General features: G+C 41.8%; 2 protein-coding genes across 2 annotated transcripts; both read right to left on the bottom strand.

The window, feature by feature from the left end:
• Window positions 1-9,012: 9,012 nt before the first annotated feature.
• On the bottom strand, window positions 9,013-11,643 carry DEFB129 (defensin beta 129; the record flags this gene model as incomplete). The annotated part of the gene is made up of 2 exons (XM_080684905.1): window positions 9,013-9,449; window positions 11,586-11,643. 2 exons carry the CDS (start codon window positions 11,641-11,643, stop codon window positions 9,013-9,015), a joined length of 495 nt encoding a protein of 164 aa, XP_080541031.1.
• Window positions 11,644-41,983: 30,340 nt separating this feature from the next.
• On the bottom strand, window positions 41,984-45,341 carry LOC308256572 (kinesin-like protein KIF1C; the record flags this gene model as incomplete). Its single annotated transcript, XM_080684904.1, is given in 7 exon segments — window positions 41,984-42,097; window positions 42,099-42,364; window positions 42,367-44,561; window positions 44,563-44,879; window positions 44,883-45,127; window positions 45,130-45,235; window positions 45,237-45,341. Coding segments are annotated over 7 exon segments (3,348 nt in total).
• Window positions 45,342-72,089: the final 26,748 nt, after the last annotated feature.

Genomic DNA, 72,089 nt, shown 5'->3' with positions numbered 1-72,089 from the left:
TGGTTTTGTTGATCTTTTGTATTGTTTCTTTGGTCTCTAGGTTGTTTATCTCCGCTCTGATCTTTATTATTTCCTTCCTTCTGCTTACACTGGTGTTTTCTTGTTGCTCTCTTTCTAACTCTTTGAGTTGTAGGGTTAGGTAATTTATTACCATTGTTTCTTGTTTTTTTGCAGTAGGCTTGTAGAGCTATGAACTTCCCTCTCAAGACTGCTTTTGCTGTGTCCCATAGATTTTGGATTGTAGTGTTTTCATTGTCATTTGTTGCCATGATGTTTTTTATTTCTTCTTTAATCTCTCTGGTAACCCAGTCATGGTTTAATAGCATGCTGTTTAGTTTCCATGTGTTTGATTTTTTTGGATTGTTTTTATTGTAGTTGATTTCCAGTTTTATGCCACTGTGATCTGAGAAGATGCTTGATATGATTTCTATCTTCTTGAAATTGAAGAGACTTTGCCTATGACCCAACATATGGTCTATCTTTGAAAATGACCCATGTGCACTAGAGAAGAATGTATATTCTGTGGCTTTGGGGTGAAATGTTCTGAAGATGTCAATTAATTCCATCTGGTCTAGTGAGTCATTTAGGATTGATGTTTCTTTGCTGATTTTTTGTTTAGAGGATTTGTCCAATGGTGATAGTGGGGTATTAAAGTCTCCTACTATGATTGTATTGCTGTCAATCTCTCCCTTGATATCCTCCAGGAGTTTTTTTTATGTATTTGGGTGCTCCTGTATTGGGTGCGTATGTGTTTACCAGAGTTATTTCTTCTTGTTGGATTTCTCCCTTTAGTATTATGAAGTGGCTTTCATTATCTCTCTTTTTTTAAATAAATCTTTATTCAGATTATTACAATTATTCCTCCTTTTTCCCCCTATAGCTCCCCTCCACCCATTTCCCACCCCACCTTCTGCCCTTACCTCCCCCCCACTGTCCTCATCCATAGGTGTATGATTTTTGTCCATTCTCTTCATGAACCCCCCATACCCCTTTCCCCCTGAGAATTATCAGTCCACTCCCTTTCTATGCCCCTGATTCTATTATATTCACCAGATTATTCTGTCCCTCAGGTTTTTAATTCACTTGATTTTTAGGTTCACTTGTTGATAGATATGTATTTGTTGTTCATAATTTTTCTCTTTACTTTTTTCTTCTTCCTCTTCTTTAAGAATACCTTTCAGCATTTCATATAATACTGGTTTGGTGGTGATGAACTCCTTTAGCTTTTTCTTGTCTGTGAAACTCTTTATCTGCCCTTCAATTATGAATGATAGCTTTGCTGGGTAGAGTAATCTTGGTTGTAGGTTCTTGCTATTCATCACTTTGAAAATTTCTTGCCACTCCCGTCTGGCCTGCATAGTTTCTGTTGAGAAATCAGCTGACAGTCGTATGGGTGCTCCCTTGTAGGTAATTAACTGTTTTTCTCTTGCTGCTTTTAATATTCTCTCTTTGTCTTTTGCTCTTGGCATTTTAATTATGATGTGTCTTGGTGTGGTCCTCTTTGGATTCCTTTTGTTTGGGGTTCTGTGTGCTTCCTGGACTTGTAAGTCTATTTCTTTCACCAGGTGGGGGAAGTTTTCTGTCATTCTTTCTTCCAATAGGTTTTCAGTATCTTGCTCTCTCTCTTCTTCTGGCACCCCCATAATTCTGATGTTGGTACGCTTGAAGTTGTCCCAGAGTCTTCTTACATTATCTTTAACTTTTTGGAATTTTTTTTTTTGCTTTTTGCTTTTTCGGTTGAGTGTTTTTTGCTTCTTTGTAATTCAATTCTTTGACTTGATTTTTGTGTTCCTCTTGTCTGTTTTTGGGTCTCTGTATAATATTTTTTATTTCAGTCAGTGTATGTTTAATTTCTAGTTGGTCCTTTTTCATATCTTCGAGGGTCTCATTATATTTATCGGCCTTTTCTAGGATATTCTTAAAAAGCCTTATAACCGTGGTTTTGAATTCTATATCCAGTCGTTGGTTTCCTCCATTTCTTTCGTTTGTGATCTGATTCTTTGACCCCGCATTTTCACTGCTTCCCTGAGTTGGTAAGGTAGATTTGTGTGCTAGGTTTCCAATATGGCCCAGTGGGTCTGCCTCCCCAGTTAACCTGAGGTGGACACTCTTGGTGCACCCCTTTGTGGACTGTGTGTACAGCCTTGTTGTAATTAAGTCTTTATTGTTGTTGGTATCACTGGGAAGAATTGACCTCCGGGCCAGTTGGCTGTAAGGATCAGCTGTGTCTATGCTAGGAGAAGTTCGGTGCTGGAGACAGCCTTATAGGATTCGACTTGCCAAATTGCAATAGCCTCTGTGCTCAGCTTGGATGGGGTGGAGTCTCAGTCTTGGCTTCCCGTCAGCCTTGCCCTTGCGCGCACGTGCGTGCCTTCAGACCTCTGCCTTCCCGGCTCCCGAGTCTCCGCCCGAGAGTCCAGACTCCCCCTACAAGAGCGTGGGTCCCCAGGGGCTCTCCTGGAACTGGGGTTCACTGCAGTCAGAACTGGGGCTCAGTGCATTCAGGAGCCTCTGACTCCCTTCCACTAGGGAAAGCCTGTGGCAACCTCCACAGCCTTTGTGCGCACTGGCGCACGCGCGCTTTCAGTCCTCCGCCTTCCCCGGCTCCCGAGTCTCCGCCCGAGAGTCCAGACTCCCCCTGTAAGAACGTGGGTCCCCAGGGGCTCGCCTGGAACTGGGGTTCACTGCAGTCAGAACTGGGGCTCAGTGCATTCAGGATCCTCTGACTCCCTTCCACTAGGGAAAGCCTGTGGCAACCTCCGCAGCCTTTGTGCGCACTGGCGAGCGCGCGCTTTCAGTCCTCCGCCTTCCCCGGCTCCCGAGTCTCCGCCCGAGAGTCCAGACTCCCCCCGTAAGAGCGTGGGTCCCCAGGGGCTCGCCCGGAACTGGGGTTCAGTGCAGTCAGAACTGGGGTTCAGTGCGGTCGGGGGCTTCCTTCCCCCTTCCGCCAGAGAAAGTCAGCCAGGGCTCTCAGCCGCCCTTCCTCTCTGCGCGCACAAAGACCCTTTGCGTACCTCCAATTCTCTGTGAGCTTTTCTCTTTCCTCTAGTTGTAGAATTTTCACTCAGCCAGCTTTCCTGTGGTTCTGGATGGTGTCCGTTCTGTCTTTTAGTTGTAGTTTTGAAATTGTTGTGCGAGGCAGCAGTTTAGGTGTTTACCTATGCCGCCATCTTGGTTTCTCCTCTAGGATATTCTTGAAAAGCCTTATAACCGTGGTTTTGAATTCTATATCCAGTCGTTTGTTTTCCTCCATTTCTTTCGTTTGTCATCTGTTTCTTTGTCGCCGCATTTTCACTGCTTCCCTGAGTTGGTAGGGTAGCTTTGTGTGCTAGGTTTCCTATATGGCCCAGTGGTTCGGCCTCCCCAGTTAACCTGAGGTGTATACTCTTGGTGAACCCCTTTGTAGACTGTGTGTACAGCCTTGTTGTATTTAAGTCTTGATTGTTGTTGGTATCACTGGGAGGAATTGACCTCCAGGCCAGTTGGCTGTGAGGATCAGCTGTGTCTATGCTGGGAGAAGTTCGGTGCTGGAGACAGCCTTATAGGATTAGACTTGCCAAATTGCAAAAGCCTCTGTGCTCAGCTTGGATGGGGTGGAGTCTCAGGCCGGAGCAGACGGTCTTGGCTTCCTGTCAGCCTTGCCCTTGTGTGCGTGCGCGCCTCCAGACCTCTGCCTTCCCCGGGTCCCGAGTCTCTGCCCGAGAGTCCAGATTTCCCCCCGTAAGAGCGTGGGTCCCCAGGGGCTCGCCTGGAATTGGGGTTCAGTGCAGTCAGAACTGGGGTTCAGTGCAGTCAGGAGCTTCTGACTCCCTTCTGCTAGGGAAAGCCTGTGGCAACCTCTGCAGTCTTTGTGCACACTGGCACGTGCGTGGAAGCTGCAAGTTTAGATTAAAGTGCCTGCAGGTTTGGTTTCTCCTGGGGCCTCCTCCTTTGGCGTGTAGATGGCTGTCTTTTCTCTGTGTCCTCACACGGTCTTTCCTCGGTGCGTTTGTGCTCTAGTGTCTCTTCCTCTTCTTACAAGGAAACCAGTAATATTGGATCAGGGTCCACCCATTTACCTTGTTTAACTTTATTTGCTTCTTTAAAGGCCTTATTCCCAAATATAGCTACATTGAGGGTTAGGGCTTCAATACATAATTTTTTTGAGGGACACAATTCATAACATGGCCCTTGGCTCATTTAGTGTGTTGTCAATGGAAGTAGACAACCCCTGTCTTCCACAGGAACAGGTCAGGCCAGAACGGTCTCTGAATAGATGAGCTGAGAGCATGGAAATTACCTTGATGCTCTTTCTTGCTCAATTTTTTTTAAATATTTTTTATTGATTTTTTACAGAGAGGAAGGAAGAGGGATAGATAGTCAGAAACATCGATGAGCGAGAAACATCGATCAGCTGCCTCTTGCACACCTCCTACTGGGGATGTGCCCGCAACCAAGTTATATGCCCTTGACCGGAATCGAACCTGGGACCTTTCAGTCCACAGGCTGACGCTCTATCCACTGAGCCAAACCGGTTTTGGCTCTTGCTCAAATTTTCACTTACTCAGTTGGATACAGGCTGAGCCTGGACAAGCCATGCCAGCTGCCATGTACCTCCCTTGTTCTACAGGACTCTCCATACTCCATTTACTTCCTGAGCCTAGTTATTGACAGATGGCTTTTACTTTATTAAAATTAACATTTTCCCTGGACATTATCTCCAGATCCCAACTTTTATTTTTTTATTTTTTTAATTTTTTTAATATATATATTTCTTTATTGATTTCAGAGAGGAAGGGAGAAGAAGAGAGAGATAGAAACATCAATGATGAGAAAGAATCATTGATCGGCTGCCTCCTGCACACCCCCTACTGCAACCCAGGCATGTGCCCTTGGCCAGAATCGAACCTGGGACCCTTCAGTCTGCAGGCTGACGCTCTATCCACTGAGCCAAGCCAGCTAGGGCTCCAGATCCCAACTTTTAATCTATAGTTTTGTTTCATGTCCTTCTTTCCATCATCTTAGGTTATTTACAGGCCAACTTAATTTATATGTACTAATAGGCCTCAATCTTTACAATTTTTATATGACAATTCATGTTCATAAATAACATTTAAAAGTAGTTCTAAACTGGAAATTGGGCCATTATAAATAATGTGGATAATAAAGGGAAGGCCTTCTGATGTGAGCAGCAACATCATCATTATGTATGGGATTAACCTGCTACTTGTCAAAAGCCGGAAGGATTCAGCTTCATACCTAGTTCAGGGTAGGGTAGCAGTTAGTTTATTTTTGTATGTATTTATTTATGGATGACTCACTGTGAAGTGCTAGCATGTCAAACTCGCTGCCCGTGGGCCGCATGCTGCCCCACAATGAATATTTTTGTGGCCCAGCCAAAATAATGGTATGTAAGAAACGTTTTAATAAAAATTTTGTAACTTAATTTTTATAATATCCTGTTATACATAATTATTAATAACGAACTACAATGTTCACTATTGCCTGATTACTATAATCGTGTTGCATTCATTTCCCTTACACACCTTACGTGCAGGTGCACCATTTCTCTCCACTAATACTAACAGTGAATATTTTAGCAGCCGATTGCCACATCATTCGTCTTGGACTGACTTGTTTGGTGTGTGCAACAGGAAATATTTCGCTTTTGGAGAAGAAGAAAAAGAGGTTTATTTGCATTACGCTTATTAATTTGTGCAGTTATTCAGTGTCTGGTAAGTTAATGTTCAAGAAAAATATTAATTTTTATTAAAATGTTCTATTACTTTATGTTAACAATGACTCATTTATTTCAGCCCTTTGTATTCAGCATGTCTCTATCAAAATAAGCCTACGTTTCTATGAAAATTGAAGCTTTTTTTTTTTTTGCGGCCCACATAAACTTAAACCTTGTTTATTTGGCCCGTGTTAGCCTTTGAGTTTGACATGCTTGCTGTAGAGGCAGTGATAGTGAGATGTTCATGAGTATGTAATTTGAGTATTCTGGTTTCGAATATTGGCTCTGAGATTTGAAAAATTCATAGTCACACAGCTTCTGAATGGTGCTGTGTGGGGGCAACACTGGATATGCCAGCGTGAATCCCAATCTCATAGACTCTGAGTAGCAGAGTCTGGGGGTTGCACTAGGATGTGCTAGGGAGAATCCCAAGGGAGAACTTACAGTCACTGTGGGGCTCTCAACACTTAGAAAAAGGCCCCTCTTTGTCCCTCAGAGGGAAGGCAGGGGTGGGTGGTGGGTGGGAAGAGATCAACCAAAGAACTTGTATGCATATATACATAACCCATGGACACAGACAATAGGATGGTGAAGGCCTGGGGTAGGGGGTGAGGCCTGGCTAAAGGGGCCAATGGGGAAAATAAGTGGACATATGTAATACTTTCAACAATAAATATTAAAAAATAAAATAAAGTAAGACTCTTTGAAAAAAAAAAAAAGGAAACTCTGTGTTCACCAATGATATTAATGCACAAGAGGCCCCGTGCATGAAAATTCATGCACTGGAGGGGGAGTCCCTCAGCCCAGCCTGTCCCCTCTCACAGTCTGGGAGCCCTCAGGGGCAGGAGGTGACCCATCACACCTCTGCTGCTGCCACTGCTGGCAGCGCAAGCCTCAGCTGGCCGTGGTTACCTGAGCTTTGGGCGGCCCTGGGCGGCTGGGCAGCTGCCATTCGAGGCTTGCCTGTGCCTCGAGCTGGCCCTGGGTAGCTGGGGGGCTGAGGGAACTGGGGGACTCTGGAGGCAGGCTCGCGGAGCGGCTGCCCCTGTGGGCCCGGCCTTGCTGTGCACCTGCCGCCCCAGCGGGGCTGAAGGGACTGGGCGCCACCATCTTGTGGCTGTGGGTGCTGCCATCTTTGAGGGTGGGGCAGTCAATTAGCATATTCCCTCTTTATTAGATAGGATAATTTTGAGAGTGGCCAGTTCTGGACTCTCTGCATAAAAGTATGGCTGTTCCATCTGGCGAATGTATTACTGGCTGGTCTTGGTCCAAGCTGACATTAGGAGGATTCTACTACTGTAGTGAAAGGAGAGAGCAGATATTGGAGACTTACCATATTTGTTATGTGAAATTTCCCTGAAGGAAAAGGGTATTCCCCAGTATCAGTCATCCTGAGAAGAGATGATGGGTGAGTTCTCTGACAGGAAATGAGGATTCAAAAGGAGGCCTTAAACTTAGGTGAGAAAGGCACTTTCTCTTCTTTCTGTAGGTAGACCATGAAGAAAGCACTCCAACTCTGGGAAGGTAGGCTGGACTTTCAAGAGTTTGGCTCAGTTGGTTGGAGCATCATCCCTACACTTAAAGGTTGCGGGTTCAATTCTCATCAAACCTAGGTTGCTGGTTTGATCCCTGGTTGGGGTGCATATGGAAGGCAACTGATGGATGTTTGTCTCTCACATTGATGTTCTTCTCTCTCTCTCTGTATCTCTCTCTCCCTCTTCCTCCCTCTCTCTGTGAAATCAATAAAAACATACCATCGGTGAGGATTAAAATAAAAAAGGAGTGTGGCAAATGGCTGTAGCAGGGAGGAAACCTAATGCCCATAAGATATACTTGGGTTCTTCAGGGAACACATATGTAGCTGGAGTTGAAGTTATTCTCTGCATAGCAACTTTTTTCCTGTGGTACAAAAACTTCCAGGGACACAATTTAAAAAGTTGCACTCTAGTATCACTGTAGGGCATTGTGGGAAAATCTTTGCCTTTCTTGGGGTGACACTATAGTAAAGAACCAGTAGGTTAAGGAAAGATGGTCTTTAAATTGATGGAAGTAATATGTAGCAGAGAATAATACGTTAAAAACTGGAATAGGGGCCCATGCCATTATAATTTGGGCAATAAAAGGAAGTGAGTGTGACCTGAGATATAAGGAAATGGATTCTGGGGTATAATATCTTTACATTTCTATTTTATAAATGAATAAGTGGATGCTCATATATGGATAAGTGATATGTTCAAGGCCCACATAGCTAAAAAGTTACCAGAACCAGAATGCTAGCCCAGGCACATCAGACCTGGATTTCTATATTTTTAATTCTATACTACAGCCCTCAGAAATATGGCTGCCTTCTCTAGGTTAGATCATCCCCTTTACCTAACAATACCTACATGTGCCCCAGAACTCTCCAACCAGGTGCTGTCCTATATGGTAGCCACTAGCCACATGGGACTATTGAGCAGTGAAATGTGGCTAGTATGAATTGAAATGCGCTGTAGACATACTGAGATTTCAAAGCCTTAGTGCAAAAAAAAAAAAAAAAAGGATGCGAAAAGCCCCAAATATTTTTTATATTGAGTACCTGTGGAAATGACAATGTTTTGGATTTATCACATCAAATAAAATATATTATTAATATGCATTCTACCTATGTCTTTTTGCTTTTTATAATGTGGCTACTAGGAAATGCCAAGTTGGTTTGCATTGTAGTCTGCATTCTGCATCTGTTGGAAGCACTGTCCTACTGTGCCTTTTCTCATATCCTCTCCTCCTTCCTCTATTCCTCCATATTCTTATCTTAAATGGCTTCATAAATTAGGTTATGGTCTTTTGTGGGGAATAGACCTGACCCTCCCATATTCCATTTTGCATATGGGCCTTTGCCCCCCAAAATGTATGAAAAAAGAAAATATGTCTCTTGATAGTTTCCTTCCCATTGCTCTAAGAAAAGAACACCATGTGAGAACAGTAAATCCTTGTTACAGAGGCCTAATCTGGGTCATCCATGGGCCAAATTCAATGCAGTAGTCACCACTCCAGGTGCTTGCTTTCTCCGGGGCATGTAAATGAAAATTCCATCCTTCTCCAGCTCTGTCTCCTCTGTGAGGCTCTGTGAGAATAAGATTGTGTAAACTCTAGGTACTTAAACAGTATCTATTGAATGACTCATGACAGAGGAAACCGTTCTATGTCTTATTTAATAGATAGCAAAGATAGAGAGGAACTTAGTGTTTTAAGGGAAAGACCTACATCCCTTGCTCATCTGTTTCCTCCAGCTCCATTTGTGGTATCGGCAGTGTCTATGGTGGTGGTGACGGTGGGGAGAAGTCAGTGGCTGAACCTCTGCTTTTTTTGGTATCACTCTTGGTAGAAGTAACAGGGTCTGTAATCTTTCCTAAGATCATGGCATTGGTGATGGCAGGGTTCATTACACTGGCATTTGAGATAATGGTAGTGTTGATGTTGGCAAAAGGGCTTTTGATTTTGGGAGAGAGAGATAACATATATTTTGTTTGTATCACAGCCCTAGAATTCTTGATAGGTTTTAGCTGTTTTGAGGAGTCCTCTTCATGTCCATGGGGCATTTCATTTTGCAGGTAGTTATTTATCAATTGAAGTGTTTTGGGTCCAATACAACATTTTTTCTTCTTGCATTTCTGTACCTCTTTTTCATCCACGGTGCAGTGGTTTTTGCATCTCCCCAAACCCATTAAACATTTTCTCCAGCCAAAGGGTTCTGCACAAAGAAAAAACAACTGGGTTAAGTTAATAACTAGAGATAATCTTAAAGCTGCTGGAGGGAGAGAAATAGAGTAAGAGGGAGTTTGTCAATGCTAAGCCTTAAGTACAGTGTTTAGGAACATTGATGAAGGCCCCTGGAAGACCGAGAGAGTCTCTGTACACCTATGAAACCCAAAATAAATCTCTCTAGTCTCCCTCACTGAGTTACTTTAAAAATCTAGGGCACACACAAGAGAGAAGAAAAGGAATCCAATTATTTGCTTCTGGATAAGATTTTCGACCTCCAACTTAGTATCTTAGACACTTGTAGGGAGGGCATCACTATCTCTCCGCATGATCCTAGGAAATACCAACAGGAGTAAAATCTGTCATAAAACTAGTCCAGGAAAGAATTTCAAAAAAGAATCAATAGCACTTTCAGGAGTGCTGGCATCTTGCCAAATGCAGTGGTTTATGACCTTACTTACCCTCCTTGATCAACGGCTTGACCTGTGTTTCCTGGGGCATGGAGTTCTATCATTTTCAGCCTCTCTGGACACTCTGTTCCTCAGAGGTATTAGTTATTATCATAACCTCACTGCTATCAAGATAATTCCCACATTGTTACCTGTAGCTCTAAATTCCCTGCTCAGTTTAGTACTTTATCTTCATCTGCTGGATGATCTTTTTTTCCACCCCAGTGTCTCACCTTTTTATTTCTGAATCAAGAAAGTTCTTTCTCACTCATCTTAACATTTCAACTCATAATGTTCACATACATTCCAACATTGTTTCTCATCAAAGACAAGACAGTAAAATTAATGTATTTCAAGCAGCTACATTGATTAACCCAATTACACTCACATGGAATTTGAGGCTCAAAGTGGCTAAGCTATTTTACCCAAGATGACACAGTCATACTTGCTTGTGCTACTCCCCTTCTCTTAGGATCCCGAGATAAAAACATTAGAAACATCTTGGACTCTTACTTTCCTTTCCCTGACCCATTGCCAGTTATTCCAAATATCTGGATGATTCTTGTATTTTGAAACATGTCTCAATGCTTTGCTTTTCTTGTCAAGTGACAATGGCCAATCCTGTTTCAGCCTTTTGCCACAGTGTATTCCTAGATCAGTGGTTGGCAAACTCATTAGTCAACAGAGCCAAATATCAACAGTACAACGATTGAAATTTCTTTTGAGAGCCAGATTTTTTAAACTTAAACTTCTTCTAATGCCACTTCTTCAAAATAGACTCACCCAGGCCGTGGTATTTTGTGGAAGAGCCACACTCAAGGGGCCAAAGAGCCACATGTGGCTCGCGAGCCGCGGTTTGCCGACCACTGTCCTAGATGCTCTTATGGGTAACTTGTGGGTTTCCAAGACAAAAAAGACTGAGATAAGGGATGAAACTGTAAAAATCTGAAAAAGTTGAGATGGAGAACATAGATCTATTTACTGGATCCTAAAGGAGTTTTTTTTTTTTTTTTTTTTTTTTAGCATAAGGGTAAGGGTCTCTTCCTTATTATGCCAAAGTACAAATTGATAGGAATCTTTGCTTCAAGAGGTGGTTTAAATTAGAAATAGAGCAAAGATGAGGGAGACTTGGGCTGAGTCCCAGATAATTGCTCTGTAGGGGGTAGGAAGGCAGCTTTGTATGTTGGATAGTTTCTGTTTTAAAAATATATTTTTATTGATTTCAGAGAGAAATGGAGAGGGATAGTAAGAGAAACATCAATGATGAGAGAGAATCATTGATCAGCTGCCTCCTGCACACCCCACACTGGGGATCGAGCTCACAACCCAGGCATATGCCCTGACCAGGAATTGAACCGTGACCTCCTAGTTCATAGATATACACTCAACCACTGAGCCACACCAGCCGGGCTGTTGAATAGCTTCTGAGTACCCCCAAAAAACACACCCTGCTTTCGCTTTAGGGAGCTCCCAATGTGTCCCCATTAGACACAGTCTGGGGTTGGAGCCTATGGGGATGCATGGGGGATGGCACATAACTGATGCAATAGGTAGACTCTACTACCATCTCTTTGGGCAACTCATCTTTCAGCATCTCTTGGGGTTCCCATTGTCATGGACAACTAAGTCCCTGCTTCCTCACACCAACCCCTTTAAAACCCGGGATTCCACATTACCTGTGTTCACCTGTAACTGTAGCATGAGGCTGGCAAAGATAGGGAAAAGGAGCTTCATGGCTGGGTATCAGAGAAGAAGGCTTGGCTCTGGGTTGATGATCTTGAGTTCCAGTCTTTATTGGCCTCTTCATGGCCTTGGGCCATGAGCAGTGAAGTGCAACAAAGCTCACAGAAGTTGTGTTTCCTCTGATTCTGTTTGAGAACAACCTTCTCTGAACACTTTATGCAACGTGTTTCCTGCTCTTGATTCTGGAGGGAATACAAGGCATAAGATGTGAAAGAAGTGCAGGCCCTTTGCATCTCTTTCTTAAAGTTTGAGCAGGGGGTGAATATTGTATTTGCTTCACTATTTGTCAGGTAATTATGCCTAAGGCACTCAGTGTGTAAGAATCAGAAGAGCAGAAATTGCTATAAGCATGGACTCCTGGAGGGTAGAGACTGCCTTTTTTGTACTCATGTCTCCAATGGCCAGCATGGCTACTAAATCAACATAAGAACTCAGTACGTGTTTGTTAAATGAATTTGTGAGAAGCATCTCTTGGCATAAATTTAACTTATTTTTTTATTGCGATATTATTGACATGTAACATTATATTAGTTTCAAGTGTACACAGTGATTCAATATTTGTATAAATTGTAGAATGATCACAATGCCTAGTTAACATCCATCACCACACAGTTACAATTGTTTTTTTCCTGTGATGAGAACTTTCAAGATGTACTCTCTTAGCAACTTTCAAATAAGTAATATAGTATTATCAACTATAGCCACCCTGCTGTACATTACATTCACAGAATTTATTTATCTTATAACTGGCCATTTGTGCCTCCTGACCACTTTCATCTACTTTGCCCCTCACCTCTGGCAACCACCAATCTTTTCTCTGTATCTTTGATTTTTCTGTTTTGTTTTTAGGTTCTATATATAAGTGAGATCATATGATTTTTGTCTTTCTCTGTTTGACTTACATAATTTAGCATAACGCTCTTAAGGTCCATCCATGTTGTTGCAAAAGATGTGATTTCTTTCCTTTATGTCTGGAAAAAAATATATATCACATTGTCTTTTTTTTTTTTAATTTTTTTTATTTATTTTTATTTTTTTAAAATAAATCTTTATTCAGATTATTACAATTATTTCTCCTTTTCCCCCCCATAGCTCCCCTCCACCCATTTCCCACCCCACCTTCTGCCCTTACCTCCCCCCCACTGTCCTCATCCATAGGTGTATGATTTTTGTCCATTCTCTTCATGAACCCCCCATACCTCTTTCCCCCTGAGAATTATCAGTCCACTCCCTTTCTATGCCCCTGATTCTATTATATTCACCAGATTATTCTGTTCCTCAGGTTTTTAATTCACTTGATTTTTAGGTTCGCTTGTTGATAGATATGTATTTGTTGTTCATAATTTTTCTCTTTACTTTTTTCTTCTTCCTCTTCTTTAAGAATACCTTTCAGCATTTCATATAATACTGGTTTGGTGGTGATGAACTCCTTCAGCTTTTTCTTATCTGTGAAGCTCTTTATCTGCCCTTCAATTCTGAATGATAGCTTTGCTGGGTAGAGTAATCTTGGTTGTAGGTTCTTGCTATTCATCACATTGAAAATTTCTTGCCACTCCCGTCTGGCCTGCATAGTTTCTGTTGAGAAGTCAGCTGACAGTCGTATGGGTGCTCCCTTGTAGGTAATTAACTGTTTTTCTCTTGCTGCTTTTAATATTCTCTCTTTGTCTTTTGCTCTTGGCATTTTAATTATGATGTGTCTTGGTGTGGTCCTCTTTGGATTCCTTTTGTTTGGGGTTCTGTGGGCTTCCTGGACTTGTAAGTCTATTTCTTTCACCAGGTGGGGGAAGTTTTCGGTCATTATTTCTTCAAATAGGTTTTCAGTATCTTGCTCTCTCTCTTCTTCTGGCACCCCCATAATTCTGATGTTGGTACGCTTGAAGTTGTCCCAGAGTCTTCTTACATTATCTTCAACTTTTTGGATTTTTTTTTTTTTTGCTTTTTGCTTTTTCGGTTGAGTGTTTTTTGCTTCTTTGTATTTCAATTCTTTGACTTAATTCTTGTGTTCCTCTAGTCTGTTGTTGGGTCTCTGTATAATATTTTTTATTTCAGTCAGTGTATGTTTAATTTCTAGTTGGTCCTTTTTCATATCTTCGAGGGTCTCGTTATATTTATTGGCCTTTTCTAGGATATTCTTAAAAAGTCTTATAACCGTGGTTTTGAATTCTGTATCCAGTCGTTTGTTTTCCTCCATTTCTTTCGTTTGTGATCTGATTCTTTGATGCCGCATTTTCACTGATTCCCTGAGTTGGTAAGGTAGATATTTGTGCTAGGTTTCCAATATGGCCCAGTGGGTCTGCTTCCCCAGTTAACCTGAGGTGGACACTCTTGGTGCACCCCTTTGTGGACTGTGTGTACAGCCTTGTTGTAATTAAGTCTTTATTGTTGTTGGTATCACTGGGAAGAATTGACCTCCAGGCCAGTTGGCTGTAAGGATCAGCTGTGTCTATGCTGGGAGAAGTTCGGTGCTGGAGACAGCCTTATAGGATTAGACTTGCCAAATTGCAATAGCCTCTGTGCTCAGCTTGGATGGGGTGGAGTCTCAGTTTTGGCTTCCTGTCAGCCTTGCCCTTGCGCGCATGTGCGCTTTCAGTCCTCCGCCTTCCCCAGCTCGAGTCTCCGCCTGTGAGTCCAGACTCCCCCCACAAGAGCGTGGGTCCCCAGGGGCTCGCCTGGAACTGGGGTTCACTGCAGTCAGAACTGGGGCTCAGTGCCGTCAGGAGCCTCTGACTCCCTTTCACTAGGGAAAGCCTGTGGCAACTTCCGCAGCCTTTGTGCTCACTGGCGCGCGCGCGGGCACTTTCAGTCCTCCGCCTTCCCCGGCTCCTGAGTCTCCGGCTCCCGAGTCTCCGCCCGAGAGTCCAGACTCCCCCCCGTAAGAGCGTGGGTCCCCAGGGGTTCGCCCGGAGCTGGGGTTCAGTGCTGTCAGAACTGGGGTTCAGTGCGGTCGGAAGCTTCCTTCCCCCTTCCGCCAGAGAAAGTCAGCCAGGCTCTCAGCCGCCCTTCCTCTCTGCGCGCACAAAGCCCCTTTGCCGTACCTCCAATTCTCTGTGAGCTTTCCTCTTTCCTTCTAGTTGTAGAATTTTCACTCAGCCAGCTTTCCTGTGGTTCTGGATGGTGTCCGTTCTGTCTTTTAGTTGTAGTTTTGAAATTGTTGTGCGAGGCAGCAGTTTAGGTGTTTACCTATGCCGCCATCTTGGTTTCTATCACATTGTCTTTATCCATTCATCTATCAATGGACACTTAGGTTGCTTTGATGTTTGGCTATTGTAAATAATGATGCAATGAACATGGGATTGCATGTATTTTTTTGAGATAGTGTTTTTGTTTTGTTCAGAAAAATACCCAAAAGTGGAATTTCTGAATTATATGGTAGTTTTATTTGTAATTTTTTGAGGAACTACCATACTGTTTTGTAGGTGGCTGCACCAATAGCATTCCCACCAACAGTGCACAAGGTTCCCTTTTCTCCATACCCTCATGAACACTTGTTACTTTTTGGCTTTTTAATTATAGCTATTTTAACAGGTGTGAGGTAATATTTCACTGTGTTTTTGACTTGCATTTCCTTGATAATTTGTGATTTTGAGCACATTTTCATGTACCTCTTGGCCATCTGTATGTCTTTTTTGGAAAAAATGTCTATTTAGATCTTTTGTTCATTTTTTAAAATATATTTTTATTGATTTTAGAGAGAAAGGGAGAGGGAGCGAGAGATAGAAACATCAATGATGAGAGAGAATCGTTGATTGGCTGTCTCTTGCACACCCCCTATTGGGGATCGAGTCTGCAACCCGGGCTTGTGCCATGACCAGGGTTTGAACCATAATCTTCTGGTCGATGCTCAACCACTGAGCCACCAGAGCCTGGCTCTTCTGTCCATTTTTAATCAGAATTTTCTTTTTGCTATTGAGTTGTATGAGTTCCTTATATATTTTAGATATTAACATCTTATCAGATATATGATTTGCAAATATTTTGTCTCATTTAGTAGGTTGCTTTTTCATTTTGTTGATGGGTTCCTTTGCTGTGTACAAGCTTTTTAGTTTGATGTTATTCCACTTGTTTATTTATTTTTGTTGTCTTTGCTTTTGGTGTCAAATCCAGAAAAATCATTGCCAAGACAGATGACAAAGTGCTTACCACCTGTTTTCTTCCAGAAGTTTTATGATTTCAGGTCTTATATTTAAACCTTTAATCCATTTGAGTTAATTTTTGTGTACACCGTAAGATAGTGATCCAGTTTCATTCTTTTGCATGTGGCTGTGCAGTTTTCCCAGCAGACTGTCCTTTCCACATTTTATATCCTTGGCTCTTTTGTCTTCAATTAATTGACCATACATGCCTGGGTTTATTTCTAAGCTCTCTATTTTGTTTTACTAACCTGTGTGCCTGCTTTTATGCCTAAACCATATTTTTTTATTTACTATAGCTTTGTAAAATAGTTTAAAATCAGAAAGCATGATGCCTCCAGCTTTGTTGTTGTTGTTGTTTTTTTCAGGATAGCTTTGGCTACTCAGGGTCTTTTGTGTTTCCATACAAGTTTTAGGATTGTTTTATCTATTTCTAAGAAAAATGGCATTGGAATTTTGATAAGGATTGCATTAAATCATCAGTTTCTTATAGTTTTCAGTATAGGTCATGAATGTATAGGTTACTTCTTTAGTTAAATTTATTCCTGGGTATTTAATTCTTTTTGAAATGCAATTTAAAATTGGGTTCTTTTTTTAATTCCTATTCGCAACAGTTCATTATTAGTGTATAGAAATGCAACTAATATTTGTATATTGACTTTGTCTTATAACTTTATTGAATTTGTTTATAAGTTCTGTCAGTGTTTTGGCAGAGTCTTTAGGGTTTTCTACATATAGTATCATGTTATCTGCAAATATTCTTATGTCTTCCTTTCTGAAATGGATGCCTTATATTTCTTTTTCTAGCTAATTGCTCTGGCTAGGACTTCCAATATTATTTTGAATTTAAGTGGCATATATTGTGTCATTTGATGGTGTCTCAGAAGTTCCATAGGCTTTCTTCATTTTAAACAATTATTATTTTTTCTTTCTTTATTGATTAAAGTATTACATATGTGTCCTTATCTCCCCACACCTCATTCCCTCACCCCCCTGGTGTTTGTTTCCATTGGTTATGCTTATATGCATGCATACAAGTCCTTTGGTTGATCTCCCCCCCATACCCCCCAGTCTCCCTTACCTTCCCTCTGAGGTTTGACGGTCTGATTGAGGTGTCTCTGTCTCTGGATCTGTTCTTGTTCATCAGTTTATGTTGTTCTTTATATTCCACAAATGAGTGAGATCATGTGATATTTATCTTTCTCTGACTGACTTATTTTGCTTAGCTCTCCAGGACCATCCATGCTATTTCAAGTGATAGGAGTTCCTTCCTTTTTACCGCATTGTAGTATTACATTGTGTAGATGTACCACAGTTTTTTAATCCACTCATCTGCTGATGTGCACTTAGGCTGTTTCCCAATCTTAGCTATGGTGAATTGTGCTGCTATGAACATATGGGTGCATATGTCCTTTCTGATTGGTGTTTCTAGTTTCTTGGAATATAATCCTAGAAGTGGTATTACTGGGTCAAATGGGAGTTCCATTTTTAGTTTTTTGAGGAAACTCCATACTGTTCTCCACAGTGGCTGCACCAGTCTGCATTCCTACCAGCAGTGCACAAGGATTCCTTTTTCTCCACATCCTCACCAGCACTTGTCATTTGTTGATTTGTTGATGATAGCCATTCTGACAGGTGTGAGATGGTACCTCATTGTTTTGATTTTCATCTCTTGGATGATTAAAAAAATTTTTTATTTCTCTGAGTGGATAATTTCAAATATCTGTATCTGAGTTTGCTAATTCTTTCCTCTGCTTGATAAAGTCTGCTGTTAAAGCTGTGTACTGAATTTTTCAGTTTAATCATTTAAAAAAATTAAGACTTTATTTTTCAAATGCAGTTTTAAGTTCACAACAAAATTATGGGAGGAGATACAGAGATTTGCCATATTCTCCCTGCCCCTGCACATGAATAGCCTTCACCATTATTGACCTACTCCACAAAGTAGTTCACTTGCTACAATTGAAGAATCTACATTGACGTATTATAATTGCCCAAAATTCATAGTTTGCATTATGGTTCCTTTTTGGTGTTGTACTGTCTGGTGTTTGGACAAATGTATTATGACATGGCTCCATTGTTATGTTACCATAGAAATATTCACTGTGCTTCACATATTCATCCATCCCTGCACTCCAGTCCCGGACAACACTAATCTTTTTATTGTCTTCATACAGTTTGTATTTTTTTTGAGATGGGCTTCTTCCACTCTAATATGCATTTACATTTTCTTCACATCTTTTAATGGCTTGATAGCTCATTAACTTTTAGCACTGAATAATATTCCATTGTCTGGATGTACCACAGCTATGTCATTCATCTTCCTACTGAAGGACATCGTAGTTGTTTCCACATTTTGACAATTACAAATAAACCTGCTTTAAACTTCTGTGTGCAGGTGTTTTTTTAAAAATATATTTTTATTGATTTCAGAGAGGAAGGGAGTGGGATAGAAACATCAACAATGAGAGAGAATCATTGATAGGCTTCCTCCTATGTGCCCCCTACTGGGGATCAAGCCCACAACCCAAGCATGTGCCCTGACTGGGAATTGAACCGTGATCGGGTTCATGGGTTAATGTTCAATCATTGAGCCATACTAGCCGGAGTACTCTTACATACCTTTTGGTGCCTATTCCCTTCTGTAATAGACACTGACACTTTCTTTTAGCTGCCTAGTACCTTACAACTCCCTCTCTGTTTTCAGAATTCTACACCTGTGGCAACTATGGGACCTTTTCCCTCAAACACATGCTCTCCTTCCATAGTATACATTGTCACGTCCCATTCCCCTTGTGTCTACATGTGGTATATGATTTATTCTTACCAATGGAATGTGAGGTGAAGTGAAGTGATTGTCACTTTTAGGAAGAGGCTTTTAATAATGGTATGATTTCTTTTCGTTTCCATATATTTGTACCAATAGTCTGAACCTCATTGATCTGTTTATGAGAGAAACATAAAGCAAGTGTGTGAAGTTGTTGAATGATCAGGATTAAGGTCTCCTTGCACTGGGAGATGCGGATCCCGGTAAGGAAGGCTTTGATGTATATGATGGTGGCCTCTATAAAGTGAGATTCTTTTTTTTTTTTTTTAAATATATTTTATTGGGTTTTTTTACAGAGAGGAAGGGAGAGGGATAGAGAGTTAGGAACATCGATGAGAGAGAAACATCGATCAGCTGCCTCCTGCACACACCCTACTGGGGATATGCCTGCAACCAAGGTACATGCCCTTGACCGGAATCGAACCTGGGACCCTTCAGTCCACAGGCCGACGCTCTATCCACTGAGCCAAACCAGTTAGGGCCAAAGTGAGATTCTTAAAATGCCTCTCTGCAATGTAGCTCATGTGAACCCAGTCCCTGTGCTGCTGACCATGATAATCATCCTTGTTAGGACAGATTAGCAGAGAGAGACTCTTGTACTAGGTAATAGAATGGCATATGCATTTTACAGGAACATAATGCTTTGGAGTAATCTGCCAGCACATCAGGGAGTCCATGAATGTCCAAGAGCACCCTCTAGAGGAGCCACAGGCTGTTTTACCCTGTTTCTTGTAGGATAAATCCATCATCTCTTTACTGTAGATCTTATTTTCCTAAGTGCTATGGGCGGCGTGTTTGGCTTTCACTTTCCTAGTTGTATACTTCTAGATTAGTTTAGTTTAATTTTTATATAAAATTATAGAGTACTTTGCTATTTAAAAAACAAAATAGATTATACATAAAACTATAAAAAATATCACTCTGGTTGTTGGAGTATATACTACTGGTGACAGGGAGGCCAGGGAAGAGAGGTCTGCAAATAGGGAGGAGGTGATGAGAGATGAACTAGAGAGGTGAAGTTGGAGAGTGGGGTATGTGTGTGGAAAATCTGGGCGTGGCCTGGAGAGGGGAAAGCTTAGGGTGAAACTTCTAGGTATCTGGTTCACTCACTAGTGTATGTGATAGGGACACAATCCATATCCCCCCTCCCAGTGATCATTTATAATGCTCTTCCTTCTTTTTGGAGGGGCTGTATTTCCATCTGACATAATTTCCCTTTAGCCTAAAGAGCTTCCTTTAACATTTATTGTAGCATAGTCTGCTTACTTTTCTTTTATCTGAGAATATATTCCAGTTTCATTCTTTTTTTAAAATTTATTTTTTATTGATTTCAGAGAGGAAGGGAGAGGAAGAGAGAGATAGAAACATCAATGATGAGAGATAATCATCGATTGGCTGCCTCCTGCACGCCCCCTACTGGGGATCAAGCCTGCAACCCAGGCATGTGCCCTTGACCGGAATTGAACCCGGGACCCTTCAGTCCACAGGCCGACGCTCTATCCACTGAGCCAAACCAGCAAGGGCCAGCTTCATTCTTAAATGATACTTTTACTGGATATAGAATTCCAAGTTGACTGTTACTTTTTTCTTTCAGCACTTTAAATATATTGTTCCATTCTCTTCTGGTCTCCAATGTTTCAGAAGAGAATTTAGCTACTAATCAGATTGTTATTCCCTGTATGAAATATATTATTTTCTTTTCTGGCTGCTTTCAAGATTTTTTTTAATCATTAGATTACAACATTTTGACTATGACGTGCCTTGGTGTGGGCTTCTTGTTTATTCTGCTTAGTATTTGATTAGAATCTTGTGACTGCAAATTTTTATCTTTCATCAAATTAGGAAAATTTCAGCCATTATATCTTAAAATTTTTTTCTACCTCATTCTTTCTCCTACTTCTGGCATTTCAATAACATTCTTAATATGTTTAACTATTTGGTATCACCTAACAGGTCCATAAGTTCATTCATTTAAAAAAATATTTTTCTGTTTTTCATCTTGGATAATTTCAATTGATCTACCTTCAAATTCACCTCTCTTCCTCTCTTATACCTATACAGTTGTTAGATTTATCCAAGGCATTTTTTAACTTTAGAAATTGAATTTTAATTTTTATTTATTTAATATATTTTTATTGATTTCAGAGAGAAAGGGAGAGGGAGAGATAAATATTAATGATGAGAGAGAATCATTGATTAGCTGCCTCCTGTACACCCCTCACTAGGGATCAAGCCTGCAACCCAGGCATGTGCCCTGACTGGATTTGAACTAGTGACCTCTTGGTTCATAGGTCGACTCCCAACCACTGAGTTACATCAGCCAGGCGATTTTAAAATTGAATTTAAAATTTTAATGTTCTATTTTTTTAATTGTTTCTAAATTTTTTTCTGTTTAGACATCCCATTTCTTCCTTCTTCTTTATTTTATTTTATTTTTTTAAATAAATCTTTATTGTTAAGATTATTACAGGTGTTCTTCTTTTTTTTCCCCCATAGCTCCCCTCCACCTGATTCCCCACCCCACCCCACCCCATGCCCTTACGCCCTGCTACTGTCTTCATCCATAGGTGTAAGATTTGTGTCCAATCTCTTCCCGCACCCCTCACACCCCCTTCCCCCTGAGAATTATCAGTCCACTCCCTTTTTATGTCCCTGATTCTATTATATTCACCAGTCCATTCTGTTCTTCAGATTTTTTATTCACTTGATTTTTAGATTCACTTGTTGGTAGGTATGTATTTGATGTCATTTTGTTGTTCATAATTTTTATCTTTACCTTTTTCTTCTTCTTCCTCTTCTTAAAGAAGACCCTTCAGCATTTCATGTAATCCTGGTTTGGTGGTGATGAACTCCTTTAGCTTTTTCTTGTTTGTGAAGCTCTGTATCTGACCTTCAACTCTGAATGATAGCTTTGCTGGGTAGAGTAATCTTGGTTGTAGGTTCTTGCTGTTCATCACTTTGAAAATTTCTTGCCACTCCCTTCTGGCCTGCATAGTTTCTGTTGAGAAATCAGCTGACAGTCGTATGGGTACTCCCTTGTAGGTAACTAACCGTTTTTCTCTTGCTGCTTTCAAGATTCTCTCTTTGTCTTTTGCCCTTGGCATTTTAATTATGATGTGTCTTGGTGTGGTCCTCTTTGGATTCCTCTTGTATGGGGTTCTGTGTGCTTCCTGGACTTGTAAGTCTATTTCTTTCTCCAGGTAGGGAAAGTTTTCTGTCATTATTTCTTCTAATAGGTTTTCAATATTTTGCTCTCTCTCTTCTTCTGGCACCCCAAAAATTCGGATGTTGGTACGCTTAAAGTTGTCCCAGAGGCTCCTTACGTTATCTTCATATTTTTGATTTTTTTTCTTTTTGTTTTTCTGGTTGGGTGTTTTTTGTTTCCTCATATTTCAGATCTTTGGTTTGATTCTTTTTTTTATTTTTTTTATTAAGGTATTATATGTGTACATATCTTACCATTGCCTCCCCACCCCACTCCCATACATGCCCTCACCCCCCAATGTTTTGCATCCGTTGGTTACTCTTATATGCATGCATATAAGTCCTTCAGTTGATCTCTTATTTCCCCCACCTCTCCCTAACCTTCCCGCTGTAATTTGACAGTCTGTTTGATGCTTTACTGCCTCTGTATCTATCTTTTGGTTCATCAGTTTATACTGTTTTTCATTATCCCCAAATGAGTGAGATCATGTGGTATTTTTCTTTCATTGACTGGCTTATTTCACTTAGCATAATGTTCTCTAATTCCATCCAGGTGCCTACAAATGGTAGTAATTCCTTCTTTTTTATGGCAGTATAGTATTCCATTGTGTAGATGTACCATAGTTTTCTGATCCAGTCATCTGCTGACGGGCACCTAGGCTGTTTCCAAATCTTAGCTATTGCAAATTGTGCTGCTATGAACATAGGGGTGCATATATCCTTTCTGATTGGTGTTTCTAGTTTCTTAGGATATATTCCTAGGAGTGGGATTACTGGGTCAAATGGGAGTTCCATTTTCAGTTTTTTGAGGAAACTCCATACTGTTCTCCACAGTGGCTGCAACAGTCTGCATTCCCACCAGCAGTGCACAAGGGTTTCTTTTTCTCCACATCCTCACCAACACTTGTCGTTTGTTGATTTGTTGATGATAGCCATTCTGACAGGTGTGAGATGGTATCGCATTGTCGTTTTGATTTGCATCTCTCGGATAATTAGTGACTTTGAGCATGTTTTCATGTGTCTCTTGGCCTTCCTTCTGTCTTCTTTAGAAAAGCTTCTATTTAGGTTCGTTGCCCATTTTTTTTATTGGATCATTTATCTTCCTTTTATTAAGTTGTATAAGCTGCCTGTAGATGTAGGAGATTAAACCTTTGTCAGTGATAACATGTGCAAATATGTTCTCCCATACAGTGGGGTTTCTTGTTGTTTTGTTGATGGTTTCTTTTGCTGTGCAAAAGCTTTTTATTTTGATGTAGTCCCATTTGTTTATTTTCTCTTGGCATATGTCTGAGATTTTGCTGCCTGTGGATTCCTGTAGTATTTTTATGGTTTCTCGTCTTATATTTAAGTCCTGTATCCATTTTGAGTTTATTTTTGTGTATGGTGTAAGTTGGTGATCTAGTTTCATTTTTTTGCATGTATCTGTCCAATTTTCCCAACACCATTTATTGTAGAGACTGTCTTGACTCCATTGTATGCTCATGCCTCCTTTGTCAAATATTAATTGCGCATAGTGGTTTGGGTCGATATCTGGATTCTCTATTCTATTCCAATGGTCTATATGTCTTTTCTTGTGCCAGTACCAGGCTGTTTTGAGGACAGTGGCTTTGTAATACAGCTTGAAATCTGGTATTGAGATCCCTCCTACTTTATTCTTCTTTCTCAGGATTGCTGTGGCTATTCGGGGTCTTTTTTTATTCCAGATGAATTTTTGGAGAGTTCTTTCTAGGTCTGTGAAATATGCCGTTGGTATTTTAATGGGGAGGGCATTCAATCTACAGGTTGCTTTGGGTAGTATGGACATTTTAATGATGTTGATTCTACCAATCCATGAACATGGTATGTTCTTCCATCTGTTTACATCTTCCTCTATCTCTTTTTTCAGTGTCCTATAGTTTTACGCATATAGGTCTTTTACTTCCTTGGTTAGGTTTATTCCTAAGTATGTTAATTTTTTTGGTGCAATGGTAAATGGGATTGCTTTTTTAGTCTCTCTTTCTGTAAGTTCATTATTGGTGTATAGAAATGCCATAGATTTCTTGGCGTTAATTTTGTATCCTGCTACATTGCCCAATTCATTTATTAAGTCTGTTAGTTTTTTGATGGAGTCTTTCGGGTTTTTTTTATGTACAATATCATGTCATCTGCAAATAAGGACAGCTTTACTTCTTCTTTTCCATTTGGAATGCCTTTTATTTCTTCTTCTTGTCTGATTGCAATGGCTAATACTTCCAGTACTATGTTGAACAGGAGTGCTGAGAGGGGGCATCCCTGTCTTGTTCCTGTTCTTAGGGGAAATGGTTTTAGTTTTTGCCCGTTGAGTATGATGTTAGCTGTGGGTTTATCATATATAGCTTTTATTATGTTGAGGTATGATCCTTCTATTCCCACCTTGTTGAGAGTTTTTATCAAGAAAGGGTGTTGGATTTTGTCAAATGCTTTTTCTGCATCAATTGATATGACTATGTGATTTTTATCTCTCAATTTGTTTATGTGATGTATCACATTTATTGATTTGCGGATATTGTACCATCCTTGCATTCCTGGGATAAACACTACTTGGTCATGGTGTATGATCTTTCTGATGTACTGCTGGATCTGATTTGCTAGAATTTTGTTGAGGATTTTGGCATCTACGTTCATGAGGGATATTGGCCTGTAATTCTCCTTCATTGTGTTGTCTTTATCTGGTTTTGGTATTAGGGTGATGCTGCCTTCATAGAAGGAGCTTGGAAGTGTTCCTTCCTCTTGAATTTTTTGTAATAGTCTGAGGAGGATAGGTTTTAATTCTTCCTTGAATTTTTGGTAAAACTCTACTGTGAAGCCGTCTAGCCCTGGGCTTTTGTTTGCCGGAAGCTCTTTGATGACTGCTTCAATTTCTTCCATAGTTACTGGCATATTGAGCTGTTTAGAATCTTCCTGATTGAGTTTTGGAAGGTTTTATTTTTCTAGGAATATGTCCATTTCCTCCAGGTTGTCCAGTTTGTTGGAATAGAGTTGTTCGTAGTATTTTTTAACAATCCTTTGTATTTCGGTGGGATCTGTTGTTATTTCACCTCTTTCATTTCTGATTTTGTTTATTTGGGTCCTCTCTCTTTGCTTTTTGGTGAGCCTGGCTAGAGGTTCATCAATCTTGTTTATCCTTTCAAAGAACCAGCTCTTGGTTTTGTTGATCTTTTGTATTGTTTCTTTGGTCTCTAGGTTGTTTATCTCCGCTCTGATCTTTATTATTTCCTTCCTTCTGCTTACACTGGGCTTTTCTTGTTGCTCTTTTTCTAACTATTTGAGTTGTTGGGTTAGGTAATTTATTACCATTGTTTCTTGTTTTTTGCAGTAGGCTTATAGAGTTATGAACTTCCCTTTCAAGACTGCTTTCGCTGTGTCCCATAGATTTTGGATTGTTGTGTTTTCATTGTCATTTGTTGCCATGATGTTTTTTATTTCTTCTTTGATCTCTCTTGTAACCCAGTCATGGTTTAATAGCATGCTGTTTAGTCTCCATGTGTTTAATTTCTTTGTGTTGTTTTTATTGTAGTTGATTTCCAGTTTTATGCCACTGTGGTCTGAGAAGATGCTTGATATGATTTCTATCTTCTTGAATTTGAAGAGACTTTGCCTATGTCCCAACATATGGTCTATCTTTGAAAATGACCCATGTGCACTTGAGAAGAATGTATATTCTGTGGTTTTGGGGTGAAATGTTCTGAAGATGTCAATTAATTCCATCTGGTCTAGTGAGTCATTTAGGATTGATGTTTCTTTGCTGATTTTTTGTTTAGAGGATTTGTCCAATGGTGATAGTGGGGTATTAAAGTCTCCTACTATGTGATTGTATTGCTGTCAATCTCTCCCTTGATATCCTCCAGGAGTATTTTTATGTATTTGGGTGCTCCTGTATTGGGTGCGTATGTGTTTACCAGAGTTATTTCTTCTTGTTGGATTGCTCCCTTTAGTATTATGAAGTGGCCTTCCTTATCTCTTGTTATGTCCTTCACTTTGAGATCTAATTTGTCAGATATAAGTATTGCTACCCCAGCTTTTTTTTCAGTTCCATTTGCCTGGAAAACCTTTTTCCATCACTTCACCCTCATTCTGTGTGCATCTTTTTTTTTGAGGTGTGTTTCTTGTAGACAGCAGATATATGGGTCTTGTTTTCTTATCCAATTCGTTACCCTATGTCTTTTGATTGGGACATTTAATCCGTTTACATTTAAAGTTATTATTGATAGGTACTTATTTGTCGTCATTTTTATTCTTTACCCCTGTGTTCCTTCTTTGCTTCCTATTTCTTTTCTTTTTCTTTTTTTACAGCAGACCCTTTAGCATTTCTTGCATTGCTGGTTTGGTGGTAATAAATTCCCTTAGTCCTTTTTTGTCTGTGAAGCTCCTGATTTCACCTTCAATTTTGATTGATAGCCTTGCTGGGTACAGTATTCTTGGATTCAGACCCTTCCTTTGCATGACTTTGTATATTTCATTCCATTCCCTTCTGGCCTGATGAGTTTCTCTTGAGAAATCAGTTGCTAATCTGATGGGGGTTCCTTTGTATGTAACTTTCTGTCTCTCTCTTGCCGCTTTTAAGATTCTTACTTTGTCATTGGTGTTTGCCAATTTAATTATGATGTGCCTTGGCGTCGGTCTTTTGGGGTTCATTTTGCTTGGGACTCTGTGAGCTTCTTCGATTTGTGTGGGTTTTTTCTTCCCTATATCAGGGAAATTTTCTGTCATTATTTCTTCAAAGAGGTTTTCTATTCCTTGCTCAGCTTCCTTTCCTTCTGGAACCCCTATTATGCGGATGTTGTTTTGTTTCGTGTTGTCCCAAAGTTCCCTTAGGCTCTCCTCCTGCCTTTTAATTTTTTTTTTCTAGAAGTTGCTCTACTTGGGTATTTTTTCCCATCTTGTCTTCTAGCTCACTGATGCGGTCCTCTGCTTCTTCTAGTCTACTCTTGATGCTTTCTATTGAGTTCTTTACAGCAGCGATGTCATTTTTCATTTCTTCTTGGTTCTTCTTCATTTCCTCTTGGTTCTTGCTCATATTGTCGAATTTGTCTTCCATTCTTTTCAGCCACCTTATGACCATTTCTCTGAATTCTTTTTCTGGAAGGTTGCTTGCCTCCATTTCGTTTACTTCCTTTTCTGGTGATGCCTGCTTTTCTTTCATTTGCGGGCTGTTTCTTTGTCTCCCCATGGTCTCTCTTCTCTGGATGTCTGGTTATGTAATTCTCTCTCTCCTTAATCTAGTGTTCGGCAAACTCAGCCAACAGAGCGTCAAACCACTGCTGGGACTCGTTCAAATAGCTCCAGGCAATCAGCAGATGGCTGTTCCCATAGTCACAGAGCTAATCCCACCAGCAACAGATTCAGTCCTCTGGCTGAGAGTTGGAGAGGCCGGTTGTTAAACATTTATCAGATGATTTAGGTTGCCTGGCTTTGTCCTGGTTTGATTCTTGGGGTCCTTTAATCTACAGTTGAATTTCTGTATATTCTTTATTTCAGACAGTGTATGCTTAATTTCTGACTGGTCCTTTTCCATTTTTTTGGCATTCTCATTAAGATCCTTGAAGGTCTCACTAAGCTCCTCGGAGGTCTCATCAAGTTTCTCGGCAGTTTTTAGAAGATTCTTGAGTAACCTTATAAATGTGGTTCTGAACTCTATGTTGTCCAGTAGTTTGCTTTCCTCCATTTCTTTCATTCGTGACATGTTTCTTTGTCTCCGCATTTTGTTGCTTCCCTGTGTTGATGGAGTGGCTTTGTGTGGTAGGTGACCTATAGGGGCCAGTAGCTCAGCCTCCCCAATCACCTGAGGTGGACACTCTTGGTACACCCCTTTGTGGGCTGAGTGCAAAGTCTTGGTGTAGTTAAGCCTTGATTGCTGTTGGTACACTGGGAGGAATTGACATCCAGGCCAATTGGCTGTGAGGACCTGCTGTGTCTATAATGGAAGAACTGCTGTGCTGGAGACACGCTTATGTCGCAGGACTTGTTTCAGTTGGGCTTTGGTGCTCACTGAGTCTGCCTCTTGAATGTGTCACTTATGGATGTGAGGAGTTGAAATCTGGTGTCTCACACTGACCACTAGGGACACTGGCTTCTGGATCTCCAATGGGGTGCAGGTCAGCTACTGTCTGAGGACACCCAGCGGGAGCTACAGCGAGAACTACAGTTTTCTCCTCTTTGCTTGGGGTTTGGAGGTTTTGGAGCTGTCTGACCCGGGCTGCAAGTTTGCTAGGTTAAGCTGCGATAGGGCAGGCCATTCATATGCTAAAGCCGCTACTTGGAGCTTGGGTGGGTTTGTAGGTTGTGCCGGGTGAGGTCTCAGGGCATCACTAGGCTAGGGCGTGGCAAACAGCGATGGCTGCCAGTTAGCCGGCTCTGCATCTCCGACCCGTCCCCGCGCCCCGCGCCCTGTGTGCCCCAGTGCAGTAAACAATTATTCCTGCGCGTAGCCCTGCAAGCAAGTCACTCTCACTTTCTGACCCGATGGCAGACAGTCCAACTTCTCCCCGTAGGAGTTTGGGTTCCCCGCGTCTCCCCAGAAACTGGAGTTCGGAGTAATCGGGAGCTTATCTCCCTTCGGTTTGAAAAAAGCAGCGCTCCCAGTCGCTCGCCCCCAGCCCGATTCTTGCGCCCCGTACCTCTGCTTTTCAGCGCTTGTGCATGTCTCAATGCTCTTTTCTCTTTCCTTCTAGTTGTAGAACTTCCACTCAGCCAGCTTTCCCGTGGTTCTGGGTGATAGACGTTTTGTCTTTTAGTTGTAGTTTTGAAATTGTTGTGCGAGACAGCAGTTTAGGTGTTTACCTATGCTGCCATCTTGGATCCTCCCCTCTTCTTCCTTTTTTTAAAAAAATCCTTACCTGAGGATATTTTTCCATTGATTTTTAGAGACAGTGGAAGAGAAAGGGAAAGACAGAGAAAAATATTGATGTGAGAGAAACACATTGATTGGTTGCCTCCTGTATGCACCCTGACCAGGGGCTTGGCCAGGGAGGAACCTGCAACCCAACCGAGGTACATGCCCTTGACCAGAATTGAACCTGGGACCCTTTGGTCCATAGCTGACGCCCTATCCACTGAGCCAAACCAGCTTAAGCAAGACTTCCCATTTCTTGGTTGAGATTGTTATTCATAGAAAACATATTTTGTCTTGCCTCATTGCGGTTAGTTATAATTGCTTCAAACTCCTTGTCTATTAGTTCTAATGTCTGGTTTTCTCATGGTTGGTTTCAGTTGAGTTTCTCTTAAGAATCTGTTCCATTTTAAAAATTCTTCATATGAAATTGTATTCTGCACATTATGGATGTAAATTGTAGATATTTTGCATTCTGTTATTTTTCTCCAGCCTGTGTTTTCCTTTTATTTCAACAGTAATTCTCCTGGCTGGACTTGAGCCACAAACTCTGTTTCTTATGCAGCAGCTCCAGTCGCGTCTCATCTCTTCTCTTTCCCCTTCTTTCTCTTTAATGTCAATCACACATGAAGGGAGAAATCAATTTACTACTTAATAATAAAAGGGGATGAATTATTGATACACAACATGGATTCATCACAACAGAACAGAAACAGACTCATAGATACAAAGAACATTTTGACAGTTGCTAGATGGGCGGGTGTTTGGGGAGGTGGGTGAAAAAGGTGAAAGTATTAAGAAGTACAAATTGGTAGTTACAGAATAGTCATGGGGATGTAAAAGTATAGCGTAGGGAATATAGTCAATAATATTCTAATAACTATGTATTATATCAGATGGTTACCAGATTTATCGGGATGACAACTTAGTAAGTTATATAATGTCTTATCTCTGGGGTGTACACCTAGAACGAATACAATATTGTATGTCAACTGTAATTTAAAAATAAAAAAATGTTAAAAAAGGATGAATCAAAAGAATTAAATAGAGATAAATAAACCATACTAAAAAAGAAGTATATACTGTACAGTTTTATTTATGTAAAATTCTATAAAATGCAAACTACAATGACAAGAAAATCAGTGGTTGAGTGATGGGAGGTGGGGAGGTTCAGGAAAGAGGAATTACAAAGCGGCAGAGGGAAACGTTTTAGGATGATGGATATGTTCATTACCTTGATTGCGGTGATAGTTTATAGATGTATACATGTGTCATAACTTTGTATATTTCAAATAAGTGCAGTTTATTGTATGTTAGTTGTATTTTAACAAAGCACTTAAAAAAAAAAAAGACAGACTACTAGCATTACCAGCAGCAACAACAAACAAAACTTAGTGCACTAAAATTTTCTTAGAGGCATCTTCAATGTCTGTTTTTTAAAAGATTTACATTATTGTGCAGTCAGGTCAACTTTGTTTTTTATTTTGTTTCCATTTATTAATTTCCCTCCAACCAATCCTTTTGTTTTTATTATATTTTACTAGAGGCCTGGTGCATGAATTCATGCACGGGTGGGGTCCCTTGGCCTGGCTGGCAATTGGGGCTGATTGGGCCCATCAGTGGCTGGGAGGGGCTGTGGGAGGTTGGTGGGCCGGGGGGAGGGGAGGTTGGCCAGCTGCGGGAAGTTGGCTGTGGGAGCTCCTGCATTGAGTGTTTGCCCCCTGGTGATCAGTGCGTGTCATAGTGACTGGTTGACCTGTTGTTTGGTCGCTTAGGCTTTTATATATATATATATAGACTAGAGGCCCGGTGCACGTGCACTGGTAGGGTCCTTTGGCCTGGCCTGCACCCTCTCACAATCTGGGACCCCTTGGGGGATGTCAGAGAGCTGGTTTTGGCCCAATCCCTGCAGGCCCGATCCAGACAGGAGGGAGCCTGATCCCCACAGGCCCAATCCAGACAGGAGGGAGCCCAATCCCTGCATGCGAAATCCAGACATGAGGGAGCCCGATCCTGTGTGTTGAGCATCTGCCTCCTGGAGTTCAGTGCGCGTCATAGTGATCAGTCGAACAGTCTCTTAGGCTTTTATATATATACTGGTAGATGTTTATATTTTTCACTTTTTTGTTTTAAAAATATTTACCGTGTTTCCCCAAAAATAAAACATCCTCTGAAAATAAGACCTACTTACAGGTTTCCTTCTGAGTGAAATATAAGGCATCCCCTGAAAATAAGGCCCAGGCTCTGTCTCAGAATGAAAATTAATTTACCGTAAACTGGTCGCTAGGGCCGCCCCGACTGGCATCTAGCAACCAGTGATGTTACGCGGAGTCCTGACGTCACTGCTGTGTGGAGGTGGAGCGGAGGTCGGAGTGAGTGGTGAGCGTGGGGCGGGAGAGAGGAGGAGACTTTCGCAGATGCGTGTAGAAGAACAGGAGGATTAGAGCGGACGGGACGCGGTGAAGGTGGTGAGTGCTGGTCTGTCTCTGGTGACACTACCTGATGCTCACAGCCGCCTTCATGATGACTGAAGGTTCTCAGTCAGTGGCAGACCCTGCTCCAGCCCAGATCCAGGCCCCAGCAAGCCCAGTGACAGTCCCCAGGCAGGCCCCAGGGGGTAAATGTCTGATAAAGGGGTAGGGGGGATGTCTGGTGAAGGTGTTCAGTGGCACAGGGGTAGGGGTAGGGGGATCACTTCAAATGACACAGGAGGATCAGAGGGGGCAATCAAAATAACACAGGAGGATCAAGAGGGGTTACTAAAATGGTAATCCCCCCTCTGATTCTCCTGTGCCATTTTGATTCCCCCCTCTGATCCCCCCTGTGTCATTTTGAGTGATCCCCCTCCCCCCACCTTGATACCCCAATTCCTTTTTTTTTACCCCTAGAAATGAGCGCAAAAAGAAAAAGCTACTCCATGGAGTACAAGAAAGGAATCGTGGAAGACTCTTGGGGCCAAAATCTTACTGCTTTCTGCAAAGAGAAGATGTTGAGTATCCGATTGGTCTGAAAATGGCGAGCAGAGTATGGTAACCTCATTGAACAAGTGGACAAGGGAAATGCTAAAAAGCGCAAGTGTGGATCAGGTCGGCAACCATTATTTTCTGAGCTGGAAGACCTGATCTGTGAATGGGTTGTTGACAGGAGAGCAAAGGCTTTGGTTGTGAATAGTGCTCAGATTCAAGAATTTGCCCTTGTAATGGCGCCACAGTTTGACATAGCCCCCGAAGACTTCAAAGCATCACAACACTGGCTGGATAATTTCCTTCAGCGAAGTGAACTGTCTTTAAGAAGATCTACAACATTGTTTAGGTTGGAAGATACTCAAGTTATTAAGTGAGCACTTGCATTCAAGTCCTTTATTGATGATGCTGACTTCTCTAAATACAATCTTTCCAACATGATTGCTGTGAATAAAACTGCAGTGTTTATGGGCCAATCATCTCAAACAACAATTGAACAGCGGGGTGCCTCCTTAGCGTACATTCCCTCCACTGCTTACGAAAGTGCACGTGTTTCCTGTATTTTGGCAATTCGTCTGGATGGCACTAAAATCCCACCTTTAATCATTTCTAAGGGCAAGAAGGAAAAGATTGAACGTGTTTTGGGCGTTTTTATTCTTGAAACTGAAAAAGCCTGGGCCACACAAGCAGTTATAAGGTCGATTTAATGCTGCCGCTTGTTATGCGAGGGAGCCAAAGAGGTCTGCTAGTCTGGGATGCAGCCAGCACTCACCGCGCTAAAGACATGAAGACATTTCTTCACGAAAGAAAAATAGATCAGATAATGATTCCCACAGGAATGACGGCCTATCTCCAGACTCTTGATATTGCAATAAACAAGCCATTCAAAGACAATTTGTGCATGGAAATTAATGACTACATTGAAAATAGAATGGAGAGAAATCAGTGTGGGAACTTTGTGAAACCTAAACTGCAAGAAGTTGTAACTTGGGTGAAGAATTCATGGGAGAAAATCACTGACAGTTGCATTGCAAATGCACTGCGAGCAGCCTACCTTGACAAGAAGTACTCATTTAAAGACAGTGCTATTGCTAAACATGAGAGATTTGGTCCACTGATTCTGAAAGAAATGGAGTCCTAAGAAATTCACCAGGAAATTCAGGAATTGGATTGTTATGATGATATTCCAGAAGATGATGACATGATTGTCATTGAATAAATGAGTAAATTCTTGATACTGTAGGATTCACAGTTTGTCTGGTTTGTGTTGACAACTACCATACTACCGTACCGTATACAGGTAATAAATTTCCTTTATTTTCATTTAACAATAAATGTGTACCGTATTCTTCTTCATGGAAAAATAAGACATCCCCTGAAAATAAGACCTAGCGTGTCTTTGGGGGCAAAAATTAATATAAGACACTGTCTTATTTTCGGGGAAACAGGGTATTTATTAAATTGATGGGGGTGACATTGGTCAACATGAACATATAGGTTTCAGGTTAGGGTTTCTGTGTTATAAATTCTGTATATTGCACCATGTGCCTACCACCCAAAGTCAAATCTTCTCCTGTCACCTTATATTAGGACTCTCTTCTTCCCTTAGCCCCCTGCCCTCTGGCAATCACCACACTGCTATTTGTGTTCATGAGTTTCAGTTTTATATCCCACATATGAGTGAAATTATATAGTTCTTAGCTTTTTCTGACTGACTTATTTCACTTAGCATAATGTTCTCAAGGTCCATCCATATTGTTGCAAATGGCGTTATTTCATCCTTTCTTATGGCTGAGCAGTACAGTAGGTCCTTGGGTAACATCGGAGATCCGTTCCTATGGCGCAATGTAATGCGATTTTCGCTGTAAGTTGGAACCCACTGACATAAGCACCTACGTCACTCACATGGAGCACATAGCAGTAATGAAGTGAAACAGTAAAAAAAAAAATTTGAAAGAAAGATAAAAATTCCTGACCTTTACTTGTGGTAAATAAATAATAAAAAACATAAAGCACATATGTACATACGTCAAAATGATGGAACTTTTTTTTGTGTAAATGGGAGATAGCGACGTATGTATGTTGTATGTTGAGTCCGATGTAACCCTAGGACTGTCTGTATTTCAATGTGTATATATGCCACATTTTCTTTATCCAGTCCTCTATTGCAACCAATTCTTTTAAAGTATATTTTTGTTGTGAATTTCAGCTGCTTGGCTTTATTTGTTATAAGATGTGTATTTATTACCTTCAAGTACAATGTTTCTAATATAAACATATAATGTCTAATATAATTTGTGGTACATACATTGTGTCCAATAAATATTCTATTATTTGTAACACTTCTAGGTAAAATTTCAGTAAAAGGATAGCATTCTTAATAAACGGTGGCCCAGTATTTTATTTATTTATTTTTTTAAGTATGTTTTTATTGATTTCAGAGAGAGGAAGGGAGAGGGAGAGAAAGATAGAAACACCAATGATGAGAGAGAGAGTCATTGATCAACTGTCTCCTGCATGCCCCTTACTGGGGATTGAGCCCACAACCTGGGCATGTTCCCTGACTGGGAATGGAACAGTGACCTTCTGGTTCCTGGGTCAGTGCTAAATCACTGAGCCACACCAGCGGGAGAGTGGCCCAATCTCTCTATATATAAAAGCCTAAGTGACCGGCCAACTGGCCGGTAGCTATGATGCGCACTGACCACCAGGGGGCAGATGCTCAACACAGGAGCTGCCAAGCAACAGAGTGCCCTCTCGCACTCCAGGACCCTTCGGGGGATGTTGGACTGCTGGTTTCGGCCTGATCCGATCCCCACAGGCCAGGCTGAGGGATGCCACTGGTGCACGAATCCATGCAACGGGCCTCTAGTATTTTAAAAGGATTCAGTTATTTGGAATATTTTCTTTCCTTCTCCCCCTTATTTTTGGAACTTGCCTCATATTTTTTTCTGAAACATTTTAAGGTAAATTACAAGCATCATGATATTTCATTCCTACATATCCCAGTAAGCATTTTTATTAAAAAAATAAGAGTATTTTCTAACATAACCAACACAACATAATCACACAGTAAAATTAATGACATTTTTTTAATAACATTTATTACTAAGTCCATTTTCCAATATCAGTTGTCCCAAAGTGTTTTTTGTTTGTTTGTTTGTTTCTTTGGTTGTTTTGTTTTTTTTACAACTGGCTTGTCCAAACTAAGATTCATTCCAGAACTGGTCAATTTAGAATTTTCTCTTGATATAACATTTGCTTGACATGGGCGTGCCAAGGATGTGGTTGGTACAACTTCCCGATCCATTGAAATGATTTTTAATTTCAGAATATAATTTGTTGGGTTACCTACAAGGATAAAAATTATAATAGTCTCAGTCCTCGTGAATTTTTAAAGGTTTCCCTGATATTAGAGAACTCTTTTGTTAATATTTTGAAACCTCTAGGTTTCCATGGTGTCCATGGACCATGCAGAGCAATTACAGAAGTGTGATATTAATAATTTCTGGGGAGCTATCTTGAAGTTTTGGAATGTTTGGGTAGCTAGTAGGTGGAATTGCTGTGGCCACTAGATGGTACTTGAAATCCAGAAAAGCTGAATTTGACACTTGAATGGAAGACAGTGAAAACTTGGGCTAGCCATTCAAGGGGTTTATGATTGAAGAAAAGGGAAAATAAGCATGACTGTAATGGGTTTTGCAAGGGCTGCAGGAATTTGGAACAGAATATTCAACTGAGAAAACAATTCTTGTCATGTTCTGTTGTCCCTTGGTCTGAAAGGAAGGGAATGAATTAAGAAGACAATTTTGTCTAACTTGAAAGTTTATACATACTTTCTGAGGTATATCAATTTTATTGCTACAACAATTTTACAGTTATATATAACTATTTCTTTAGATATAAAATAATCAGAAGTAACTTCACTGGTATTTTGTTGAGCCTTCAGCTTCATACACAATTTTCTCTTAATACATTGATGTGTTTTCAAACTCACACTTTTACACCAAAATTATTATGATAAAAAAATTTTTTTTCTTTTTTTTTCTGAATATTTGAAGGTGTATGTAGAGTCCTTCTAGGAGCACGAGTTTTCCTCACTTGGTAACTGGCTTCCGTATGTTAGCCTAGAGATACCTCTGATCTTTCTGTGATGTTCTATCAAAGGATGAAATGTGTCTCTGGTTTAGATTTTAAAACCTTGGGAAACTCTCAGAGAAAAATCCTGCAGCTGAGTCCTCACAGGGTTTACTTTCTGGGCTAGAGGATACCAGTTGTCCCGTTTGAAGGAGGCTTCAGTTCAGGTTTGGAGGCTTATTGGCAAAGTCTGTCCTCCCTGACAATACATGCTTTATTGTGATCATGTGGCTCAGTCACGGAACTGTTCTGGATCACTGTAAGGAGTGCTGACATCTTGACATGAGGCTGAATACTGTACTAGTTTCTTATTGCTGCTATTACAAATAACAAATTTAGTGGCTTAAAACAACACAAATTTACCACCTTACAGTTATGAAGTTTATAAATCCGAAATGACCTCACTGGGCTAAAAAGGTGTCAGCATGGCTGCGTTCCCTTTGGAGATATGAGGGAAAATCTTGCCTTGGCTTTCCCAGCTTCTAGAGGAGTGAATTCTTTGGTTCATGGCCCTTTCCTCCATTTTTAAAGCTAGCCATGTACCACTGTCACATCTTTCTCTGACACTGACTCTCCTACCCATTAAAATGATTCATGTTGTTACATTGGGTACACCCAGATAATCCAAAATAATCTCCTTATTTTAAGGTCATCTGATTAGCAACTTTAATTCCATCTACAACCTTGATTCTCCCTTGTCATATAATCTAACATATTAACAGGCTCTGGGGATTAGAATGTGGACACCTTTAGGGGACCCATTATTCTGCCTACCATAAATATTATTAGCACACTTTATTTCTTCTACCTTTAGAACTGGCTCAACATTGTACATATAACATATTTGTTGTTACTGTTGTCTATTTTTTTATTGTTGAGGGAGTAGAAAAGAAATATTTAGTTGAGATCAACTTGGGTTTAGATATGTAGAGGCTGAAACATGAAGGCATCTGGCATATCATTTGCTGATTGTCAGTGGAGTTCCTTCATAGTTATCTTTAACTGCATTCCAAAGTACAAGGATATTTTGCCCATCTAGCCCTGAGCACAGCCCACCCATCATGGACCCGTACATGATTTTCTCTTAAGTCATACCAGAAACAGAGTCAATCTGAGTCACCTAAGATGCTTTGAGCTTAACTTTTAAAAAATCACTTTAAGTTTTTCAATCTTTATTTCTGGAGACCTGTTCCAACCCCTGATAAGGCCAGTCTGTTGAAACTAGAGTCACTAATTATGAATTAACCATTTATTTCTCATTACTAACATATGCTCTTTCCCTTTTATCTTGTGTACTGCTGACCTCTGGAGAAAATTATCATTTTGTCCTGTATTGAGGCCACAGATGCTACTCTTCTATTTTAGATCCATCTCTCATTGTATTGTTTAACCATTAAGAAATGATAAAAAGAAATAAAACTTTGGATTCATTTAGACTTTTTTAGTAAAATGGTCTGAAACACACTGCAGCAGAGAGACAAAGCTATGAGGTTGTTTATACCAAATACTTTAATCTTTTAATAGCTCTGGAAAAAAAAGGAGAGCAGTAGTCAAATGGCATCCTTAAAGCTAATTCACTTACATCTTTACTGTTTAAGCAAATACAATTTATGAGGCCAGGCTAATTCACACACTAGATAGGCATTTTATTTTTTGTGTGGCATTTTAAAATTTTTGTCCAAACGCAAAAATAGAGGTTCAGCTCGGGCTGGTTTTGCTCAATTGGCGTGGGGACTGAAGGGTCCCAGGCTCGATTCCGGTAAGGGGCACATGTTTGGGTTGCCGGCTCCATCCCCAGTGGGGAACATGCAGGAGGCAGCCGATCAATGATTCTCTCTCATTATTGATGTTTCAATTTCTCTCTTCCTCTTCTTTCCTCTCTGAAATCAATAAAAATATATTAAAACAAAATAGAGGTCCAAATGTGTGTTTCCTAAAATATAAGACTTATTCCTAGTATATTTGGGTTTCTAGAATGCAATGGATTGAGAAGGAATAGTGAATTGCAACCCTAATTGGATTAAAAGCAGATTCTTTCAAAGGAAACATTATACTTCTGAATTTATATTAACCTTCTGAAAGAGGTGCTTACATGTTTTGTTATTATGATATCATTTACCTATTTTCTACAAGGTCATCTTTCATTTTCTTATTGATTTGCAAACATTCTTTATATATCATGGATATAAATTATTTTATGGTATATAAAGCATTTACAAATTTTATTCTACTCTGATTGTCTTTTTAATCATATACTGGCTCGCACCTTCTCCTGAATGAATTTTGTTATGAAGATGTTGTGCATTTTATATAGTTAAATCTGTCACTTTTATAAAATTTAATAATCCTCATTTGTCATCAGTATTAGCTTATTTCCTTTGAGGTCATTTATTCTTATTGTTCATTTAAGTTCTCTTTTACAATGTTTATTTTCCTAAAACTATCTGACTATCTGGATATATATATATATATATATATGTATATATATATATATATATACATACACACACATACATACATACATACATACATACTAGAGGCCTGATGCACGAAATTTGTGCAAGAGTAGGCCTTCACTGCCCCAGCTGCCTTGGCCCTCGCAGCTGCGGCTTCGTCCAGAAGCTCGATCGGACAGTCGTTCCACTGTTCGGCCGTTCCACTGTTCAGCCGTTTCACTGTTCGGCCGTTCGGTTGATTTGCATATTATGCTTTTATTATTATAGATTCTCAAAAAATGTATATATACACTTTGAATAATATAAAGGCAGTGTTTATTAAAATACATTTCATTTTCAAAATTGAGCTATCAGCTATTAAAGTGTGTATACTTTTTGGGGGATACCCAGTATATTTAGGCATAAAGGTAGATCAATAAAGGCAGCTAATATGGGGCTCCTCTGTATTGGTACATGTCTGTTTGCAAATAGGCCTATTTCTTGAATTGGAGGGATGAGGGTAGACTTTGTGTGTATATGAGTGTGTGTGTGTGCTCAGGGAATGTTTGTTGACAAACACACTTTATTTTAAACTGAGTGTATGAAACGCAAGCAAGCTCTTTTGCTTTATCTTACCTCTTACCCGGTTGTCAAAATAAATGACTTTGGGAGCAAAATATTTAGAAGGCTAAACACCAAAATGACCAGAGAGATGAGATTATGGGTGGCTTCTATTTTCTCATTTTTAGTTTATCTGTGTGTCTGATTTTTTCTAGCATGAAATGTTAATTCAATTGTTTCTCATTCCCTAAACAAAGAACAATAAAAGAATCTTGCCTTGATTCCCTCAGTCTTTGTAAAAGGGAATTAGTAATCCTATCTCTTGCTTAGATTCAGTCTGTCCAACAGTCTGGAAAGATAACAGCTTAAGTAGAATTCAGACGATATTTCTAAGAAATGAAACATTTAAAATTCATTTATAACTAAGCCATTAAAAACAGTTTGTACTGTTATGGACCACAGTGGGAGGTGTAGTAACAAATGTTCATGGGTGATTTTTTTTTTAACTGACCATGGCTAAAAAGCAACATTTTATTACCCATCCCAGACTACTCGGGGGAAATCTATTGCTTTGAAATAAAGCAATAAAGGCAGCTAATGTGGGGCTCTCGGTCAGAGAGCTTTGAAAATGAGAACATTGTGTGCTTACTTGTACCTGGTCAGGATTGCATAAAGACTCTCTGAGTTGACACAGATAAACAATCACACTTAGGAATCTATTGAAGTAGGCAGGCAATATTGCTTCCAGGATGTAATAATGCCATCTGTGGGAATCAGAAATACGAATTCTCTCAATACAGGCTGCTCTCGCAATATAGGTTGCTCTCTGAGTGGCGAGTAGGCCGTAAGCAGGTGGGTAGGGGGAAGATGTCCAGCCAACTTCATGACCGATAAATTTTGTGAACAAAACAATATTATGTATTTGATTATTTTGTCTTCAGTCTCCCAACGATTGACGCAAAGAACGCAGCTGGAGAGGCAGATTAGAACAATGGCTAAGGCCTTTACTTTTAGGTTCATGCAGACCTCTGTTGATCCTAGCTCATTCTTTAAAAAATTTTTATATGTTTTTATTGATTTTAGAGAGGAAGGGAGAAGGAGAGAGAGAGAAACATCGTCAGCTGTCCTCTACTGGGGATAGAGCCCAAAACCTGGCCATGTGCCCTGACCGAGAATTGAACCTGTGACCTTTTGATGCATGGGACGACTCAACCAGCTGAGCCACACCGGCCAGGGTGATCCTAGCTCAGTGGTCGGCAAACTCATTAGTCAACAGAGCCAAATATCAACAGTACAATGATTGAAATTTCTTTTGAGAGCCAAATTTTTTAAACTTCTTCGAATGCCACTTCTTCAAAATAGACTCGCCCAGGCCGTGGTATTTTGTGGAAGAGCCACACTCAAGGGGCCAAAGAGCCACATGTGGCTCGCGAGCTGCAGTTTGTGGACCACGGTCCTAGCTCATTCTTTGCATTGGGTACATGACCAGTTCCTTAAATTGTGGTTTCCCAATTTGAAAAAGAGTGGTATTCTATTTCATAGTGCTCTCATGAGGATTTAAGTAATATAAACATAAAAATATATAATACATTTGTCATCCAGTGGTCATACATGAAGAGGACATGGAGCTGAGAAATGAGCTGTAACCAAATAGGATACTGGTGGGGCTAGTGCATATCTGGTGGGGCCACTGGTCAAGACTTATTCCTCATCTTGGCATATCAGCATCATTTCACATTCCCTTCTGCTTGACAAACAATTCAGTCTGGTTACTGGGAAAAACAATAGTTTATGCACAATACTCATTCCTAATCCTAAACCTAACCCCAACTCTGTGTTGTGATATGAGTTTAATCATCAACAAATATTTATACAGCCTCCACAGATTCTATTTCCTTCTAGGTACTGTCACAGAAAGATATTTGGATGGGCCCTAATTACTATAAATTCAAGGATCTGGTGTCTAGAAATTATAAAATGCGGTAAATAGAATTCTTTAAGCTATGTTTTAAACAACTTTATTACTGTTTTGAGGTACTTTATTTAGCAATAATTTGTTCAGTACTTTGCAATCATTCATTTTGTAATTATGTACTAAGGAGTTTTCTGTTGTGTGTGAAGAACACCAAATTGAACAAAACCAGTGGCCTGCCTTGAGGGGCTCATTGATTATCACAAATAAACAAATAATTGGAACATGACATGGTGTGACCACCAACAAAAATATGTACAAGATACAGTGGTAGCACAAAGAAGGGAATTTGCAGGGAATCTTTCACAGTTATGGAGTTGATTCAACTTGGTTTTGAAGAAAAATTAGAAGCTCAACAGGGCCAGTTAGGTGGATGGGATGGGTGAACATAATATAATATGTGAAGAGGGATTTAAATGTGCAAAGAAACAGGTTATGTAAGTTGCAAGTTGAATAGGGGCACACACACTAATTTGTCAGAAACGTAAGTGGTTCCATAAAATGCTCTGGGAGAGATGAGCAGAGACCACCAGTTCATGACTTGAACACTGTGCTAAAGAGATGTGATCTTCTAAAAGTCTTCAGTTGTAGAATTGAGTTGTACTGAACAGGCAAAACTTTATGGGAAAATTCTGAAATAATTTATCTAGCCAAAGCTAAAAGCAATCTTACTCCTAGATGATTTTCTGGAAGTTTCATATATTAAAAATTATTACTGTATGTGCTTGTGCATCTACCTTGATTAGCTAATGATTTTATTAATCTCTTAAACTGGGTTACTTTTTTTTTTTCCCATTTGCTATCCTTTATTGAAGGGTCCCACACCTTCATGGGACCCCAGCCAAACCAGAAACTAGACAGGTCCTCCATTTACAGCAGGAGGCCTAGATGGGGAGGGGAATGACTTATGATCCCACCACAGACAGACAGACAGACAGACAAGGGCTGGGGAAGAGAATGTGCCTCACTCTAGGTTCTCTCCCCATCACCCCCACTTGAAAAGAAAGTCAAACACTGGTTACACAGCACCCAGCCCCCCCCCCCCCCCATAGCAGCATTTGTGGGGCTCCCCTCTGCAAGGGGCGGCCCCCAGGCAGCTTCCCATGTCTTCCTCCACTTTGGTTGCTCCTGGCATCTCCGTGCCCTCTTCCTTCCTGCAGCCTCCGGCCCATCACCTGGTCATCTAGCACCTACCCGAACCTTCTCTCTCATCTCTAGGGCTTCCCTGCCCCAAGGCTTGTGGGGAAGCAGCATCTCAGGCATCTTCTCTCCTCCCAGCAAGGGGCCCACCAGGCCCCCTCTGCCCAGGACGTGGCCTCACAGCTGCCCCGCTGTCCTTGAGGTCAGGGGCTGAGGGCTGAGCACTGCAGTCTCATTCGCGGGGGAGTAGTGTTTGGGCGGTAGCGGGGCCCTGGGGGCCTTTGGGCCGGGTGTGGTTGGGGCTGCTGGGGATAATGGTTGTGCTTTTTAGGCTGGAAGTGCTGAGGTTCAGGCTGTGCAGCATCCCCTCCCCAGGATCGGCCCCCTCCATCCAGGGAATTCCTGCGGGGACGGTGGGACCTTGGGGGCCTGCGGGCAGGGGTGACCACTGGGGGAGTAACCTCCTCAGGGGGTTGTGGCGCTGGGGCCTCCCGCTCCCCATCCCTGGCCAGGTCTCCCGGTGCTGGGGGTTGCTCTTGAAGCGGAAGCGCAGCTTACAGTCGTGAGGGGGCACAAAGCAGGCTGGGGGCCTGCGCAGCCCCCCACCCCGGCCCCCAGAGCCCTGCAGTCCTCGCAGCCGCAACTGCTCCTGCTTGAGCCAGCGCAGGCGGCCACGAAAGGCAGGGTCCTCCTCCATCAGCCGCGACACCCGCTCCCAGCTGGACAGGGGTGGCGAAGTAGGCCGGGCTGAGGGCCCGTGGTCATTGGGGGCTTCCTCCTCTACTACCTCTGACCCTGGGGGCGTGGCCCAGGTGGCCTCATTGGCTTCTTTATTCTCATCCTCATGATCCTGGGTCAGGGGGATGACCCTCTCCATAAGGAGCATGCGGTCCCGCAGGGCCTGCAGCTCCCGGTCCTTGCTGCTGTTCTGCAGCTTCACCTCCTGCAGGATCCCAGTCAGCTTGTCGATGTGCGCCCGAAGGTCCTCCATATCTGCCCCGCGGGCTCCCTCCTCGCCACCACCACCTCCACCTCCGCTGTCTTCCTCCTCGCCCACTGTGTCCCAGACATCCCGGGCCACGGCCCTCCAGGCATCCCCAGGACCCTCCGGCTTGCCATAGGTACGACACAGCTCCCGCATCTTGAGGGCGGCCAGGGCCTCGGTCTCTGCCAGCCCGTGGCGGAAGTCAGCCAGGGCCACCTCATAGCAGATCTCCTTTACTGCTTGCATCTTCAGATCAGCCATGGTGGCCCAGTGGGGGTCTTTGCCCTGCAGCAGCCAACGCTGCGGGATCTGATACACCCTGCGTGGGGCTCCGCGATTGCCACTGCTGGGCAGGCCACAGCGCTTGACGATGGTCTGGACTGTGATAGGTGGCAGCTGCTCCCTCAAAGAGGAGATGAGCCTCCAGCTCTCTTCACAGGAGCGCTTGTCAGAGTCATCCCCACTGTCAGAGTCTGCATACAGTCGCTGCTGCTCCAGCAGAAGGTCAGCCTCTTCCTTCTCTTTCCGGTACTGATTCTCCAGGTCCTGCAGCCTCTTCTCCATCTCCAGCTTGATGTCAATGCCTTGCCTCTCCAGCAGCTCCTTCTGGGCAAAGTTCCAGTCCATGGGCTCAGAGGGTGGTCCTGGGGGTGGGGGGACCCCTCTCTCCCGTTCCAGCCGTGCTTGCTCCGGGTGATTGAAGCAGAAAACGTGGTTCTTGCCCAACACAATCCTATTCCCTGACTTCAGCACCAGTGGCTCAGTCACAAGTGTCCCATTGACATAGGTCTCGGCTCCTTCACAAGGCTCCAGGGTGACCACCACTTCTCCGTCTGGCTGAGGGATGCTCCGAAACACACAGTGCTGCTCCCAAATGAACTTCCCGGTGAGCTTGATGTCCACATCTACCTGGCCGACCCTGGTGATGCCATCTTTGATGTGGTAGAGCAGACATTCTGACATCAGGGGGTCTTCATTCAAGTTCACTAGGTGGGGAGTCTTCTTCGGAGAGAAGACACCCACGGTTCCCCCGTCCTCCCGGACAGCCACCCCCATCTCAGCCAGCAATGCTTCTCTCTCCATCCTCAGGGCTTCCATTTTGCGTAGTTTCTCTTCCCAGGTCTCATTCAGTTCAGCTATGATCTTCTCTGTTTCCTGCAGCCTCTCCATGGCCTCCTCAGGCCCAATCTGGGGCTCAGCATTGGGGGAGAATGATGGCTCCAGTTCCCCATTGTGTGTGGGGGGAGATGAGGGTGAAGCTGGAGAAGGGGGAGACGCTATAGCTGGCAGAGCACCTACAGGGCTCCCCTCATCCACCTTCAGGCCTCCCAGAGCAGAGGCTGAGAGCCCCTGAGCCATCAGCAGTTCCCGCAGCCGCGCCACCTCCTCCTGCAGCTCCCTGATCAGCCGGGCATTAGGGTCCTCATTGATGATGGCATTGCAGCGGATCTGCTTGGTGCGGTCAGCATACCTGAGGGTGCTGAGAGTCTCCTCGTAATTGATGTCTGCGGGGCTCAGGGCTGCAATCATTGCTGTGTGTGAGTTCCCACCCAAATTCCCCTTGAGTAGCCAGGTGAGCACAGAGTCCCTGTAAGGGATAAAACCCGACTTCCGCTTCTTTGATTGCATATCCGCAAGGGCAGAGATCACCTTCCCTAGAGTAGTCAGGGACTTACTTATATTGACACCTTCCTTCAGGTGCATCCGCTCCTGAGGAGTGAGCCCGCTCACTTCCAGCAAGGTTCACCAAACTGATCTTACCAACCTTCTCTGAGTCCAGCCCAGTGAGCTGGTCATGGCAACGCTGTGTGAAGACAACTGTGAGGACGGCATGGGAATGGCTGCTGGTCTCATTCATGTTGGTGGCAGCCACAGTCCTCGCCTTATTTCCACAGTTCATGCGATCGGCAATGTCTGCATAGGAGGTCACAGCCAATTTAGACAAGTCCTGCACGTAGGGTCCCAGGATGGGGTGCTCCCGGACCCGCAGAGCACCCCGACTCTTGGGGTTCAAGAGGTCGCGTACCTATTCACAATAGATCTCCATATAGCTCACCTCCACAGAATAGGAGAGCTCAGCGCTCTGGTTCTTACTAACACGAGAGAAGAGGTCTTCACAGAGCTGGGGCACAATGCCCTGCTGCCCTGGCTCCTGCCGCCCCATCATGGTGTAGGATTTCCCAGCCCCGGTCTGCCCATAGGCAAAGATGCACACGTTGTAGCCTTCAAAGGCGTGGAGCAGCATCTCTTCTCCAATGTCCCGATATACCTGTGCTGAGATGCAAACTGGGGGTCCTCAGCCGAAGTGTGTGACCAGTAGGAGTAGTCAAAGGTGAAGCTTTTGGGGCCATCTTTGCTTTGTTTCGGATTGATGATGGTCACAGGTGGTGCTGCCCTGCATGCTGACCACACACTTGGCATCCTGGCTGGTCTCACAGGAATTGAAGGGCCAAACCCTCACTGCCACTTTCACTGAGGCACCAGTCATGGCTTCAGATACTCCCACCCTCCTCAGCTGTCGTCCTGGCCCCAGACCAGGGGGGCTGTATCAGTTCTGGCTGCCACCAGCCCTCGTAGGGGGAGCCCCATCCTACACGTGGGGCCTGGCCACGCCACTGGGGCTGTGGGGGAAACCTTCGTGGCGGCGGGGCTCCCGGAGCGGCTCGCCCGGAGCACAGAGACAAACTTCCTGGAAGCGGGAGACGCGAGCCCGCCCTAAACTGGGTTACTTTTGTGAGGGAAAGGTGGAACTAGCTAGATGGGACATTGGAACAATAGGAATAAAGTGGGAATGTCCCACACGAACCAGACATAGGACCAACCAACTTTGACCCAAATGGATTGATGACCCAGGTGAAGAAATCATTACTCCTGCTCTCTGGTAGCTCACATCCTGAGGAAGAATAAGTGGGTGTCATGTGATGGTACGTTCTGTGACTGAGAATTCCATATTTGGGAATGTAGGTGGGGGTGGACTTGGATTTCCTGTTAATCCATGTGGGTTAAAACGAGAGCTCAGAAAGCTGATAGCACCCAAAACTCTGGCTCATCTTGAAAGACCCTGAGATTACTGGACAAAAAGATCCTGCTGCCTATTTCTCTTGGGAAGTCTGTAATCATGAAGCTGTTTCTGATTCTCATTATTCTGCTCTTTGAGGTACCCACAGGTAACTTGTCCAAATGTACCATGAAATCCTAGGAGATATTCCTATCCATAGGAGTGGAGTCAGGGCCTTTAAAATTACCGGTATCTTGCCAATTAATTAAAAGTGCCCACTGTTCTGGGTGCCTAACTTGAGTCTGTGTCTTAGAAGAGAGCATCTGGCAAGGTAACAAGAGATCAGGGCCATACTCTCAGAAGTCCTCTCCAGAGGTGGGAATGAGTTCATCATCTAGAATTACCTTTATCATGTATAAAACGTTTTCACCCAGGAGCCTGGCTATCTCTTTTTAAATTCCAATTCATGTTCGGCCTATACTACAATAGCAATGAGAACAGTACAACTTTGGAGTCATGTAGATATGAGGTTAAATATGTCTTCATCATTGACTATTGTATTCATTGAGCTAATACTCACTTTGAACCTAGTTTTCTCACCTGTTAAATGAGTAGAATGACTCAATTTCATCATAATTGTATTTCATGATCTTACAGATGTGAAGCACCAAGTTCTCCCTTGCTGCTGTAGGAAGGCATATGGTCTTTTTGTGGCTCTAAAAATATTTTTTATACCTTCAGAGATGCTCCCTGGTTCTGGAATTTAGGATAAGGAGAACTGTGTCTTTGTTCTCCACCTTTATTCCATGTGTTTGTCCAAAGTTGTGTACGGGGCAAATAAAGATCTGGAAACAGGAAACTTAGGACCTCATAGAGAGGTCATAGAAACTGACTAAGGGAAGGCATTTTCAATGGCTTTTATTGCTGAGACTCATGTGGTCTTGGCAGAGGGCGATTTCTACTGCCCACGTCAGTGAGTGTGACGCCCAATTATATTGTTAATGTAAAAAGTCCTGTTTTTGATACTCTTTGAAAAGTTAATATGGCTCTGAATTGTGCCATGGTGACAAGCTGGTACTCTCTGGAGACACTGGACTGGGGTAGGCTCGGACTTAGGAAGACAGAGTCAGATTTGCCAAGGTCCTAGGGGTGGGACTAGCCTCACTCAATAGCCATAAATTGAGTTCTCTCTTCTCTTTTGTCACATAAGGTCTAATGTTCTCAGAGACAATTGAGTATTGGCTTGGAGCTGGTGTTTTGGATGTCCTTAATTTGGGATGATTTTCAAGGAGGAGGCTCTGAGATTTCTTGTATCAGTATGAGGTTCACTTTGGGACCACGGGAGGCCATAGCTTGTGGGGAACCACATACCTCTTCCACTCTACCTCAGGAACTAATCTGGGTTTAATGTTGTTTCCTATGCACAGATGCCTCACGACCCAAAAAATGCTTTGGTAATATAGCAGGCTACTGCAGGAAGAAATGCGGAGTGGGAGAAATACAAGAACAATCATGTCTAAATAGAAAATTATGTTGTATTAATGAAGCCGAAAACAAAAAATACCAGAGAGAGCAAGAGTTACTTCTGTCTTCAATGCAGTCTGATCAGAAGCTGGACTATTCCATTTTACCCACCATCACACTTCTCACAATCCAACTATAAATCAAGTACTTGTTCCACTGGTCTCTCCTCTTTATAAAATAAAAAATGCCACCTAATACAATAGGCTGGGGCAAGAGATTTTTACTTCTTTCTGTAAACTTGATTCTCCACATAATAAAGTCCTATGCTTTTCCCTGGATTTATTTATTAACATATTAACTCACTTTTTTGAACACTTCAAACATAAATGGTTATGTTCCAGACATTATAGTATACGGTGGGTGTTATAGAGATGAAGTGAACATGTTGGTAGAGGTAGATGTTAGTCCCTCCATTTTCACAGCATTTCAGGTGTTACTCCTCTTTTTAACGATGTTTTCTTATGTCTCAGCAGATCTGAATGTCCCAATGTTCTTTGTGTAGGAATGAGTACCGAGGGTTTTTCTAACAGCTAAGGTTTCATTAGAGGAAGGCAATACATTTGCACATTTTCATAAGTTTTATTGGGGCATGTCTAATGGGCAGTAATGACAGCTAGTGACAATTTCATTGCATCATTTGAAACTCATTTAATGTACATGCTTCATTTCCTTTTTTAGTAGCAATTAACATCCAGTTGACACAATTTTTAGACATATATTACTCTCAGCATCTTTGAAAACATTGTATATTCTGTTTCAATGTGTGGAATTTACAAACTTTCTGCTATAAAATGAATAAGGTCTGAGCATCTAATGTAAAATAAGGTGATTATAGTTGATAACACTGTATTGTATAATTGAAATTTACTAGGAGGGTAGAACTTAAATGTCCCCCCCCACCAAAAAAAAAAAGAGACAGAAAGATAAATACATATATGAGATGATGGGTGATGGTTGTGTTAACTAGATGGGGGCGTCTTTTCACAATATATACGTATATCAAATCACCATGATGTACACTTTGAATATCTTACAATTTTGTAAGTCAATTATACTCCAATAAAGCTGAAATTAAAAATAAATTTAAAATAGTGTGAAATTTGAAGGCTTATAAATAAAGAAGACATATTTAAGGAGCTCCTCATGAGCTAAATACAGTTTCAGAAGGTCCTGATGTCAGGAAAACTCTCCAGATGAACAGAACAGAACATTTTGTGGTGACATCCTGTGAAATTGCTTGGTTCAAGTATAGGTCATAGATAACTTTTGTGCATTAACATTTACTCATCTGGGATAAAGAAATCAACGGGCTTGTTCCTCCATGTGCAGCTCAGCATCTTGTTTCACTGGAAGGGTGGGAAGACAAATATTTAGATGGATATGTTAATGTTTTCAGAGCCTACAAGGACCTTCCTTTTAGTAGTTGAGGTTTTTGAGAATTCTGGAGAAGTGTATAGGAAACAAGGACTGGTCTAGATTGCAAAATTTTCAGTATTTTTTGTTGATGATTTCAGTACCAAGGAAGCTAATGGATAACTGTTTCAACCTAATTACTAGAGGGGTTTTAAAAAGGGCTCACATAGAAAGCCCTTTCTTTATTGCAACACTTCACAGGCTCCTGTCTTTATTCAGTCTTCTATCACTGTAGATAACCAGGGGCTTTTTTAGGGAGGGTACACTTAGTCACTAGGACATGAAGATTGTCTTTATTGAGAAGAAGGGAGGGAAGGAGAGAGAGAAAGAGAGAGAGAGAGAGAGAGAGAGAGAGAGAGAGAGAGAGAGAGAGAGAGAGAGAGAAAGAAAGAGGGGGGGTGCCGAAACCGGTTTGGCTCAGTGGATAGAGCGTCGGCCTGGGGACTCAAGGGTCCCGGGTTCGATTCCGGTCAAGGGCATGTACCTTGGTTGCGGGCACATCCCCAGTGGGAGGTGTGCAGGAGGCAGCTGATCGATGTTTCTCTCTCATCGATGTTTCTAGCTCTCTATCCCTCTCCCTTCCTCTCTGTAAAATGTCAATAAAATATATTTAAAAAAAAAAAAAAAAAAAAAAAAAGAAAGAGGGGTGGGAAACATCAGTGATGAGAGAGAATCATTGATCGGCTGCTTTCTCCATGCCCTACACTGCGGATTGAATCCACAACCTGGGAATCGAACTGTGACCTCCTGTTTCATAGGTCTACAGTCAACCACTGAGTCATTCAGGCCAAGTTTGCCCATTGTCTTTAATCTGTATGTGTCCTCTATTCTATATGAGTCCATTGATAAGTTAGATACAAGAATTTATTTTGGCTTAATTGGTGTCAGATCACCCAGTGAAGTGTCTCCTGTGTTAGAAAGAGAGAGAGGTATAATGAACTGAACAGAAAATTAAGCCTTGAATTTTACTTTGGGTGGATCTAATCTTTGCTTTGACTTTTCCCCTATTATCCTCCAAACTCACAGGAGAAGTGGATGTGATTGGTATTATTAGATGTAAGTTTATTTGTCCACCTTATTTTTATATACAAAATAAATCAAAACCCTATATTTTTATTATGTGCCCTTTTAGTTCAGGCAGTATTATAGGTACCTTATTTTTTATTGGATCTGTCTTAGAGCATTTTTAAAAATCTTACTCAGAGAAACATTTTAAAATTGCCAGAATGTTCTAGGTAATTTTCTACTACATAGCAGCAATTGGGGCCACTCATCTCTCTGGGGGTCTTGGAAAATGCTCACTAAAGGTGCCAGCAATATTAATAATTTCCCTCATCCGTTCTTAGAAAATTTGCCAATAGCTCTTCTTAGGGAGCCCATTTCTTTGGGCTCTGGCAAGAGAGTAGAGGGCCCGATAACCCTGCTATCTTGCATCAGGATAGGTAACAGATGTATTTGTAGAGGCTGAACCTACTTCCGTGGATGTCCAAGTTGGGTCCTGGTACACTTCTGAATACGAAATGCAAGAGGGAGGGAGGAAGGAAGGGAAGGAAGGACAGAGAGAGATATATCCAGTTTTTGGTTCTATTAGTTCTAGTCTCTAAGGCCTCATGTGATTGTTAACATTTCTGATAATAGGTCTTCCTTTTCTGAAGTGAGTTTTAGTGGGCTTATGTTTCCTATGACCTCATATCCAAGACATGACAAATTGTGTACTGGACAATTTTTTTTTAGCACGGAGGTACAAATTAGTACTTAATTAGTAAAGACCAGGATAATGATAGTGACAATAATTAAGATCCACTTCAAAATTTGGTTTTATTTTTAATTATTATTATTTTTTTAATTTAATAAATCTTTATTGTTCAGATTATTACAATTGTTTTTCCTTTTTCCCCCCATAGCTCCCCTCCACCCGGTTCCCACCCCACCTTCTGCCCTTACCTCCCCCCACACTGTCCTCATCCATAGGTGTACGATTTTTGTCCAGTCTCTTCCTGCACCCCCCATACCCATTTCCCCCTGAGAATTATCAGTCCACTCCCTTTCTATGCCCTTGATTCTATTATATTCACCAGTTTATTCTGTTCCTCACATTTTTAATTCACTTGATTTTTAGGTTCACTTGTTGATAGATATGTATTTGTTGTTCATAATTTTTATCTTTACTTTTTTCTTCTTCCTCTTCTTAAAGAATACCTTTCAGCATTTCATATAATACTGGTTTGGTGGTGATGAACTCCTTTAGCTTTTTCTTATCTGTGAAGCTCTTTATCTGACCTTCCATTCTGAATAATAGCTTTGCTGGGTAGAGTAATCTTGGTTGTAGGTTCTTGCTATTCATCACTTTGAATATTTCTTGCCACTCCCGTCTGGCCTGCATAGTTTCTGTTGAGAAATCAGCTGACAATCGTATGGGTGCTCCCTTGTAGGTAATTAACAGTTTTTCTTTTGCTGCTATTAATATTCTCTCTTTGTCTTTTGCTCTTGGCATTTTAATTATGATGTGTCTTGGTGTGGTCCTCTTTGGATTCCTTTTGTTTGGGGTTCTGTACGCTTCCTGGACTTGTAAGTCTATTTCTTCCACTAGGTCGGGGAAGTTTTCTGTCATTATTTCTTCAAATAGGTTTTCAGTATCTTGCTCTCTCTCTTCTTCTGGCATCCCCATAATTCTGATGTTGGCACGCTTGAGGTTGTCCCAGAGGCTCCTTACACTATCTTCATATTTTTGGATTCTTTTTTTCTTTTTTTTGCTTTTCTGGTTGAGTGTTTTTTGCTTCTTTGTATTTCAAATCTTTGACTTGATTGTTGTGTTTCTCTAGTCTGCTGTTGGGTCTCTGTATAATATTTTTTATTTCAGTCAGTGTATGTTTAATTTCTAGTTGGTCCTTTTTCATATCTTTGAGGGTCTCGTTATATTTATTGGCCTTTTCTAGGATATTCTTGAAAAGCCTTATAACCGTGGTTTTGAATTCTATATCCAGTCGTTTGTTTTCCTCCATTTCTTTCATTTGTGATCTGTTTCTTCGTCTCCCCATTTTTCACTGCTTCCCTGAGTTGGTAGGGTAGGTTTGTGTGCTAGGTTTCCTATATGGCCCAGTGGGTCGGCCTCCCCAGTTAACCTGAGGTGGATACTCTTGGTGCACCCCTTTGTGGACTGTGTGTACAGCCTTGTTGTAGTTAAGTCTTGATTGTTGTTGGTATCACTGGGAGGAATTGACCTCCAGGCCAGTTGGCTATGAGGATCAGCTGTGTCTACACTGGGAGATTTTCAGTGCTGGAGACAGCCTTATAGGATTAGCCTTGCCAGATTGCAAAAGCCTCTGTACTCAGCTTGGAAGGGGTGGAGTCTCAGGGCGGAGCAGACAGTCTTGGCTTTCTGTCAGCCCTGCCCTTGCGCTCGAGCCTCCAGACCTCTGCCTTCCGTGGTTCCCGATTTTCTGCCTGACAGTCCAGATTTCCCCCATAAGAGCGTGGGTCCCCAGGGGCTCGCCCGGAACTGGGGTTCAGTGCAGTCGGAACTGGGGTTCAGTGCAGTCAGGAGCTTCCGACTCCCTTCTGCTAGGGATAGCCTGTGGTAACCTCTGCAGTCAGTCTTTGTGCGCACTCGCGCCTCCAGACCCCTGCCGCCGCAGCTCCCCTGAGTCTCCGAGTCTCCGTGTGCCTTTCTCTCTACCTGACAGTCCAAACTCCCCCTGTATGATCCTGGGTCCACAGGGTTTCGCCCGGAACTGAGGTTCACTGCAGTTGGAACTGGAGTTCAGTGCAGTCGGGGGCTTCCTTCCCCCTCCTGCCAGAGAAAGCCAGCCAGGCACTCCACCACCCTTCCTCTCTGCGTGCACGTGTCTCTGTACCTCAGCTCTTTGCCGCTCCTTCTCCATGAGCTTTCCTCTTTCCTTCTAGTTGTAGAATTTCCACTCAGCCAGCTTTCTTGTGGTTCTGGATGGTGTCTGTTCTGTTTTTTAGTTGTAGTTTTGAAATTGTTGTGCGGGGCAGCAGTTTAGGTGCTTACCTATGCTGCCATCTTGGTTTTCCTCAAAATTTGGTTTCAGAGATAACCAAATATTTAAGACTGGCCATGATTAAAGAAACTTTATAATGACACTAGAGGCCCAGTGCACAAAATTCGTGCATGGGGGTGTGTGTCCCTTAGCCTGGCCTGCACCTTCTCCAATCTGGGACCCCTCAGGGGATGTCCAACTGCTGGTTTAGGCCCAATCCTGCAACCGGCAGTTGGACATCTCTCTAACAATCTGGGACCGCTGGCTCCTAACCACTCGCCTGCCTGCCTGCCTGATCACTCCCTAACCGCTCCCCTGCCGGCCTGATTGCCCCCACTGCCTTCCTCTGCTGGCCTGATTGCTCCCAACTGCCCTCCCCTGCTGGCCTGAACACCCCCTAACTGCTTGCTCCCCTATGCTGGCCTGAGCACCCCCTAACTGCTTGCTCCCCTGCTGGCCTGATCACCCCTAACTGCCTCTGCCTTGGCCCCCATCACCGTGGCTTTGTCCAGAAGGAAGTTGGACGTCTGGAAGATGTTTGGTTGATCTGGTCTAATTAGCATATTACCCTTTTATTAGTATAGATGTTTTGTTCATAGATATGTTTGAATTTAGCTTCATTTACTCAGTGGCTCTTGAGAATATATTGATATTTATTACTAGTTTTGTACTTTTGAAACTTTCAAAAAATAACCAATTGATACTATTAGAAAACATGGATAAGCTAGTGAATAATATAAGAGAAGAGAAATCTGGAGGCAAATAGAACAGTTAGTAGGTTGTTGCAATTATCTGGTAATATATGATGCATGCTTGTTTGCAGGCAGTTTTGGTAGATATATGGAGTTAAGGTTGGAATTCATTTATTTATTTATTTTTTCATGTTTTATTTGTTTTTATTATTTTTTTATTAAGGTATTATATGTGTACATATCTTACCATTGGCCCCCCCCCCACTCCCATATATGCCCTCACCCCCCAATGTTTTGCATCTGTTGGTTACTCTTATATGCATGCATATAAGTCCTTTGGTTGATCTCTAATTTCCCCCACCTCTCTCTAACCTTCCCGCTGTAATTTGACAGTCTGTTTGATGCTTTACTGCCTCTGTATCTATCTTTATGTTCATCAGTTTATAATGTTTTTTATTATCCACATATGAGTGAGATCATGTGGTATTTTTCTTTCATTGACTGGCTTATTTCACTTAGCATAATGTTCTCTAATCCCATCCAGGTTCCTAAAAATGGTAATAATTCCTTCTTTTTTATGGCAGCATAGTATTCCATTGTGTAGATGTCCCATAGTTTTCGGATCCACTCATCTGCTGATGGGCACCTAAGCTGTTTCCAAATCTTAGCTATTGTAAATTGTGCTGCTATGAACATAGGGTGCATATAGCCTTTCTGATTGGTGTTTCTAGTTTCTTAGGATATATTCCTAGGAGTGGGATTACTGGGTCATATGGGAGTTCCATTTTCAGTTTTTTGAGGAAACTTCATACTGTTCTCCACAGCGGCTGCACCAGTCTGCATTCCCACCAGCAGAGCACGAGGGTCCCTTTATCTCCGTATCCTCGCCAACACTTGTCGTTTGTTGATTTGTTGATGATAGCCATTTTGACAGGTGTGAGATGGTATCGCATTGTCGATTTGATTTGCATCTCTTGGATAATTAGTGACTTTGAGCACATTTTCATATGTCTCTTGGCCTTCCTTCTGTCTTCTTTTGAAAAGATTCTATTTAGGTCCGTTGCCCATTTTTTTATTGGATCATTTATCTTCCTTTTATTAAGTTGTATAAGCTGTCTGTAGATGTTGGAGATTAAACCTTTGTCAGTGATAACATTTGCAAATATGTTCTCCCATACAGTGGGGTTTCTTGTTGTTTTGTTGATGGTCTCTTTTTCTGTGATAAAGCTTTTTATTTATTTTATTTTTATTTTTTTATTATTATTATTTTTTAAATATATTTTATTGATATTTCACAGAGAGGAAGGGAGAGGGATAGAGAGCCAGAAACATCGATGAGAGAGAAACATCGATCAGCTGCCTCCTGCACACCTCCCACTGAGGATGTGCCCGCAACCAAGGTACATGCCCCTGACCGGAATCGAACCCGGGACCTTTCAGTCCGCAGGCCGACGCTCTATCCACTGAGCCAAACCGGTTTCGGCAAAGCTTTTTATTTTGATGTAGTCCCATTTGTTTATTTTCTCTTTGGCTTCCATTGCCATAGGGGCAGTATCAGTGAAGAAGTTCTTTCAGCATATGTCTGAGATTTTGCTGCCTGTGGATTCCTCTAGTATTTTTAGGGTTTCCTGTCTTATATTTAAGTCCTGTATCCATTTTGAGTTTATTTTTGTGTATGGTGTAAGTTGGTGATCTAGTTTCATTTTTTTGCATGTATCTGTCCAATTTTCCCAACACCATTTATTGAAGAGACTGTCTTGACTCCATTGTATGCTCATGCCTCCTTTGTCAAATATTAATTGTGCATAGTGGTTTGGGTTGATATCTGGATTCTCTGTTCTATTCCATTGATATATATGTCTGTTCTTGTGCCAGTACCAGCTGTTTTGAGGACAGTGGCTTTGTAATACAGCTTGAAATCTGGTATTGAGATCCCACCTACTTTATTCTTCTTTCTCAGGATTGCTGTGGCTATTCGGGGTCTTTTTTTATTCCAGATGAATTTTTGGAGAGTTCTTTCTAGGTCTGTGAAATATGCCGTTGGTATTTTAATGGGGAGGGCATTCAATCTATAGATTGCTTTGGGTAGTATGGACATTTTAATGATGTTGATTCTACCAATCCATGAACATGGTATGTTCTTCCATCTGTTTACATCTTCCTCTATCTCTTTTTTCAGTGTCCTGTAGTTTTCCTTGTATAGGTCTTTTACCTCCATGGTTAAGTTTATTCCTAAGTATCTTAATTTTTTTGGTGCGATGGTATATGGGATTGCTTTTTTAGTCTCTCTTTCTGTAAGTTCATTATTGGTGTATAGAAATGCCATAGATTTCTTGGCGTTAATTTTGTATCCTGCTACATTGCCGAATTCATTTATTAAGTCTGTTAGTTTTTTGATGGAGTCTTTCGGGTTTTTATATACAATATCATGTCATCTGCAATTAAGGACAGCTTTACTTCTTCTTTTCCATTTGGAATGCCTTTTATTTCTTCTTCTTGTCTAATTGCAATGGCTAATACTTCCAGTACTATGTCAAACAGGAGTGGTGAGAGTGGGCATCCCTGTCTTGTTCCTGTTCTTAGGGGAAATGGCTTTAGTTTTTGCCCATTGAGTATGATGTTAGCTGTGGGTTTATCATATATAGCTTTTATTATGTTGAGGTATGATCCTTCTATTCCCACCTTGTTGAGAGTTTTTATCAAGAAAGTGTGTTGGATTTTGTCAAATGCTTTTTCTGCATCCATTGATATGACTATGTGATTTTTATCTCTCAATTTGTTTATGTGATGTATCACATTTATTGACTTGTGGATATTGTACCATCCTTGCATTCCTGGGATAAACACTACTTGGTCATGGTGTATGATATTTCTGATGTACTGCTGGATCCGATTTGCTAGAATTTTGTTGAGGATTTTGGCATCTACGTTCATGAGGGATATTGGCCTGTAATCCTCTTTCACTGTGTTGTCTTTATCTGGTTTTGGTATTAGGATGATGCTGGCTTCATAGAAGGAGCTTGGAAGTGTTCCTTCCTCTTGAATTTTTTGGAATAATCTGAGGAGGATAGGTTTTAGTTCTTCCTTGAATGATTGGTAAAACTCCCCTGTGAAGCCATCTGGCCCTGGGCTTTTGTTTGCTGGAATCTTTTTAATGACTCCTTCAATATCTTCCATAGTTATTGGCCTATTGAGATGTTTAGATTCTTCCTGATTGAGTTATGGAAGGTTATATTTTTCTAGGAATATGTCCATTTCCTCCAGGTTGCCCAGTTTGTTGGAGTAGAGTTGTTAATAGTATTTTTTAACAATCCTTTGTATTACTGTGGGGTCTGTGGTTATTTCACCTCTTTCATTTCTGATTTTGTTTATTTGGGTCCTCTCTCTTTGCTTCTTGGTGAGCCTGGCTAGAGGTTCATCAATCTTGTTTATCCTTTCAAAGAACCAGCTCTTGGTTTTGTTAATCTTTTGTATTGTTTCTTTGGTCTCTAGGTCGTTTATCTCCGCTCTGATCTTTATTATTTCCTTCCTTCTGCTTACACTGGGCTTTTCTTGTTGCTCTTTTTCTAACTCTTTGAGTTGTTGGGTTAGGTAATTTATTACCATTGTTTCTTGTTTTTTTGCAGTAGGCTTGTAGAGCTATGAACTTCCCTCTCGAGACTGCTTTCGCTGTGTCCCATAGATTTTGGGTTGTAGTGTTTTCATTGTCATTTGTTGCCATGATGTTTTTTATTTCTTCTTTGATCTCTCTGGTAACCCAGTCATGGTTTAATAGCATGCTGTTTAGTCTCCATGTGTTTAATTTCTTTGGGTTGTTTTTATTGTAGTTGATTTCCAGTTTTATGCCACTGTGGTCTGAGAAGATGCTTGATATGATTTCTATCTTCTTGAATTTGAAGAGACTTTGCCTATGTCCCAACATATGGTCTATCTTTGAAAATGACCCATGTGCACTTGAGAAGAATGTATATTCTGTGGCTTTGGGGTGAAATGTTCTGAAGATGTCAATTAATTCCATCTGGTCTAGTGAGTCATTTAGGATTGATGTTTCTTTGCTGATTTTTTGTTTAGAGGATTTGTCCAATGGTGATAGTGGGGTATTAAAGTCTCCTACTATGTGATTGTATTGCTGTCAATCTCTCCCTTGATATCCTCCAGGAGTTTTTTTATGTATTTGGGTTCTCCTGTATTGGGGGCATATATGTTTACCAGAGTTATTTCTTCTTTTTGGATTGCTCCCTTTAGTATTATGAAGTGGCCTTCCTTATCTCTTGTTATGTCCTTCACTTTGAGATCTCATTTGTCAGATATAAGTATTGCTACCCCAGCTTTTATTTCAGTTCCATTTGCCTGGAAAACCTTTTTCCATCCCTTCACCCTCAGTCTGTGTGCGTCTTTTTTTCTGAGGTGGGTTTCTTGAAGACAGCAGATATATGGGTCGTGTTTTCTTATCCAATCCGTTACCCTATGTCTTTTGATTGGAGCATTTAATCCATTTACATTTAAAGTTATTATTGATAGGTACTTATTTGTCACCATTTTTATTCTTTACCCCTGTATTCCTTCTTCGCTTCCTATTTCTTTTTTTTTTTTTACAGCAGACCCTTTAGTATTTCTTGCATTGCTGGTTTGGTGGTAATAAATTCCCTTAGTCCTTTTTTGTCTGTGAAGCTCCTGATTTCACCTTCAATTTTGATTGATAGCCTTGCTGGGTACAGTATTCTTGGATTCAGACCCTTCCTTTGCATGACTTTGTATATTTCATTCCATTCCCTTCTGGCCTGATGAGTTTCTGTTGAGAAATCAGTTGCTAGTCTGATGGGGGTTCCTTTGTATGTAACTTCTTGTCTCTCTCTTGCCGCTTTTAAGATTCTTACTTTGTCGTTGGTGTTTGCCAATTTAATTATGATGTGCCTTGGCGTCGGTCTTTTGGGGTTCATTTTGCTTGGGACTCTGTGAGCTTCTTGGATTTGTGTGGGTTTTTTCTTCCCTATATCAGGGAAGGTTTCTGTCATTATTTCTTCAAACAGGTTTTCTATTCCTTGCTCAGCTCCTTTCCTCTGGAACCCCTATTATGCGGATGTTGTTTTATTTCGTGTTGTCCCAAAGTTCCCTTAGGCTCTCCTCCTGCCTTTTAATTTTTTTTTCTAGAAGTTGCTATACTTGGGTATTTTTTCCCATCTTGTCTTCTAGCTCACTGATGCGGTCCTCTGCTTCTTCTAGTCTACTCTTGATGCTTTCTATTGAGTTCCTTACAGCAGCAATGTCATTTTTCATTTCTTCTTGGTTCTTCTTCATTTTCTCTTGGTTCTTGCTCATATTGTCGAATTTGTCTTCCATTCTTTTCAGCCACCTTATGACCATTTCTCTGAATTCTTTCTCTGGAAGGTTGCTTGCCTCCATTTCTTTTACTTCCATTTCTGGTGATGCCTGCTTTTCTTTCATATGCGGGCTGTTTCTTTGTCTCCTTATGGTCTCTCTTCTCTGGATGTCTGGTTATGTAGTTCTCTCTTTCCTGCGTTGATTTAAAGGCACAAAATACAGCACTACCAGGTACAACACACAAGGCACTGAACAGAAATGTATTCACGATATTAATAACCTCCAATAAAGGTGACCACCAGAGAAAGGCAAATTAGGGGATAGGAGAGAAAGAAGAAGAGGAAAAAGAAAGAAAGAAGAAAAAAAATAAGGAGTGTGAAAATGCAATTGGGAAAAGGGAAAGAAAAAAAAGTAAGAGAGACAATAAAGAGACTAAGAGAAAAAGGGGAACAGACTATGTATATTGGGGATAAAACTCCAATAGAACAATCACTAATCCCAGCAAATGCCATCATCAAGTACCTGGGGATTAATACAAACTACAACACCAACTAATATCAAGTGAGGCAAGGGAAAACAGAATCACAAAACAAAGAAAAAATAAACAAAAGAAGAATAAGCAAAACAATCTCACAAAAAAGCATAAAAATTCGATATAATCTACATTCAAGCGAACAACAACAAAAGGACAGAGAGAAAAACAATTTTTTGGATAGTTAAGACAGCGAAGAGAGAGGTGTGTATGAACTTGGAGCAGGGCATTGGAGATAAGATATAGAAGTAGGGTGAAATTTTAACATGGGGTAAGCAGAAAGAATAGGGAAAATCTAAAGCAGGAAAGGGGTAAGATAAACAGGACACCGAAAAGGGGAAGGTTAGGAAGAGATTGATGGTATAAAGGTAGAGTTGACATAGAGTAAAACGATGCTAAAGGAAAGATGAAAATAGAACATAGAATACTAAACCCAAAATAAAATAAAGAGAAAATAAAATGATACTTAAAAAAAAGAGATAAAATAGTAGTAGTAATAATACTGATTGAAAATAAAAATGTAATAATTAAAAAGGTAAAATCAAGTGAGGAAAAAAGAAAAAAAATTAGTTTCTTGAGTAAAAGATGCAAAAAATGAAAATAAAAAAATAAAATAAAAAATAAAAATAAAATGTGGAGTAGTGAAGGTCATTCACTTCCTCTGTTGTTCTGTTTGGCACGCCTGTTTCTCAGTCCGACCGTATTGCAGTTCCCTGCGTTCCACTGCTCTTCAGTGTTTTAAGCCAGTCCTGATTTTAAGCCGGCAATGTGTCTTAATTTCTCGTATTCCTTTATTTTTGATTACACAGGAGTCAATTTGTGATTCAGCCCCTGGGTGGCAGTGTTTCTGGATTGACTTCCTGGTCTATCTATGGCTTCTCTAGGCAGTGTTAGAGCCTTCTTTCTCTGTGGCACTCACTACCGGATTGTGGGAGTGGGCTGCCTCAGAGCTGGCTCTCCGATGGTCACTCCCCGCTCCGATCCCCAGGTTCCAGAAAAACAACTTTCCCCTGCAGTCTCTCAGGGTGTCCCCAACTGGGTGATCCTATGTATTGGGCTTAGTAATCAGAAGCAAGGATTTGAAGAGGAAAAAACCCAAGTGCGCCAACTCTGGGGCTGCGCGTAAGTCTGGACAGCCTGAAATTCTTAGGGTGTCCCTGCACGTCAGATCAAAATGGGTTGCTTTTTAGAGATCCCTTCTGTTAGCAGCTCTGAGGACCCCCTTCCACATTCATGGATCACGCCAGCCCCAACAGCCACGGATTTTTCTAGGCACAGACTTCCCTGGTCCTCCAGCTCCCGCAAAACGCGCGTTCCTCTCTCCCGCAGGGACCAGAGACCTCACCTTATCCCAGGCGAAATCTGACCTTTCCGTGATGGAGTGTAGAGCTCCTCTGAACCCGTGTGTTTGCGCCAATTGGGGAGCGTTGTTCTGGGGCTCGCAGCTGGTCCGTGGGTGCCGCAGCTGTGGATTCTCAGGCTTCTGATAAGCTCCACTTTCCGGTTCAAGATGGCGCAGACTCCGCATCCAAGCGCGCAGCTCCGGGAGGGGACCCAGCAGCAGTGGGGGCTGCCAGGTCAGGGGAACCCCGTCTAGCAGTCCCCAAACTTCTTCTGGAGTTCAGCTGTCCCCGAACTTTCCAACAAACACTCCTCGTGCAACCCTCAGCTATTCTTTCTTTCTGCTCTGGGAAAAGGCTCTGAACATGTCTGTCTATTCCGCTGCCATTTTCCCCCGATTCCGCAGTTATTTTTCTTATTGGATTGCTCCCTTTAGTATTATGAAGTGGCCTTCCTTATCTCTTGTTATGTCCTTCACTTTGAGATCTCATTTGTCAGATATAAGTATTGCTACCCCAGCTTTTTTTTCAGTTCCATTCGCCTGGAAAACCTTTTTCCATCCCTTCACCCTCAGTCTGTGTGCATCTTTTTTTCTGAGGTGTGTTTCTTGTAGACAGCAGATATATGGGTCTTGTTTTCTTATCCAGTTCGTTACCCTATGTCTTTTGATTGGTGCATTTAATCCATTAACATTTAAAGTTATTATTGATAGGTACTTATTTGTCGCCATTTTTATTCTTTACCCCTGTGTTCCTTCTTCGCTTCCTATTTCTTTTTTTTTACAGCAGACCCTTTAGTATTTCTTGCATTGCTGGTTTGGTGGTAATAAATTCCCTTAGTCCTTTTTTGTCTGTGAAGCTCCTGATTTCACCTTCAATTTTGATTGATAGCCTTGCTGGGTACAGTATTCTTGGATTCAGACCCTTCCTTTGCATGACTTTGTATATTTCATTCCATTCCCTTCTGGCCTGATGAGTTTCTGTTGAGAAATCAGTTGCTAATCTGATGGGGGTTCCTTTGTATGTAACTTTCTGTCTCTCTCTTGCCGCTTTTAAGATTCTTACTTTGTCATTGGTGTTTGCCAATTTAATTATGATGTGCCTTGGCGTCTGTCTTTTGGGGTTCATTTTGCTTGGGACTCTGTGAGCTTCTTGGATTTGTGTGGGTTTTTTCTTCCCTATATCAGGGAAGGTTTCTGTCATTATTTCTTCAAACAGGTTTTCTATTCCTTGCTCAGCTTCCTTTCTTTCTGGAACCCCTATTATGCAGATGTTGTTTTATTTCGTGTTGTCCCAAAGTTCCCTTAGGCTCTCCTCCTGCCTTTTAATTTTTTTTCTAGAAGTTGCTCTACTTGGGTATTTTTTCCCATCTTGTCTTCTAGCTCACTGATGCGGTCCTCTGCTTCTTCTAGTCTACTCTTGATGCTTTCTATTGAGTTCTTTACAGCAGCGATGTCATTTTTCATTTCTTCTTGGTTCTTCTTCATTTCCTCTTGGTTCTTGCTCATATTGTCGAATTTGTCTTCCATTCTTTTCAGCCACCTTATGACCATTTCTCTGAATTCTTTCTCTGGAAGGTTGCTTGCCTCCATTTCTTTTACTTCCATTTCTGGTGATGCCTGCTTTTCTTTCATATGCGGGCTGTTTCTTTGTCTCCCCATGGTCTCTCTTCTCTGGATGTCTGGTTATGTAGTTTTCTCTCTCTGTGTTGATTTAAAGGCACAAAATACAGCACAACCAGGTATAACACACAAGGCACTGAAAAGAAATGTATTCACGATATTAATAACCTCCAATAAAGGTGACCACCAGAGAAAGGCAAATTAGGGGATAGGAGAGAAAGAAGAAGAGGAGAAAGAAAGAAAGAAAGGAAGGAAGAAAGAAAGAAAGAAAGAAAGAATGAAAGAAAAAGGAGTGTCAAAATGAAATTGTGAAAGGGGGGAAAAAAGTAAGAGAGACAAGAAAGAGACCAAGAGAGAAAGGGGAACAAGCTATATATATGGGGATAAAACTCCAATAGAACAACCACTAATCCCAGCAAATGCCTGCAACAAGTACCTGGGGATTAATACAAAGTACAACACCAACTAATATCAAGTGAGGGAAGGGAAAACAGAAGCACAAAACAAACAAAAAAAACAAACAGAAAAAAAGAATAAGGAAAACAATCTCACAAGAAAGCATAAAAATTGATATAATCAACATTCAAGCAAACAACAACAAAAGGACAGAGAGAAAAACAATTTTTTGGATAGTTAAGACAGCGAAGAGAGAGGTGTGTATGAACTTGGAGCAGGGCATTGGAGATAAGATATATAAGTAGGGTGAAATTTTAACATGGGGTAAGCAGAAAGAATAGGGAAAATCTAAAGCAGGAAAGGGGTAAGATAAACAGGACACCGAAAAGGGGAAGGTTAGGAAGAGATTGATGGCATAAAGGTAGAGTTGACATAGAGTAAAACAATGCTAAAGGAAAGATGAAAATAGAACATAGAATACTAAACCCAAAATAAAATAAAGAGAAAATAAAATGATACTTAAAAAAAAGAGATAAAATAGTAGTAGTAATAATACTGATTGAAAATAAAAATGTAATAATTAAAAAGGTAAAATCAAGTGAGGAAAAAAGAAAAAAAATTAGTTTCTTGAGTAAAAGATGCAAAAAATGAAAATAAAAAAATAAAATAAAAAATAAAAATAAAATGTGGAGTAGTGAAGGTCATTCACTTCCTCTGTTGTTCTGTTTGGCACGCCTGTTTCTCAGTCCGACCGTATTGCAGTTCCCTGCGTTCCACTGCTCTTCAGTGTTGTAAGCCAGTCCTGATTTTAAGCCGGCAATGTGTCTTAATTTCTCGTATTCCTTTATTTTTGATTACACAAGAGTCAATTTGTGATTCAGCCCTTGGGTGGCAGTGTTTCTGGATTGACTTCCTGGTCTATCTATGGCTTCTCTAGGCAGTGTTAGAGCCTTCTTTCCCTGTGGCACTCACTACCGGTTTGTGGGAGTGGGCTGCATGAGAGCTGGCTCTCCGATGGTCACTCCCCGCTCCAGTCCCCAGGATCCAGGAAAACAACTTTCCCCTGCAGTCTCCCAGGGTGTCCCCAACTGGGTGAACCTATGTATTGGGCTTAGTAATCAGAAGCAAGAATTTCAAGAGGAAAAAGCCCAAGTGTGCGCACTCCGTGGCTGCGCGTAAGTCTAGCACACCCCTGAAATTCTTAGGGTGTCCCTGCACTTCAGATCAAAATGGGTTGCTTTTTTATTTATTTTTTATTTTTATTTTATTTTATTTTTTTAATTGTTTGAAGTATTACAAATAGTAGTACATATGTCTCCTTTTTTTTTTTTTTTTCCTTCCCCATTGACTGGGTTGCTTTTTTAGAGATCTCTTCTGTTAGCAGCTCTGAGGACCCCCTTCCACATTCATGGATCACGCCAGCCCCAACAGCCACGGATTTTTCTAGGCACAGACTTCCCTGGTCCTCCAGCTCCCGCAAAACGCACATTCCTCTCTCCTGCTGGAACCAGAGACCTCACCTTATCCCAGGCGAAATCTAACCTTTTTGTGGTGGAGTGTAGAGCTCCTCTGAATCCGCATGTTTGCGCCAATTGGGGACCGTTGTTCTGGGGCTTTCAGCTGTTCCGTGGGTGCTGCAGTTGTGGATTTTCAGGCTTCCGATAAGCTCTACTTTCCCTTTCAAGATGGCACAGATTCCGCGTCCGAGACCGTAGCTCCAAAGGGGTCCCAGTCGCAGTGGGGGCTGCCAGGTCAGGGGAACCCTGTCTAGCAATCCCCCACCTTCTTCTGGAGTTTAGCTGTCCCTTAACTTGCCAACAAACACTCCTCATGCGACCCTCAGCTGTTTTTTCTTTCTACTCCAGGACAAGGTTCGGAACACGTCTATCTATTCCGCCACCATTTTTCTCCCCCCTCGGAATTTATTTATTTTTGTTTCATGATTTTTTTACTTTTATTTTTTCATTGTTATATTTTTAAATTTAGTTGGTGCACAATATATTAGTCATATTAGTTTCAGTTATACAATATAGTGATTCAACATTTTTATACTTTATAATGTGATTACCCCACTAATTCTAGTAATTATTTGTTACCATGCAAATTTATTACAATACTAGAGGCCCAACTGCACGATATTTGTGCACTCGGCAGTGGGCGGGAGGGTCCCTCAGCCTGGCCTGTGCCCTCTCACAGTCTGGGAGCCCTTGGGGGACCTCTGACTGCCCGCTTAGGCCCGCTCCTAAGCAGTCAGTCAGACATCCTTAGTGCTCTGGCTCCCACCCCTACTGCTGGGCTCGCCAGCCCTGAGCCCGGCTTCTGGCTGAGCAGTGCTACCCCTGTGGGAGGACACTGACCACCAGGAGCAGCTCCTGCATCGAGTGTCTACCCCCTGGTGGTCAGTGCACATCATAGCGACCAGTTGTTCCACTGTTGGGTCAATTTGCATATTAGGTTTTATTATATAGGATTACTTTTATTTATTTATTTATTTTTAAATAAATCTTTATTCAGATTATTACAATTGTTTCTCCTTTTCCCCCCCATAGCTCCCCTCCACCGGGTTCCCACCCCACCTTCTGCCTTTACCTCCCCCGCACTGTCCTCATCCATAGGTGTATGATTTTTGTCCAGTCTCTTCCTGAATCCCCCCATACCCCTTTCCCCCTGAGAATTATCAGTCCACTCCCTTTCTATGCCCCTGATTCTATTATATTCACCAGAGTATTCTGTTCCTCAAGTTTTTAATTCACTTGATTTTTAGGTTCACTTGTTGATAGATATGTATTTGTTGTTCATAATTTTTATCTTTACTTTTTTCTTCTTCCTCTTCTTTAAGAATACCTTTCAGCCTTTCATATAATACTGGTTTGGTGGTGATGAACTCCTTTAGCTTTTTCTTATCTGTGAAGCTCTTTATCTGACCTTCCATTCTGAATGATAGCTTTGCTGGGTAGAGTAACCTTGGTTGTAGGTTCTTGCTATTCATCACTTTGAAAATTTCTTGCCACTCCCATCTGGCCTGCATAGTTTCTGTTGAGAAATCAGCTGACAGTCATATGGGTGCTCCCTTGTAGGTAATTAACTGTTTTTCTCTTGTTGCTTTTAATATTCTCTCTTTGTCTTTTGCTCTTGGCATTTTAATTATGATGTGTCTTGGTGTGGTCCTCTTTGGATTCCTTTTGTTTGGGGTTCTGTGCGCTTCCTGGACTTGTAAGTCTATTTCTTCCACCAGGTCGGGGAAGTTTTCAGTCATTATTTCTTCAAATAGGTTTTCAGTATCTTGCTCTCTCTCTTCTTCTGGCACCCCTATAATTCTGATGTTGGTACGCTTGAAGTTGTCCCAGAGTCTTCTTACACTATCTTCAACTTTTTGGATTTTTTTTTCATTTTGCTTTTTCAGTTGAGTGTTTTTTGCTTCTTTGTATTTCAATTCTTTGACTTAATTCTTGTGTTCCTCTAGTCTGTTGTTGGGTCTCTGTATAATATTTTTTATTTCAGTCAGTGTATGTTTAATTTCTAGTTGGTCCTTTTTCATATCTTCGAGGGTCTCGTTATATTTATTGGCCTTTTCTAGGATATTCTTGAAAAGCCTTATAACCGTGGTTTTGAATTCTATATCCAGTCGTTTGTTTTCCTCCATTTCTTTCGTTTGTGATCTGTTTCTTTGTTGCTACATTTTCACTGCTTCCCTGAGTTGGTAGGGTAGGTTTGTGTGCTAGGTTTCCTATATGGCCCAGTGCGTCGGCCTCCCCAGTTAACCTGAGGTGGATACTCTTGGTGCACCCCTTTGTGGACTGTGTGTACAGACTTGTTGTAGTTAAGTCTTGATTGTTGTTGGTATCACTTGGAGGAATTGACCTCCAGGCCAGTTGGCTGTGAGGATCAGCTGTGTCTACACTGGGAGAAGTTCAGTGCTGGAGACAGCCTTATAGGATTAGCCTTGCCAAATTGCAAAAGCCTCTGTGCTCAGCTTGGATGGGGTGGAGTCTCAGGGCGGAGCAGACAGTCTTGGCTTCCCGTCAGCCTTGCTCTTGCGCGCACCTCCAGACCTCTGCCTTCCCCGGCTTCCGATTCTCTGCCCGAGAGTCCAGCTTCCCCTCCGCAAGAGCATGTGTCCCCAGGGGCTCGCCCGGAACTGAGGCTCAGTGTAGTCAGGAGCTTCTGACTCCCTTCCACTAGGGAAAGCCTGTGGCAACCTCCGCAGCCTTTGTGCACACTGGCGCGCGCACCTCCAAACCCCTGCCCACCAGGGCTCCCCTGGTTCTCCCCTGGGTCTGAGTCTCCGGGTGCCTTTATCTCTAGCTGACAGTCCAGACTCCCCCTGTATGAGCCTGGGTCCACGGGGTTTCGCCCAGAACTGGGGTTCAGTGCAGTCGGGACTGGGGTTCAGTGCTGTCGGCGGCTTCCTTCCCCCTCCCGCCAGAGAAAGTCAGCCAGGCTCTCAGCTGCCCTTCCTCTCTGCACGCAGAAAGACCCTTTGCCGTACCTCCAATTCTCTGTGAGCTTTTCTCTTTCCTTCTAGTTGTATAATTTCCACTCAGCCAGCTTTCCTGTGGTTCTGGATGGCGTCCGTTCTGTCTTTTAGTTGTAGTTTTAAAATTGTTGTGTGAGGCAGCAGTTTAGGTGCTTACCTATGCCGCCATCTTGGTTTCTCCTCGGATTACTTTTTAAGTAATTAAAATTTTTTTTCAATTATAGCTGACATACAATAGTATATTAGTTTCAGGTATACAACATAGTGATTAGACATTTATATAACTTACGATGTGATCACCCCAATAAATCTAGTACCCATTTGATACCATATTTAGGTTCCCCTTCACTTTTTTCACCCACTCCTACAACTCCCTCCCCTATGGCAACCATCCCTACCTAATTAGAAGATAGACTCAACCAAATTTGTTGATTACCTGAAAGTAGAGGATGGGAGAGAGAGGTCTTAAGTGTTCCTCTTAGGTTTATGTCTTGGGTCACAGGGTAAATTCTTGTATATGTCAGGAAATAAGGGATTCTCGAGGGTGCATACTAGTACAGCTCCTGTCATCTTTATAGTCCCCTTGCTGCTGTAACCGCCCTGTTTATAACCCTCTCCTCTGGGAGGCAGCATTAGGCTATACCCTGCACAAGGGTGGGCACCTGAATCAATGCAGCTTACCCAAAGGCTGTCCTAATAGTGGCCGGATGTAGAAAGTGTTACTCAGCTGAGACCATCAAGGTGGTTCCTTTTGAAATTTGGACTAGGAGTTAGAGTAAACTGCTAGTTGAGGATAGTGAGGGAACACAGCACTCACACTGATAAAAGTAAAATGCTTTGGGTCAAAATTGAGGACAGCTGTTTCTAAAATTTATATTTAAACTAAACAAGATCACAGATCGGCACTTGGAGAAAAACACTTTGGTCCCATATGGAATCCCTTTTATTGCATTGCTTGACCAGCATTCATGGTTGTGGCTTTGTTCTGATTGTACTTTCAGGTTTATTGTGAGGAGACACTGCACTACAACCTATAGTGCTTGCTTTTTGAGAGGAAAAAAGGAGACCCTTATCTTAGGTCACTGTTTAAGGAAAAAAGCCTGTATTTCTCAGGGCAGCGTATCTGCCTCAAGACCTACCTCACCCTTGATCACACCATATTCCCAGACATAGAGAAGACACAGTCTCCTTTCCAACGGAGAGTGGGCTAGATGAGGGGAAAGAGTGAATTGGGGCATGAAGTGACAGTAAGGTCAGTGGAATGTGGGAAGACGGAATAGATTACCTTGGGTGACTATATTGAAGGAAGTAGAATCAGTATTATTCTACAGTCACTTAAATAAAGGAAGATTTATTTGTAATTTCAGTGGTGATACTATATACATCAAATGTAGTATCCTGCTGCCAGCTTTGTGTATTGTCAGGATCTCGCTGAGCATTCACTTAACAAGTCTGTGTACCATAACTATTAAAACTGTACCCTGGTTCAATCCATGGCTTCCAGAATTCATTCAGGGCGCTTAAATCAGCAGCTGGAATTGTGATTATGAAGCAAGACAAGGATATATATATATTAGAGGCCCGATGCACGAAATTCGTGCAAGAGTAGGCCTTCCTTCCCCTGGCTGCCGGCACCAGCTTTCCTCTGGCACCCGGGACTAGGGCTTTGCTCAGGCCGCCAGCAGGCACCCAGGACCCAGGCTTCACTCAGGCCGCCGGCAGGCACCCAGGACCTGGGCTTCCCTCTGGCCCCGACTTTGTCTGGAAGGACGTTCAGAACGACATCTGGAAGGACATCCAGTCTAATTAGCATATTACCCTTTTATTATTATAGATACTAGAGGCCCAGTGCATGAATTCGTGCATCGGTGGGGCCCCTCTGGGTGGCCTGCAGGGATAGGGTTGAAACCCACAGTCCAGTGCCGCCTGCAGCTCCTACCTGCCACTCCCGCGCATCCTGGCCCCACTGGGCCTGCCGTAGGCTTGCGCCCAATCAGTCCCGATTGGGAGAGGCTTGTGCTGCCATAACAGCACTCGCCAGCTGTGAGCTCTGTATCTGGCACCCTCCTGAGGGGAGTAGCCTGCAGGATCGGGCTGAAACTGGGTCTCTGACATACCCTGAGGCGTCCCAGATTACGAGAGGGTGCAGGCCAGGCAGAGGGACCCCACCAGTGCAAGATTGGGGCCAGTGCAAGTCATAGTGACTGGTCAACCAGTTGACTATCTGCCCCCTGGTGGTCAGTGCACATCATAGTGAGCAGTTGAGTGGCCTTAGCATATCATTAGCATATTACGCTTTGATTGGTTGAACAGTCAACCAGTCACCGGATGACCGGACACTTAGCATATTAGGCTTTTATTATATATGATATAAATCTATATATAATAAAAGCTTAAGTATTCATCTGACCGTCTGACTGGTAGCTATGACACACACTGACCACCAGGGGGCAGACACTCAATGCAGGAGCTGCCATGATACGCACTGGCCTTTTAAAAAGAAATGGCACTGTGGACCTGGTGCCGACTAACACTCGGCTTCCCCCAAGTGGGACACAGGCCCTGTCACCACCCTGGAGCGATACCCCACCTAATTGTAGCCAATGCTTCCAAGACCCCATGGTGCAAATTGCGGCCCTCAGCCCAGCCCAGCTCGGAAATGGTCACTGTGGGCACTGGGTAATGACGTCACATAGCAATGCTCAGCTTCCTCTCCCTTGGAGTTTCTTCAGCCCAGGAACATGACTTGCTTTATAGCCAGGTATAAACATTTTACAGTTTAACCAAATGTCTGTAAAGCATTTTCACATTCCTCATCTCATTTGATCCTCACAGAAGTCCTGGAGTAGGTAGTTAGGTGACTTGTTAGAATCCTGTTTTCTTTTCATTAGCCAGAAAATGGAGATTTAGAAAGTTTAGAAACTTGACCCGACTGAAAAGAAGTAAGAAATGGTGGAACTTGAAAATGACTTCAGGTTTTCTCACTGTGCAGAATATAGTCAAACACTGCTGCAGTTAAATATTTTATCCTTTTTTCTCCCTGCATGATTTACAGTAATAATCTGCTTCATGTTGATATTTACTGCTGTGTTGCTGACAATTACCTGAAAGAGAAATTGGGTTGCTTCACTGGGCTGGAAGATTAGCTAAATCAGAAAGCAGGTCTAATTAAGCAAGTTTATCTATAGATAAAGCTCTTGCTGATGCCAATCACATGTATGTGTTTCGATCTGTCATTGTCGATTGTGGATTTGGTTGACATTTCTATTATAGAGAAAGGGCGAATAGCAATATTAAAATATTTCTTCTAGTTAATTTCTTTTCAATATGCATGAATCCGTGTACCGGGACACTTCACTGAGTGACATTACCATCACATCACTCAGTTTCTCATGTCACTGTAGGCTGAAACCTGGGCATCACTCTCATTCCCACCACATCTGACGAATAACCAACTATTATAAATTATAGCTGCCAAATAATTCTCTAATCTACCCACTTTGTTCCCTCACTCTGGTCCAAACCACCTCTCACCTGGCCAATTGTAATAACCATTTAATCTCTCTTTTCATATCTGCTCCCAGTTTCAATGCATTTTTTTGCATTCAATATAGAGTGATTTAAAAGTGCAGGCAATCACATTACATTCCAAGTCTGGAGGGGATGTTGGGAATCAAGCCACAGAAAAACAGTGAATGAATGAAAAGTGACCTCAGAAGATTCTGAGATGAAGGATAGGGATCTGAGGTGGGAGTGTTTATCATTGAATATGTGCAAGGTCTCCTGATCTTTGTACTGTCTCCATAGTTTTGCCTTTTCCTGAATGTCCTATAGTTGGAATCATACAGAATGTAACCTTTTTATATTGGCTTCTTTCACTTAGTAATATGCATTTATGGTTCCTTCCTGTCTTTTCATGACCTGACAACTCATTTCTCTTTAGTACTGAATAAATATTCCATTGTCTGAAAGTATCACAGCTTATTTATCCATTCACTTACTGAAGGGCATCTTGGTTTCTTCCAGGTTTTGGTAATTCTGAATAAAGCTGCTATAAATACTGGTGTGCAGGTTTTGTGTAGACAATTTTCAGCTCACTCGGGTAAACACCAAGGACTGCAATTGCTGGATTGTATAGTAAAAGTGTGTTTAGTTTTGTAAGAAACTGCCAAACTATCTTTCAAAGTGGCATGTCCCATCTTTTAATGAATGAGAGTTTTATTCCACATCCTTGCCAGCATTGGGTGTTGTCATTGTTTTGGATTTTGGGCCTAATACTGCAATTCAGACCAATTCCTACGTCCTTTGCATTTTCTCTAAACTCCTAAGGGCCCCAAGCACCAGAAGGATGCTGTTACTAGTGGTAACACATAAAACAACAACAGAGGCCTGGATACATGGAGGAGACTGACAGCTGTCAGAGAGGAGTGGGGACAGGGTGACTGGATGAAAGAAGGAGAAGGAATTAGCCAAAGAACATATATGCATAACATATATGCACACAGGCAACAGTGTGGTGATGGCCAGAGGGAAGGAGTAGCGGGGGATAGGTGAAGGTGGGCAAAGGGGCAGGGATGGGGACATCTGTAATAGTGTCAACAGTAAAAATAAAGTAAAAAAAAAAAAAAAAACAATGAAACTCCTCCGTCTTGGAATTATATATTTATGTCTGCCTCCACCTTATATTCTGAGTGCCACCATAGTGGGAACCTATTCATCTCTCCCTTCCCAGTTCACTGATTTTACCAAGGAACTGAAGAAATTAGACTTTCCATAGTTCAACTTTGGTTGTTCTATTCCTAAATCAAAGTGCATGTATATCCTTCTGAAATGTCCTGTCTTTTCTAATTTCCTTCTGTTTGTTGATTTCAATCTGTTTACTCAAATCACTTTCTTTACTATCAGTCACCTGTTGATAT

The sequence above is a fragment of the Plecotus auritus genome (assembly GCF_963455305.1).
Source record: "Plecotus auritus genome assembly, chromosome: 8".
Lineage (NCBI taxonomy): Eukaryota > Metazoa > Chordata > Mammalia > Chiroptera > Vespertilionidae > Plecotus > Plecotus auritus.
Note: the sequence above shows the minus strand (reverse complement) of the source record. Positions and strands in the feature narration are given on the sequence as shown.